The 68,082-nt window shown below is 39.1% G+C and overlaps 7 protein-coding genes across 9 annotated transcripts in view; 4 read left to right on the top strand and 3 right to left on the bottom strand.

Moving 5' to 3' along the window:
- The window catches only part of LOC110067247 (surfeit locus protein 1-like), a 7,563-nt gene extending 1,396 nt beyond the window's left edge, over window positions 1-6,167 (bottom strand). Inside the window, exons 1-7 of one of the 3 annotated variants that reach the window (XM_020774551.2) lie at window positions 6,066-6,167; window positions 5,873-5,972; window positions 5,388-5,592; window positions 4,427-4,615; window positions 4,217-4,289; window positions 770-817; window positions 247-361 (exon numbers count right to left, since the gene is read on the bottom strand). In XM_020774551.2, coding sequence (XP_020630210.2) covers window positions 247-361; window positions 770-817; window positions 4,217-4,289; window positions 4,427-4,615; window positions 5,388-5,592; window positions 5,873-5,936 — 694 coding nt within the window. In that variant the 5' untranslated portion in view covers window positions 5,937-5,972; window positions 6,066-6,167. The remainder of the gene's footprint in view (window positions 1-246; window positions 362-769; window positions 818-4,216; window positions 4,290-4,426; window positions 4,616-5,387; window positions 5,593-5,872; window positions 5,973-6,065) is intronic. The other 2 variants (XM_020774553.2, XM_020774554.2) reach the window with 2 other exon arrangements.
- Window positions 6,168-6,207: 40 nt separating this feature from the next.
- Window positions 6,208-9,956, top strand: LOC110067248 (prefoldin subunit 6-like). Its single transcript, XM_020774555.2, has 4 exons — window positions 6,208-6,326; window positions 7,145-7,215; window positions 7,929-8,053; window positions 9,334-9,956. The coding sequence occupies exons 1-4, from the start codon at window positions 6,245-6,247 to the stop codon at window positions 9,452-9,454; spliced, it is 399 nt and encodes a 132-aa protein (XP_020630214.2). The 5' UTR covers window positions 6,208-6,244; the 3' UTR covers window positions 9,455-9,956.
- A 3,222-nt stretch (window positions 9,957-13,178) lies between these two features.
- Window positions 13,179-18,019, top strand: LOC110067198 (uncharacterized). Its single transcript, XM_020774501.2, has 4 exons — window positions 13,179-13,504; window positions 14,648-14,921; window positions 16,006-16,199; window positions 16,963-18,019. The coding sequence occupies exons 1-4, from the start codon at window positions 13,179-13,181 to the stop codon at window positions 17,465-17,467; spliced, it is 1,299 nt and encodes a 432-aa protein (XP_020630160.2). The 3' UTR covers window positions 17,468-18,019.
- Window positions 18,020-20,198: 2,179 nt separating this feature from the next.
- On the top strand, window positions 20,199-36,550 carry LOC110067194 (ral guanine nucleotide dissociation stimulator-like 1). Its single transcript, XM_020774497.2, has 18 exons — window positions 20,199-20,421; window positions 20,985-21,283; window positions 23,824-23,886; window positions 24,668-24,861; window positions 25,524-25,675; window positions 26,459-26,674; window positions 27,049-27,152; window positions 27,737-27,821; window positions 28,540-28,629; window positions 29,289-29,375; window positions 30,181-30,213; window positions 30,320-30,441; window positions 31,162-31,230; window positions 31,736-31,877; window positions 32,264-32,545; window positions 33,205-33,313; window positions 34,247-34,369; window positions 34,832-36,550. Exons 1-17 carry the CDS (start codon window positions 20,377-20,379, stop codon window positions 34,351-34,353), a joined length of 2,199 nt encoding a protein of 732 aa, XP_020630156.2. The 5' UTR covers window positions 20,199-20,376; the 3' UTR covers window positions 34,354-34,369; window positions 34,832-36,550.
- Window positions 36,551-38,440: 1,890 nt separating this feature from the next.
- Window positions 38,441-43,831, top strand: LOC110067244 (peroxiredoxin-6-like). Its single transcript, XM_020774548.2, has 5 exons — window positions 38,441-38,598; window positions 40,477-40,774; window positions 42,599-42,672; window positions 43,173-43,245; window positions 43,469-43,831. The coding sequence occupies exons 1-5, from the start codon at window positions 38,513-38,515 to the stop codon at window positions 43,598-43,600; spliced, it is 663 nt and encodes a 220-aa protein (XP_020630207.1). The 5' UTR covers window positions 38,441-38,512; the 3' UTR covers window positions 43,601-43,831.
- A 10,603-nt stretch (window positions 43,832-54,434) lies between these two features.
- On the bottom strand, window positions 54,435-61,113 carry LOC110067241 (peroxiredoxin-6-like). Its single transcript, XM_020774546.2, has 5 exons — window positions 60,946-61,113; window positions 57,057-57,357; window positions 55,950-56,023; window positions 55,682-55,754; window positions 54,435-54,791 (listed from the first exon to the last, which is right to left on the bottom strand). Exons 1-5 carry the CDS (start codon window positions 61,029-61,031, stop codon window positions 54,624-54,626), a joined length of 702 nt encoding a protein of 233 aa, XP_020630205.1. The 5' UTR covers window positions 61,032-61,113; the 3' UTR covers window positions 54,435-54,623.
- A 2,263-nt stretch (window positions 61,114-63,376) lies between these two features.
- The window catches only part of LOC110067249 (vitrin-like), an 11,103-nt gene continuing 6,397 nt past the window's right edge, over window positions 63,377-68,082 (bottom strand). Inside the window, exons 4-9 of the mRNA XM_020774556.2 lie at window positions 67,955-68,082; window positions 67,007-67,431; window positions 66,216-66,369; window positions 64,077-64,229; window positions 63,631-63,696; window positions 63,377-63,498 (exon numbers count right to left, since the gene is read on the bottom strand). The exon at window positions 67,955-68,082 is cut by the window's right edge and continues 32 nt beyond it. Coding sequence (XP_020630215.1) covers window positions 63,641-63,696; window positions 64,077-64,229; window positions 66,216-66,369; window positions 67,007-67,431; window positions 67,955-68,082 — 916 coding nt within the window. The 3' untranslated portion in view covers window positions 63,377-63,498; window positions 63,631-63,640. The remainder of the gene's footprint in view (window positions 63,499-63,630; window positions 63,697-64,076; window positions 64,230-66,215; window positions 66,370-67,006; window positions 67,432-67,954) is intronic.

The following is a 68,082-nucleotide window of genomic DNA, read 5'->3' as shown; positions in this document are numbered from 1 at the left end:
TGTCGATTGCATGTTGTTTAATGAAATACAAAAAAAAAATTAAAGATGTTGTAATTCAATAAAAATGCGACTTCCTGAAAACCATAAGGTTATGGCATCTTGTCTAGCACAGGTTGTAAAATGTTCACAATGGTCTCATATAGGCTAAGGGCTTTAGAGTCCCAGCAGAGAAAAAACACCCAAAAATTTACTGAGAACTTATAACACTGAAAGCATGAATAAGGTTAATAGGTGATTAGCATTTACCAGCATCAGCATCTACTAGAATCGGCAGGCAGCCTGTGACTTCTGCCATAGCATCCAAATCCCTTGAAAACCAGTGGTTCTTTTCTGGTCTATTTTTGCCTTGAAATGGCTGTCTCTGAAGAAAACATATAAATCCCCATAAATTCAATATAAATACCAGTAAAATGAGGACCTCCCAGACGTTTTGGGAAACATGGGAACGTGATCATTTGTTTAAAGGGAACAAGAGATATTTCTGAGGGAACAAGGAATATCTCTACCTTTAATGGAAACTTTAACAAAATATTTTAGCCAAGGGAACAATGGAATTTATTAAAAGGGGAGGCCCTCTATAATCATAACAGATTTGACACTGGTCAGAGCAATCGTAATTGTCAATATCCCCACCACCACCATAACCATCATCATCAATCTCAGCCTCATAATAGTTTAGTTGTTGTTGAGATAATTCCTAACCCAGGGAGGAGGGGGTGCTAGATATGATTGGTCTTTTCACAATGTGATATTAGGATCCAGTAAGAACCTTTTCTCCTTGTCTGATGAAGCCAACCATCTCTACCTCTCCTTCGATCTGCAAATTCAAAAGTACAGTAAAACTCTGTTAATACAACCAGTGTTAGTTGCAAAGATATGTAGTTGTCAAAGCACAGTACATGTGGGTCATAAACCTATGGGGCGCCGTTTGTAAATTTATTATTTAGACTGAATTTATGCCATTTTCCCCTTATTTATAAATAATTGGAAATGCCACAAAATTTGTTTATTTATAAATAAGACGCAAGCACTTGTCCGTTGATGTGTAAATAATTATTTTGGGTACGTCCTGATTTATAAATAATCTTTTACCATAAAGTTATTATATATAAATAACAAACTAAACAACTTCAATTATTAATAAATCAGGTCATCTCTAAAATATTTATTTACATATCATAAAGTTTGTAAATCCCATTATTTATAAATAAATTACTTCGCCGGGAGTGTAAATTCATTATATAGAAATAATAAATTTCACCTCGCTGAGTGTAAATTTATTATTTATAAATAATGAACTTCAGTGAGTGTGTAAATTCATTATTTAGAAATAATGAATTTCACCTCGCCTTGTGTAAAATTATTATTTATAAATAATGAACTTCAATGAGTGTGTAAATTCATTATTTAGAAATAATGAAGTTTCATCTCGCCGAGTGTAAATTTATTATTTAGAAATAATGAATTTAACCGTGTGTGTAAATTCATTATTTAGAAATAATGAAGTTTCATTTCGCCGAGTGTAAATTTATTACTTAGAAATAATGAATTTAACCGTGTGTGTAAATTCATTATTTAGAAATAATGAAGTCTCATCTCGCCGAGTGTAAATTTATTACTTAGAAATAATGAACTTCACTGAGTATGTAAATTCATTATTTAGAAATAATGAAAGTATGAATGGCTGACCCAGCGTCTCTTGCCCGATCGATTTTGGAGGCTGTTTCTCGCGCTATAAGTAAGACAGTTAATGCTACCCTTGCTCAGGTAGGTATGCAGCCTGAAATTCAGCAGTGGCAGATCTGGGGGAGGGGCCCGGGGGCCTGTTCCTCCCACCCCCCAAATATCTATTATGTAGTTCTTATTCACTCAGCAATTCAGCAGCTCAGACTGGGTAAAGGCCGAGGTAACAGGTAAATTTTAAGAAAAGAAACTGCTGCATGAAGAAAATAAAAATCGCTTGGTGTGTTAAGTGAAAGGTCTGATTTCTATTGAAATAGACCTTTTTCGCTTGGGTGGTTTGTTGTCCCATTACAGACCACGCGATATTCTCTAGAGAATTGCTCTTTAATTCATCTAAAAATTATTTATTCATATACGTGCAACGATTTGAAAATTTGAAAGGAAGAATTCTCAAGAGTATAATCACATGGTCTGAAATGGGGCAACAAACCGCCCAGTCAAAAAAGGTCTATTCAACAATGGTTTAAACGTAAATGAATTTAGCTTTCCACGTGTACGATCTTTGGACTTGCCTGGAATAGACATGCTTAGCTGTGATTTGATCAAGCCAAATTAAACAAAGTGTGTCACACAGCTATCCGTCCAAAGGTCACAAAGGTCACAAAGAATTTAACCTGCGAGCAGGCTCACGTTTGAGTCAAACGCACGAGTGACGAAGAGGAATAGCGATGGGCGGGAAAGAGGCGCCAAGAAAATGACTTTCTCCTCTTGCGGCTTCGCCCGTCGATTTCTCGCTCTCAGCTACGCCGAGCGCGTTTGTGCTCCAACGTGAGCCTGTTCGCAGGCTACAAAGAATTATCTAAGCAAGTAAATACATTATTCGATTTTCCGATTTTGTTCTGCATTTTCTTCATGCACCAATTTCCTGTCTTAAAATTTACCTGTTACCTCGGCCTTTGAGTAGTTGTTGTCGTTGTCGTTGTCGTTGTTCCTGTTGCAGTGTGAGCTGCCGAATTGTTGAGTGAATAAGAACTACACAATAGATATTTGAAGCGTGATTCTTGCTTAAACGCAATTAACCAAAATAAGGGGGGGAGAGCCTCCCCCAGATCCGCCACTGCTGAATTTCAGGCTGCATACCTACCTGAGCAAGGGTAGCATTAACTGTCTCACTTATAGCGCGAGAAACAGCCTCCAAAATCGATCGGGCAAGAGACACTGGGTCAGTCAGCCATTCATACTTTCTTTATTTCTAAATAATGAATTTACATACTCAGTGAAGTTCATTATTTCTAAGTAATAAATTTACACTCGGCGAGATGAGACTTCATTATTTCTAGATAATGAATTCACACACACGGTTAAATTCATTATTTCTAAATAATAAATTTACAGTCGGCGAGATGAGACTCCATTATTTCTAAATAATGAATTTACGCACTCCATGAAGTTCATTATTTAGAAATAATAAATTTACACTCGGCGAGGTGAAACTTCATTATTACTAAATAATGGATTTACGCACTCAATGAAGTTCAGTATTTATAAATAATAAATTTACACTCAGCGAGGTGAAATTCATTATTTATAAATAAGGAATTTACACTCTCAGTAAAGTTCATTATTTATAAATAATAAGTTTACACTCGGCAAGGTGAAATTTATTATCTCTAAATAATGAATTTACACTCCCGGCGAAGTAATTTATTTATAAATAATGGGATTTACAAACGTTACGATATGTAAATAACTATTTTAGAGATGACCTGATTTATAAATAATTGAGGTTGTTTAGTTTATTATTTATATATAATAACTCTATGGTAAAAGATTATTTATAAATCAGGACGTACCTAAAATAATTATTTACATATCAACGGACAAGTTCTTGTGTCTTATTTATAAACAAATTTTGTGGCATTTCCAATTAGTTATAAATAAGGGGAAAATGGCATAAATTCGGTCTAAATAATAAATTTACAAACAGCGCCCCATATAAACCTGGGTTCCGCTATGTCAAAGATACATCAGTGGTATAATTTCACGAGAAATACATCACCTCAATTGATTTGGTTTACATTGTACAAAGATCCTTTCTCAAGTAAGTGTGATAGCGTTGCTGTGATCATCAGCTATTTCTACCTCCTACTCACATTAAACTTCTCATTAGTTTTAAAAATGAATGGAGAACAAAAAGACTAAATATCAACCAAATATTTAGTAATAGGTATTATTAAAAACTGAGTCATTGGACAATGCAATTCAAGAGGTTTCAATTTTGGGGCAGTTTAATCCTATAATTTGGGGATATTTTTAATAATTAAAAAACCCATTCCATTTGTGCTTGTTGAATATGAGATGATTATAGCCAACTCTATGTGCCTCATTGGCAATCTGTCATCTCATATCTAACACATGCTTGTGGAATTATTGTTGAACTTTATTTCCTCAGAAGATTTAGGCCCAAAGTTTACTAGAAATTAAGACAAAATGAGAGCATTCTATGACTATGGATACATCCTTGAATATTAACCTGTCCCTCTTGTCTTTTCTCTGGTTTGATTTTATCCTTTGGTACCCATCCTCTGTTGACAAAGATTCTTTGCCTATTAAGAAAAAGTTAATATGAAAATCAAGACACACTTAAATGGTCACTGCAGTCGATAGTTAAATGTAGATATCCGTTTAGCAAAATGATAATTCCTCCTGGACAAGGGGATAATATTAAGTTATTTCACCTTACCCTGTATCAGTGATTTTAAATGGTGTGATGATATGCCCACCAGATTTTGGCTGCCTTCCAAAGCCCCCTCCACCATGTGCACCTTCATTCAGTGACCTTGGATATACATGGAGTTCCTCTGAATGTTCAAATGTTCCACGCAATATGACACGTCGATACTCCAGATCTTTTGATCTCAGTTTGTCAATACTATCATTGATAAGAAATGAATCCTTAATTAGGCTTTTCAAAGACAGAAGATAAAGCTGCTATTGTAATCATTCCAGCATTTAAAAGTATGAAAAATCAAATTTTGATCCATGTCTTCTTGTTTCCCAGATTTTAAACGGAAAACCTTGATGGGCAGGATACTCAGTTAAACATTTTATGGGGAGGGTTGTCCAAACCCTTACCATTCAATATATCATTTCTGACACAAAAGGTAACCCTTCAATATACCATTCACAGAAGATTGTGCCCCTTTCACATTTTAACAGTATGCTTTCACTAACCCTAAAAAACGTCCTGCAGCAATCTTTCTTCCTAAAAAAGGGCCACCAGAAAAATTCTACCACCGTAAAATTCCCCAAGGGGTTAATTTAAAAAGTATTTAATCACACCTTGTTATAACTAACAGGTACTTTTAAATACCTTTCTATACTTCAGCTCGTGACCCCGCCCTTTGATATACCTCTAGCCTGATAAAAGGACTCCTTTTAGGTGTAGCCCCTCCATTTCGTCCACTATCGAGAGTAACCCAGTGGCCGATCCTGACCTTGAGCTAAGGGAGGTGGGGGGAGGCAGGTGGGAGGAGGCAGTTTTGTTTTGCTTGCCCTGCCGGTTTTTCTTCGTTCTGTGATTTCTTCTTTTTTTACCCAAAATAAGGGGCCCCTCAACCAGACCTGCCACTGTAACCCCTAGGAGGAAGACTGAGTTCTTTAAATAGCTCTAAGATAGCAGTACTTATGATTGAGAAATTTACTTTTCTGGAAGATCTAGAATTGGGGCATTTGTTCTCGACTCAAGCTCTTTGATCAAGCCTTTCTTCCACTGTAGTCTTTTGATCTGCCATGTTCCAAGGCCAAATGTTGATATTGGGATCATCAGCAAAACATAGTGCATTTTGGATTCCTTAACTGCTGTGTCTGCTGTTGACATGGAGCAGGACTTTAGAAGGTGATGAAGTACTATTGGAAAGATAATTGAAAACGTACAGTTGGATGTCTTGGATGGTGTTATGTAATCAATAAGAAAATAATTTTGTCAAGTAGTAAACAAGTTAGAAGTATTTCTTAATTAAATCAATCTGGTTTTAAAAACAAAAACGAAAAATTGCATCACCCCTGACCTCAAACAAACTTCATTTTAAAATACCGGTGGGAAATGACACAGTCTCAACTTCAAGACTTTACATGAACCTGTTGTCTTACTTAGCTTTAATCTCCTGAGACAGTATTGTTTAATTACCTTTGGTCCTTCCAGATGAAACAAGCATTTGACAGCGTCTGTTTATGATTCTTAAAAATCCCATATCTGCACCTTTGTGGTGAGCAGTAATAAACTCAACCTACAAAATAAGCTTCATTAGTACAACAAAAGTCTTGCAAAGCACGACGTCGATTTCGGTGTTTCAGAGAAAGAAGGACTATTTGGAAATCACCAAAAGTCACCGAAATTATGTCCTGCCAAGTTACTTTTTTCACAAGGACATCTTCCGCGTTTTCAGCGTAATACGTGCAAATTTCCGTCAGGCGTTCCACTGACAAATCTACCCAGTCCCAGTCCTCTCGAACTCTACTTGAGCCTGCAAGCCTAATCGGATTACACCCAAAATCAAAGATGGCGGCAATGGCGGCTAACATCGAGAGAATTCAGCAGCAAATGCAGTCAGAACTGGAGAAGTTTAAAGCCATTCAGAAAGGTAATTTGCTCGTTATGTGCCGCTCTAAGGTCTTTTGCGAAGTTTCCTCGAAAACACATTTTTGAGAGCATTTTTTCTGAGACTGGAAACAAACTATTACTTCCTCGCATGCGCAATGTCTGTTTTCAGTTTTACGATAAACTTAATTTATTGACAGACAGATTTGAGTCGCATTTTAAGTTCTCTGCCAGAGTCTCCCACTTCACCCATAGATTACAATCCTCTTTCCTTCTGTCATGCGTAAATTACATAGATTCAAAAATGGCGGGTAACTAAAACATATCCATGGTTGATTTTGATGGATGCGAAGTTTGTCACGGTCCCTCGACTTTATTCTTAATTAAAATTTACAAATGAAAAGAAATGTTTACTTAATTTTACTGTAGGAGAGTAACTGATCAAGACGTTAGATTTTAATCTTAATGCGGGCTGGAAATTCTCAGCCGTTCCAAACCCCTGAAGGATAATTGACATTGGGGCATTTACAATGCTCTGATTCCAAAATATTGACTGCTTCACAAAAATGCGGAAGTGTGCTTAGAAATGTTGTGGCAAAGGAGAGGAGAGAAGGTTGAGGGAGGGGTGGAGGTGGACAGGTTTAAAATTGACTGAGATATGAGATAAAGCTGGGTTTCACTTTTGTTCTCCTGATACATAGGGAACAATATTCTAAAAGATTTCACTTTGTTTTCCTGCCTACTAAGGGAAAGAAGATCAAATGCAGAAAAAATATTTCGAAGTCAATGCAAAATAATGCAATACAAAGCAAAAGTGATTATTTTTTTCAGTTTGTTTAATAACCATGCTTTTCTCTTCAGATATGACAAAATTGGTCAGTACAAGACAGCAGTTAGATGCTCAGCTGAATGAGAATAAAGTTGTACAAGAGGTAACACTAGCTTGAACTGATTATTGTCATTGACGTCATTAACTTGAGGTTTATGAGTTTGGACCAGTTGTTCAAGCTTGTGTCAGGGTTTGAAAAAAATGAACTAGTGATATGCTGTAAATTATGCCTTAGGTTCTCTTATGACTCGACTAGACTAGTGCATGTTCTGTGATCCTAGGCAAGAGAATGTACTCTCACAGTGTTTACCTACACCTACAATCATGGACAAAAACAGTTGAGACGCTCTCTGAAAGAAAACCTGTTTCGTTGAACGTGAGAGTTTTTCCATCTCCAATTTTTACATTTCAACCGCCTCTCCCCTTTTCAATGTTGTAACCATGTGACAGTGTCCACAGAGCATATTTCAACATTGAAAAGGGGGAGAGGGGGGTTTGGTTATCAGCAAAAAAGATGTTTTTTTTCAATTACGGAAGGATGCCGACAGAAAGCATTTGTTTTGCTCAAATGTGACAACACATTTGTCCATGATTGTAGGTATTTAAATGGGTACCTGTGAAATTATTGATGCTCGTGGAAACCCTGTGATGGACTAACATTCCATCCAGAAACCATTGGAAATACTCCTACTTACTTAATGCTTCTGAAACTGGTATAAGATCTGGCGGTATGGGACCCTTAGGACCAAGATAGACTTGACCTATTTACCGACAGTTCTTGATTAAGAAAATGACTTCTTTTATTCTGTGTTTTAGGAACTTGATGTAATAGAACCTGATGGGAACATCTATAAACTCATGGGCCCTGTTCTAGTGAAACAAGATTTGGAAGAAGCGAAACAAACTGTTTTAAAAAGAATAGAGTACATCACTGCAGAAATGTAAGGAGTAATGACTTACCAGCATTCGTTATTCTTGTGTTTAGAGCCCTTTTCAATTTATTGTCAAAAATAATTCACGTTTGCTTTGGTTTTGCATTTCTTTGCAAAGTGGTCACCTTCAAAAACTCATACCTCTTTATCCTCCAATCTGTAAAACCAAGGCCAACTGTGACTTGCTGGCACACATATATGGTCAGGGCAGGAAAATATGCTGGCAGGTCTGATTGCCTGAGGCAAGTAAATTTTGCTCCTGGGCTAGTGAAAATAGAAGTTCAGTGGCCTGGTGGGCAAGTGAAATTAGCCTCAGTGGTCTTGTGAGTCTGAACAAAAATGTCAGCTTGATAAATAATAATTTCAACTCAGAAGCTATTTCAAAACTTAAGACTGCAAGATTAGTTAACCATTAGGTTGAAAGCATGGATTAGTTAGGAATCCAAGCAAACTTTGTTCCTGTTTGTCCTCTGATTCCCATACTGGCTACCACGTCAGCAAGTAATATTTAAGTGGCGGCAAGTGAAAACTGAAATTTACTGGCCCTCTAGGTATGTGGATTTCCAATTTTTTTTCCAGCCCTGATGGTATCATTAGTAAGGAACAGAGAGAATTCTGAACACTTCCCTTCCTCATTTTCCTTGCTTCTTTACTCTCCCTTTCACTAAAATAACATTTTGATGTGTCACAGTTCTCCTTCAGACTGATTGTCACGCATTTCCTTTTATGTTTGTAATTCAACAATATTGTGATAATTCCATGAAGATAATTTCTCTTAGTTCATAGTTTCACTAATTTTTTATGTCTGAGTGTCAATATATTCCATGTTGAAATGACAAGTCACAGAGGGGGATATTTAGGGAGGGGAGGGTGGATTGGATGGCCAACCACCCTCCTTTTAGAGAAGCAAAAAATAAAGAAATAGAAAAAGATTGTGAATATTTTAACAGAAAAGGCAAACACCCTGTACAGGTACCTCACTGTAATTTTTACTTTGTGGCATTGCCAGAATTTCCCAGTGTAACAGTTTTCAATTAGGTCCCAATTCTTAAAATGCAACATTTTGTGAGCATGTCCCATGGATTCTGCAGCCTCGAGGTACCAGCCATCTCCCCTTTGAAAAATTCCTGGATCTGCCCCTGTCACATGTTGATCACACTGACAATCGCATAATGCAACTCTCTTTTAATACATATCAAGGTCATTACAGACAACCCCTGTCCCTAGAAAGATTGCATGGCACCCCAAACTCCGGTAAAGAAGATTAATCTTGGCTTTGTTCTTTTCAGAAAAAGAAACGATGTTAACATCAAAGATGTGGAAAAGAAGCGAGGTGCCAGTCAAGAGATACTCACTAAGCTACAACAGCAATATCAACAGCTACTTACCAAAGCTGCTGCTAAAGCGTAATGGACTGATTTAAAAGAACATTTATATTTTGTATTTATTTCAAAGAAGCAAAACTGTTAGACTTGGAGATATATGTGTCTTGTAAAGAAGAATTTGTTGTCAGTCTGACAATCAAAGTGTCAGAAAATCTTGAGCACACAAAATCTCCTTGAACACTGTTTTTCCAAAACTACATATACTGATTTTCTACATTTCGATTTTTAATTTTTTTGGAATAGCCTGTTTTTTTGACAACTCACGGTGGAGTTGAATCACTTCATGTACTAGTTCAAATTTGTTTGAAGTTTAAAGTGCTTTGTTGATTTTCAATGCACAGCACAAATAGGTTATTATTTTGTGATACCGCACGAAATCTCTGAAACGGAGTCAAAAAGCAGTAGTTTTAGGTCACTAAGGCGTTATTTTAAATACATATTCTTTTGGTCGGATGAATCAACTTGACTCCCTCATATGTCAAAACTGGGTGATTTCCTTAAAAATAAAAAAATATATCTTTAACCAAGAGGCAACCCCACCCTCAGGTGGTTTTCAGGCTGGTCCATTTCCTTTATGTATCAAAACAGATAGTTCCCCCTCTCTGAACGCTTTTGTGGCCCCTCGCTAGCTTGTGTACATCTGCCCCCTCCCCTCTCTCCCTGACCTTTTCTTCCGGGGAAGGGGGCGGATTTACACAGACTACCCGTCACGAGAAAAATGAAACTCGTCAAGGATTCATACGGCGACAGCTGGTTTTCACTAAGTACTACGGTGGAATCTCAATGTTTCGAACCACCAAGGGAAACGGAAATTAGTTCGAAAAGAAGGGAGGTGAGAGAAACTGCTTACTGATGGAGGTTTGAAAGATCGGGGTTCCAATATGATCTTCGTAGAGAGTTGATGTAAAATATGAGCAAGGAGAAAAAAATACCCAGGTTATTCATATAATATAGTTAAAAGAAACTCAAATTCTTTTACTCGAGCCCCGTTCACACTGCACCGGAGGGAATTTGAAAGCGGAGGTTTTCCTCTGTGGACGCATCAAAAGTTTTCCGTTCACACTACGCCGGAGGAATTTAAATACGCAACAATCACCGGTCATTTTAGATATGTGTTTTTAAGAAAAACTTCGGCAAGAGGAGAATCACTTGATTACCATGACTACATCGTTTTCGAAAAGCTCAGTTTTGAGAATGTTTTCCGTCCACACGGAAATGCAAAGCCGACGTTTTCAAATTCCTCCGGTTTGAACAGCGAAAAGAGCGTTTTCGAAAGAGCTCCGTTTTCTTGATGGATTAGTGTGGACGGCCTAACCATAGAAATAACTCTCGTTTTTTAATTTTCCCGGCGTGGTGTGGACGCTGACTTAGAGCGCTGCCACTACTCAGCGCCTGCACTGATTGCGTGCAGGCCAAGGATGTAAGCATGTAGAATGGCCAGTCTGTTATTTTTAATTAACCTCAAATTCCTCGTCTCTGAACCTGGTTGGCTGATCTCTCGATAATTTAGTATTGCAGTTAAGAATGGTTAGTTGAGAGTCGGGAGTGAACTCGTTGAATTCTGTACGTCGTGCCGCGAGCTTTTGAATTGCTTGCTTCTCAATTAATTGACGAAATAGCACTTCCTTTAGGCTAAATAGCGCTCAGGTTAGCCTGAATATCACATGACTCGAAAGTGGTTAGCTCGTAATCTACGTTGACTCTTTTCCGTAGTGCCATTTTGTCATTTCACTCTTTCGTGTTTTTAAAAAACACGCCCGCTGTTTAATTCTCGTTTCTTTCTTGAGCACAGTTGTCATTACCAAAAAGGTGATTTCTCGGTGTTAACTTTATTCAGACTTTTAAACATGAAAAATGATGTCTTGCTAAAGCGATGTCAAACTGTCTGGCAAAACTTGGTGATTTGCAGGCGGATTTGTCCTTGTTTGCTTATGTGCATTTAGAGAATAACACAACCCAGTTCGGACGCCGTAACACACGATGTTTTAAAAATGCTCAGAACACTCGATTTCCGCTTTTCGCACTTGCCCGGCCTTCGCATGTTTGGACTCGACACTAGTGTTATAAAACCTGAAAAGGCGTCATGCCATTTATAAAAACATTTTAAAACGAAAACAATACAGATGAAATAAAACAGAAAAAGTGATGCCGGTTTAGCGTCCTAACAAAGGAAGCTGTTGTTAGATACCGAAAAAATATATCACAATACGATTGTCCATTCACTAAAAATCATAGTTGATCTGCAATGACGAACGTCAAAATTGAGCGCCTTTTTTATCAAATAAAAATAAGGTAGAGCCGATTTAGGAATAGACTGCGAGCAGTCTCTCTTTTCCTCGAAAAGCGTGGGACAGAACGCAAAACAAGTGAGCGTGCGAGCGTACGTGACTGCTCGCGGCTTCGCGTATCACGCTCACGACTGCTTAGTTATGTTGCGTTCTTCTCTGCGTTCTTCCCCACGGTTTTTTCGAGCAAAAAAGACACTGCTCGCAGTCTAATTTTAGTACATTTTATAGGAAAGAAGGTAAAGCGACGCCGTGCTGTTTTAAATTAACCTTCAGTACGTGAAAAGGAAGTTATGACTCATAAGAATTGCATGGGCGGTGCACAGACTGATTTCCCATGGGTGGAGCCCAAACCCAAATGTCACACATAATAGGTGACAAAAGCTTTTATGTTGAGTGTTTGCACTCCTTTAGTAAATTATAAACGGCTTGCAAGTAAAAACTGCAATGAACTGTTGACTCGTGCGCGAAGTATGATCGGAGATTCAGGGTAATGATTTCTGCGCGAGATGTAGCTGTTTGTTCTTTTCGCTATCCGCAATGCAACGGTTAGGCTGCCGAAAAATTAGCCGGATAATTGATCGTTTTTCAAAGAATTAGCATGTGAAAAAGGCTTTCGAGAAGTATATCTCAGAGAAACACCTTAAATGAATGGAACACTCAGAAAATAGGCAATGATACAAGATTCAAATTTGACGCATCTGTCAAATGTTGCCACTAAGATGAGCTCCTGTATGGACGCTTTTCAAGTGAATTTGTTGTTTATTCACTGTCGCTCGCTTACAATTTCAACAATTTTCTTTTGCATCAAGAATTTTAGTAACTTCCAACTTGAACATCTTTTGAGAGGACACCGCCCAAGTTTTTACGAGCGTATTTAATGATCACTTCCAACTGTTAAGCATGCTAAAAATTCATCACTCTCATGATCACTCCTGAATGGAACAAACTCAGATATTTTTTTATAAACAGTCACGTTTCCGGTTTGATTACCTAACGGAATTATTTAGAAATCGGAAGTTTCAAGTTAAAACGAGCTTAAACACTTTCAAGATCTCAGCCAACAAACTTAGCCAGAGCTTTTTTCATCATAGTGATTTGCTTTGACAGTATATCGGGCTTAAACTATCAGGGGTAAATTATAATCGCTTTTGATGCTTTTTAAAAAGAAATTACAAACAAAAGAATTAAGGTGAAAGCACTAAAGGAAATTCACAGACTGAAGGGAGAATCCATCACAAAAGACATTGCTTTCTTGGCTAATTAGTTGATTCAAGGTGAGATATTTGCTTTTTGAAAGGACGCGTCCAAATAAAAACCAATTAAAGTAAAACATCTTTATTGTCTTGATCCACGCTATTTAAGTTTGGTGATCATTGTCCAGATTCAGTCTTTGCACGTCCTGGCCTAAGCTTGATCGTTTACTGTGAAGACTTTTTACGCTAGTTGTGCAGCTTTTCAGAAATGGATGAGTCGATTTCGAAGTCTATTTGTAAACAAGCCGATGGTGAGATTCCGATATCCACGCTTCGATCAGACACGTGCCCCGAAGCTGTGGTAGCTGAAACACATTCTTCACGGGTCCAAGTTTCAAAGCCGAACCCAGATGCGCAGGATCAGAATTCCAAATCCAAAAGACGTTGCGAGGCCCCAAGGAAGAAAGCCTCGGCAACCAACAGAACGGCCATGGAGGGCGAGGGCAGAACGATTTCAGCGCGTCTCCGAAATCAGGAACTCTGGATGACGTTTCATCGTGAGGAAACAGAAATGATTATCACTAAGGCTGGGAGGTTTGTGTTCTCGTTCAATTTGTACGTTTTAAGGGTAGAAACTAAATGGGTATAGAATGACATCCCAAAAGAATTCGTTGTTTGTTGGTGACATGACGGGTCTGGGAGGGATAAGTCAGTTTTGTTTCCGTGACTGGCCATCTCTATTTGGGACATTACAAACTCTGATTTTTACCTTGTAGAGGATAAAAGTTCGATTTTAACCTTGCACAAACAATTTCCAGCGCAAAACAACAATTATTTGCATACGAGACTGAATAAAATAAGTTTTCGTTGGTTTTTGATCTTCTTACACCAACTACAAAACCGCAACGCGCAGCTTAGAAAGCAGTTATGACTCTTAACGTTTGAAAGGAAGCTAAAACGAATTTTAAATTTTTGAAAATCCTTTGCTAACCAGAAAGCCAAAAAACAATTCCGGATTTTTTCCCTACAAAGTAGAATTTATGCAAATAGTTTTCTGTTTACTTAAAAAGTTTCTTTTCAATGGTCGTGCTCGTTTTGACTCAAACATCTCCTGGGAGGTCCGCAGAGCTGTAATTGGACAAAACACAGTTTTGAAAAAGCATGTCCTGCATATGAAATTTCGCCGTGAACAAACCTTCTTAAAAAAAGTGTTTTATTGTTTTGTCCGGTGAAACAGCTAGTAAACAAGAACGCAAATAATGGTCCATTCAAATGCCTTTATCTGGAATTCAAAACTTAACAAAGAGTCTGCGAAAATAAGTTATTAAGTTGTTTTCGTCGTCGCTAAACTAAAATTCCGGAAGCATGGGCAACCGAGCCTTGTTCAAGTTTGTCTCAAGTTTGTGCGCTTTTTAATAAGCATTTGGGTGGAGTTTCAATACTTTTGTTTCGAGTTTCGAGCAGACCAGAGAAAATGGGCGGCAGGATTACTAAACATTTCATTTCGGAAATCTATAGTGGTCATTGAAATTGCGTTGTCAAATTTTCATGGTGTTGTTTGAAAGCAGCCAGATTTTTCAATATTCCCTCCTTTCTTTTGCCTGTTGGGTGCGTTTTTCACCTATTATATTTTTACGTACAGGCTAGACGAGACGTGAAATATTTCAATATTTTTCTTACATTTTACCCATATTGCTTTTTATTCCTACCTAATGTCTCTATGTTAAACGTTTTTAGGCGAATGTTCCCTGTGCCAGACTTCTGTCTCGCCGGACTCGAGCCCGACCAGTACTACGGCTGTTCAGTGGAAGTCGTCGCCGTTGATCCTAACCGCTACCGCCACAAGCCCGACCAAGGGTGGGTCTCTGCTGGGAAAGGAATCCAGTTGGACCACACTCACAGCAAATACCTGCATGTCAACTCGGCCAGCTTGGGGCAGTACTGGATGGCGCAAGGAGCAACGTTTGACAAATTGAAACTGTCCAATCACATCGTTCCAAACAGTGATAACGTAAGTGATCTGCGACTCGCGTACAATCAACGTTACACTCTTCTTTTTGCATTTTATAAGAATATCGAGGTTGACATTCGCGAATTTGTAAGATGATTTTAAGACTAAACCCGAGGCTGAGATTTTGAAAAGAATATCATTTTGTGTGTTAGAAATTTTTCAATACCAACGAAACCGGAAAAATTATTTCTTTCTCTAAATGGCGGCAAAACTAACCAAAAAAAAAACAACAACAACAAAAACAGCACCAGCCGTACGTTCGAGGTTAAGCATGACGTTTACGGCAAACGGCAAACGGCAAAAATGAAACTTTTGCCGTCTCTCTTCAGCTGTGTGTACAGTAGAGTGAAATTATTTATATTTGCAATGAATAGTAAGAGACGTTATTCCATTTTTGTGTGCTTTATTTACGGATTAGAAGAAACGAACTCATAATCAGAAATTATCTTTGCCGTTTGCCGTCTGCCGTTAACGTCATGCTTAACCTCTCTAATAACATTTCTGCAAGAAGTTACGTGTGTCATATCGGGCTTTATTGCTTGCAGCTGGGCTCCAAAGTTACTTTAAAGCCATCAAAGTCAGTGAAACGGAAATTTCATTTATATATATATATGTAATATATATAATCAAAGAATACTCATAAGAATATTTTTAGCCTAAAATCGGCACAAAATAACAAAATTTAGCTTGGGTCAGAAAAACAGTATACTTATATAAAAAAAGAGTGTATGGTATATTTGTTGTCAAATGCATTTTATGAATCAATTGAAATACTTTTTAAGCCACCATTCCCGGATACGGTTTGGGAATCCTTTTCAGTTAGTTTTTTCCTCTATATTTTCTGCTGGATTTCGTAGCATAATTGTTTATCAGCTTGCCCATATTATCTCTCGTGTTTTGTAGCGCAAGAATCGACAGCAATTCGCGCAAGAGAGAATTTGTCCCATGCTCTCTTGCGCGGGTGAATTTTTCTTCGCACGCTCCCATCTAAAAGAGAACGCCGATAGAGACAAGAATACTCATTTCTGTAACAGTTTATTTAATTTTTCGTACCAGATTTGACCCCGAATGTGTTTCATTGTAGGTGGTGGTCAGCTCCATGCAAAAGTACCGGCTGAAGCTCGTTGTAACTAAACTGGGTATGGGCCATTGTGACAGATGGGTGTTCAACTTCCCTGAGACCCAGTTCATCACGGTCACTAGTTACCAGAACCCACGCATGACTCAACTGAAAATTGACAACAATCCGTTCGCCAAGGCCTTTAGAGAAGGAAAGAGGTATGCTTCTCATTACTGAATTATAATCATACTGCGAGCCGATCTTTAGATGATAACTGAGTTTCCTAGTGTTTGATCTAATTTAATCTAATCTTCGATCTAGTGTGAATCTGTACGTGACGATTATGGACCATTGGGAACGTTTGAAAAATCGAAAACTTTCTGTTCACAATAATAAGTTTAAAAATTACCATATCGGAATAAAACAGAAAAAAAACCACATGTTTCATATTCATCATCAGGGGGTGCGCAATCCCCCACCCCTTGAGATGAAGTTATCTTCGTATTCGCTTTTGAAAATTTGTTTACCTCACAGGTCAGCTACGCTATTCCTTAGGGTTGCACCCCTCCTAAGAAAAATCTTGGATCCGCCGCTGATTAGTAGACGTACAGCACAAATTAAACACAAAGGACTCATAAAATCAAGCGCGTAAAAGACTTTTAGAAAGGAAAGGGGAAAAATTGTATTTGGTGGAATTTATTTGGTAGAGCTAGACGTTTAAGAAAAGATGGGAAATCCGGGGGGAGGTTGCAGAACAAAGGTAAGGTACGGCCAATCTTTCAGGAAAATTGGGGAGGACACAAAGGTCAATTTCAGATCTAACTGAGTCAAAGTTACTCCTTGTTTTACTCTGTAAGTATAAAATTCAACACATTGTTTGACCCAAGTTATGAGCCTTCGTTCCTTTCCGCAGCACCAAATTTACACCTGACCTGGGTTGGTTTTTTTGCTTTGTTGATTTTTGTATTTTCCTGTTGTTAGGACAAACAGAAGAGACAGCGCAGGTGAGGGATCGAAATCCAAGAAAAGACGCACTCGCTTCCCTTCTCCACCGCCAATCATTCGTTACCAGACCCCCTTCATCAACTTCCTCCGCAGTCAAGACCCAACGCCGGTAAACTCAGCCTTACCACCTTCTCTACCACCACCTTTGTCACATGACTGGCCCGAGGAGCCGTGCGCGACGAGAAGCATCCCACTCCAGAACGATATGCCGTTTCCTTGGGAACGCAACGATTTGATTTCAAACCAGATGCCTTCATTTCCATCCGCCAACTCAAGTTTCAAACTGGAGCTCAACAGAACCTTTCATTGGCGTGAAAGCTTTGCGTTTCCGCCCTCGGAGCTGCCGGCGGAAGAGTTGCAGCAGCCACAGTTTCCCGCGCAATGTTGGTCAGCGCCGTCGTCAGGATTTAGCTTGTTTGAAGATGCGCAGTCGCAGATGCAGCACTATACATCACGTGATCAGTATTGGAGAGAAAGTTAGAAGCAGAGCTGTGATTAGAAGTGAACGAACAATTTCAAACATTTACCAGTGTGTGGTAAAACCTCAGGCGTTTCAGCCAATAAGGATTATATATCGTTGTGCCCCGTTGCGGATGATGAATAGTGTCCCATGCTTGTATTAACTTAGTTTTTCACAAGGTGACAACGAACATTGATAAACATGACATTTAGAAACAATTTCTGTTAAACTGAGTACAAAAATCGTATATTGCTTTAATTGTTAACTCGATAGCTTTTAAAACGCAGGGTCAAAAATATTTTATTTTTCTTCTCAGCAAAATTGATAAGATAATTCCGTAAGTGTTAAGTGTAGAAGTACAAGACTATCTGAAACACGTCTCGACAAGTCGAGTTGTGAGTTCAAAAGTCAATTCCGCAGGAATTTCCGAAATAACAAATATTCTTATCTTATCGGCCGGTTGATAATGTCTTTTTTCGGTATGTATCAGCGTTCCAGTTACGAGACTTAATTAGGTTACGGGTATAAAAAGCATTTCGTTACAAATAAAAACTGAAATATGTTAACAAAAAATGTCTTCACTTGATAGCTCTTGCTAAATTCGTCACTAAACTCTATTTTTATTGCCCCGTAAATGAATGAGTACATCTAATTATATGTAGTGCTTGGTAGTTGCCTTCAGTTGATAGCTCTTATTATGCCATCACTAAACTCAGTTTTTATTGCCGTTCGACGTTCTTTAATTTAGACCTTCTGTCACACACTTGTCTGGCTTGTCTTAACAATCTTGCGTGTAGGTTGTGACTGAACTGGAAAAGACATGCCACTGCTTTTCGTGCGTGCGACTTCGCTCGGGAACCGCAGAAACGTACATACACGCAACATACACCCGTGCTTTTGTGCGAGTAATATTCCCGCCGCGCGCTGCGTTACTATTGCACTGTTTTGGTTGTTGTTGCTGTTTTTTTAACTTTGCACCAACAAGCGATTCGGTTTAAGAATTTATACACAGTTCCACGTCAATTTCTGTAAAATTTTCTGGGTTTCTCATCACAAATTACGCGCATTTTCATGTTTCTAATTCTGTAAACTCCTTGAATGTAATATCACATTTGTTTTGGCACAAGAAAAATTGCGCAACAATATGTACGTGCGGAAGAACACAATTAAATAAATCGTCTTTTTATGGCGAGGTAAGCTGAACTTTAATCGTGATACGACCCTTTACAAAGATACCATTTATTTGAATGGTGCCTCTACTCTACTGCACTAGATTTCGATTAATTTCCCATCCGAAGCAGTGTTGTTAAACATCTTGCTGCTAAGCAACAAACAGCCAAGAAAGATCTCGATCTCTCGGTAATCTGTTTCTGTGTTAACACAAAATAAGCAAAGAGTTCTCAGACTGTTGCAGGAGGATTCAATTTACAACAAGCTTAAAGGAGTGACAATCCAGTCTTCTTTTCATGCATTTAAACCCATTTATTTCCTTCGCATGTTCCACACTACAGGGCCTGAAACGGCTAGAAAATAGAATGAAACTTGAAACTAACAAAGTTTGCCCACGTTGCTATGAAATACCTAATTCACTCAACCTCGCAAAACTATAACAGATGTATTGAGTTTTCACGTCGTATAATTCATACTTAATCAAAGAAAAATTACTGATTGAAATTACTTTAGGTTCTATAAGTGAGGTTGGCGGGCTATTGGCTTTAGTTGGCCTACTTAATTAAAATTATATCTGGCTGAATAAATTATCACTCAAAAAGTGCACTTAGAGTTCGGTTTACTTTAATTTTCAATCTAGTGGTCGACTGCTGAAGGCTGTGGATAACAACACAGTGGACGAAATCTAACATACCTTAGAATGCTTTAATAAGTAGCTGAATGGATTAAAAATGGCAAACATTGCCTTGTACCAAAGTAATGGGAGTCAATCACACCTCGTTTGACCTTGACTTTTTTTCATGATCATGCCTGGCGAATTATACTGAAACATCAAAACACAACAATTACAAAGACATTTATTGGCGATCATATGTCACGCCCCGTCAAGGTTCCAAAAACCGCATTTCCATATCAGCAGAGTTGTCTTTCTCCCCGGCTGTCCAACAGAGACAGGTGCCTCAGGTATATGTTTGTGCATAGTTGGTAGTTAATTAGTTCGAGTTTAGTGTTTACTTGCGAGTTTATGTCCAGAATCAGATATCGTGGAACAGGTCAAATCCTCAAGTTGAATTACATTCCCTGGCAAAATTTCCAAGTCAGAGCATTCAAGAATCTTCTGAAAATTAAGAAACGTGACCAGTAAGTCGGCTAGGTCAAATCAGCATGCGTCTTCCAAGAAAATCGATCCTTCTTGTTTAAATATTACTGTTCACTTCGAGGAATTATCCTGCCAGCGGGTCCTATGCTTCTAAATCTCCACAGCAGAGCAGTTTTTGAGCACGAAATAAGAAGATTTTCTAAGTTTGACCAAATGCTGGAAAAAAGCAGTTAAGATTTTCCACTATCTCATGGCGTGAGTCACTTATAAATTTGGAGTGCACCTGCCAGTTTTAGAGAGCTTCTGTTTTATCGCGAGAAAACGCCACTTTTCATAACTGTTTCCTCGCAAAAATGGATTAGGGCATAATAAATGTGCGTTGTTATTGCATTTGCGTCGGGGTTTCCGTCGTGGTTTTTCGGTGGTCCAGGCTGTTGCATTTCTACTTCCGGTGAGTGTAGAATAACATTGACATCACGTGGGAGGCCATTCACAAGTGTTGTCCAATATGCAGACACACAGCGAAGCTTCACACAGACATCGCCGAGTATTTGACCTTCGCAAGCTGCGATTTTATGGTAAAATTCTAGAATGAGAAACGTGGATCTTCTGCTGTTTAAAAGTTAACAGGACACGGTATTCGGCCGTTGGAGGCTTGGACATGATGCCCGCTCAGGATCTACCGCGTTCGCAGACTCCAAATCAGGTCAGTTCACCTTGGACACCTTCAAACTATAACGCGTTCACACATCCTAGCAAAATATTGGTTTATCTTTTAGAACACACCTTTTTAAGTATTCCCCAGGTTGAAATTGTAAAAAAGTGATGAGTTAAATCTATTATATGGTGTATTCTCATGCATTGGGCATTGTTTCGGGCGAGTTTTTATTAACTTTGTATAAAGCGGCGACAAGTACGACGTGGACCAGTTATGCTAACCGCAATAATTTGGTGTAAAAGCTCTTACAAATTTACTGCATTCATTAGTAGGTATAGGGACTTACTTTTCTTAAAAGGCGACAATATAATTTTGAAAATGGTTTCCATGGTTTAGAACGAGAGCAACACTAAAAAATTCAGGCGAAATTTCCTGCCGGAAATTCTTGCAAAATAATTTTTCCTTAACAATTTGGCTCTTCAATGTTGACTTCTGTAATTTCAATGCAAACTGTCTTGCGGGCTGTTTTGTAAAATTTCGCAATAAGATTATACCAGCAAAATGTAATATTTCGATTAACACTAAGCTCTTGATACTGTGATTGTGTTTAGAAAGTGTTCTGGAAAGAAGAGCGCGAACAAGAAGCCATTTATTCGGTGTCCTTGAAGAAAGTTCGATATCACTCAAGTGACAAGGTGTTACCTTCCCCTGATGAAGACATTTCTCACCTTCTGTGGGAAACCATCCGTATAAGAACAATTAAAGCCGGTTCCCTAGCAAAACTTGTGGAGCACCTCGCACCTTCAGCTGCTTCGTTAGAGGAGCTTGATCCTGGATATCTTATAGCTTTCTTGAGTACCTACAGAACTTTTGCCCAGGCGACAGAAATTGCAGATCTTTTGTTCGAGCGGTGAGTACTTTAGCTTAAGCTTATAGTTGAATAATTTTTTTTTTTACCAACTTGTTGTTGTTTGGTTTCTTTTCAACTGGTCTAGACAATTTCCTGCGTTTCATCGTGTACTCTTCAATTGTTATTATTCGGGATTATTTCTTTTGGTTTCGACATGTAAAATATTTCGATTTAGCGGCTTCATTCGAACATTCGCGCTTGAGAAAATTTTCTACACAAGAGATTTCAACATGGTTAGTTTACCTATGGGCTTGACTAGCCGATTTTCACAACCTGAAATGACGAATTCGAATATATATTTTTAAAGAACTGAACTCACAAACTCTCATTTTGCGTCGATACCGACAAATTAAAGTACTTTAAAAATGTTTTCTTTTATCTTGAAACTTACTGTTGACATAATTTTCCACATCATTTGTCCAAGTACAAAGAAATCACTCATCTTTGAAGTTAATGGGGCCTATTGTCCAAACTAGCGCTATTTTATGACGTCAGTTTGTTAATTACAAGGGAAGATCAAAGATGCATGATTGCCTTTATACCAAGTTCCTGAGATCTCGAAACATCAAGATAAAAAATATAATATTGACAGAGTTGGCTTGTACAGTTGAACAGCGCTAACTTGAACTCTCAAGGGAAAATTAAAAATATATTCAAAATAGCAGGGACTCCAGATAGCTGTTGAAGCATATCCAAGAGAAAACTATTGAGTTTGAGCTAGCGGGGAGTTTGGGACAACAGAGTTCAAGAAACATGTAGTGAGGGCAAGGGCCAGCTGTGTGTTCAAATTTGTCTCACACCCAGCTTGGTGTAAGGAAAACGCATTTTTCCCATTGGCTAAGCTCCATAATGTGCCAGTCCAAAAGTCATTGTTGCTAACCCCCCAAGACTTGATCTCTTACAGGGTACTTCTGTAGTTTGAATTTCCTCCAAATTTTTTCCCCAACTTCAGTTGCCATTGGGCAAGTGATGGACAGTCTGAATCTACTAGCCAGACTGGAAAATCCACCAGCACGGCTATATATCAGACAGGATTTTCTTGCAACACAGTATGAGAATTTGATATGCGGGGGCTCACTGTAACCCTAGTCTACAAATGGCAATGTTTATAAATTATTAAAAGCTTGTCAAGTAAACATTATATATTTTTTCTGCCCTTGTCCCAAAATAGTCCTTCTCAGAACTTCCTGTTTTGCCACTTTTTCCCTCTTGCCTCCCTACCATCTCTCTACAGATTAACAAGGGAAGGCTAGTTTCTGATACATAATTGCCTTGTAAAAATCAGACACTAAATGTTGGAAAGTGGATTTGACTTGAAAGATTCCCAATCAATTAATTCTTTCTCCCTGCTTGATTGTTGGGAGACCACTGCATCACATGAAATTATATAAGAGGATTTGCTTGAGTTCCATACCAGCATGACAGGTATGATTTTGTTCTGTGTGTGTGCATGAGGAAACTTTTCACACTATTTTCTCTTCACCCCATTTCCAACTTCATAATGCCATACAAGATTGTATATGTTATGCATAAGCTACATGTTGCAGTCTATGAGAAGATTTATTTCCTTCTGAAGCAAGTGGTTATTCATCATTTAAATTTAAAATAGTCTCTTTAGTTACTTGTTGAGGTCTCTTACCCCGTATTGATTACCAATTGGCAACTTGCGCCAAAATTTCAGTAGCCAAATATTTTTTTCACTTGCCATGGTGACCAAAACAGTTGCAGTTTCTTTACGTGATATGGCTTTAAAAGGCCCTATGGTGCTGATATGAATTACTGGAGCTAAAAAGTCAACATAGTAGTACCTCTGAGATTCGTGAGTTTAGATCAGAATGAAACAGTTAAGGAGCCATGAGAAGGAACCAGCATGAAATGCAGTACAAGTGTCTTTTTTTCCCCTTTAAACACCATCCAGCTGTGAACATAACTTTAGACAAATAGAAGGAGCGGTGCTTCTACGCACATCTTAGGCTTTGTTCACACTCGGTGCCTGAGCACTGGTGCTGGGGCACTGGTACAAAATAGTGTTGTGTTCAGACACGGTGTTCTCCAAGGACCTAAATACCATTTGGTGTCCATGTAAAAGGTCCAGACCTTGTAGTGGGGAATGGGCACTGTGCCTGAATTCTGGGTTGAATACTCGAAAAAAAGGTGGGTTCACCTAAGTGCCCAGCAAGAATCGTACCTGGGCACCATGCTCAGGTACCAAGTGTAAACATAGTTTTGAAAGGAGAAAATAATAAATTGTAATTTAGTTCGTGAGATGACATAGAAAATTATACATCTAGCACAAGACAAGATACAGATAATATACTTTATTTAACGTGGAGTTATGCTTAGCTAAACAGCTAGTTTACAGGTAATCCACGGCAAGTGTTAGTTATTTTTCTCTATAACTTTCATATTGGCAAATACTAAAAGTGGTTGCCTTCAACACCATGTTCATTGCAAGTCATCAGTATATTTTAATGCTCTCTCTGTTCAGTGATAAATTTCTTGTTACAATATCCTTACGCTATGTTTATTGGAAATTTCAGGTACCGACTTTTCTTGCGGAATGAGGCTCACGAAAAAGAGGAGGTTGTTGACAGGGTACTCAGGTAACAACTGGTCAGTTAGTCAGTAGACCAAAAACAAACAAGGAGTTCTTAAAAATCTGTAGGCATGACAATTTGTATGAGTGATAAACTTAAAGGTCTCATTTGTGACCTACAAATAGCTGATAAGTATAGTGTATAGCTAGATGCAGGAGTTTCATTCATTAAGTGCCAGCCAGGCATTGTGCAAATTGACCGGCTGTGAGGATAATTTTACCTGCCTGGTTTGACCATCTAGAGGAAAGTTTTTCTTATAAAAAAAGTTCAGGTCACAAAGTTTTGCTTGCCTGTTAAAACCAGTTGCCTGCCCTCCTATTGAAAGCATTAATGAAACCCTTGGAGTGATAAATTTTATGGTCTCATTTGCAATCAACAAATTGTTGATAGTTAGTACATAGATGTACTCTTATGGACCAAAGTATGACATCATTATATGGTCAAAACAGAGTGGGGTTTCTAAATGAATGCAATGATTCTACCAGTGGTTTGACCATGCCGTGGCATCATTAACTTATTTATAACTTCCACCTTCGTGTTAAATACTGTTGCAAACTAAAATAATCTTAATTTCTGAGAACTGATGTTGATTAAATCTCTTATAAAAGAAATGCTTTTATTTCTGTTATTGGACTTATCTTCTTTGTTGAGCTAGTCTATAGATGCGTGCTGAAATCGGAATTAATTGCTGGTACCAGTGAGCCATACAGTAATTCTTATACATCTTAGCAGACTTTGTCTTTAGGCCTTAACACTTGACTGTGCAGTATCTCTTTTCTTTTTGTAGGGGTGTTGCTTCAGTGTTTAATGTATGGTTGGAGAATTTTTCATTTGATTTTGATGATTCTCCGAAGTACACAACTCTGAATAGCATACTCAACTTTGTAACATTGGAAATGAGAAGCAGTCATGGGGAAGACCTTGCTAAGAAAATCAAACTTCGGCTTGATAAGTTCCAGATCACTCCATATGAAGATGAGGGTGAGGCACTTGCTTCATTTGGAATACTACGATTTCCTCTTGTGTTCATATCAAACCTCTGATCATGCAAAGATGGCAGCTGTGAGCTCTTTTGCTCAATGCTATATACATGTACTAGCCTCCCTCAAATATTAGAGGTGCAAACGGTACCTACTAGAAGACCTTGGGTCTCAAAAACTTTCGATCTGACCTTGGTGTCTTGGAATAAGTTACAAAGACTTGTTTTTCTGTGCTTGTTGTCTCAGTCTCCAATATCTGGATTTTAATAATGATGATAATGATTCATCATCCCTAGTACTGGGAGTATACTGTAGTGCTGGTAATGTATTTTAAATAATTGCAGTATTCATGTGACAAGTAGCATGTGAAGTAAATAACTCCTATTATTGGGAGATTTATTTTTGTGCATGTTGCAGATAAATATATTACATTACCTAACTGGTAATGAAAATTGGGCGTAACATTATGCTTTTTTATATGAGACACTGAGACATAGATCTCTGTAGAACTACAGTATGTATGAATCAATACGGAAAAAGTTAGAGGATGAAACGTGTAGAGCTGAATATGAGTCTGCAGCTTTACCCAAGTTAAGTACTGCAAATGTCATTTAGATGTTATAATTTCCAAACTGACCATTCTTGTTTGATGTTTTTCTCCAGATTTTGACATTGTTACCTGTCAGCTACCTGTGTCACCTAAATTAAATCATGGTGTCAACAATGATATGTGCGCCATCCCAGAAGAGTCTGGAATGGATCTGCTCTCTATTCCAGCCAGGGAATGTGCTGCTCAGTTAACAGTGATGGATGCTGTAAGTGCCACCTTTTCTGTTTCCAACCGGTTGTGCTTAACTAACAACCTATTTATCCCCAAGGGTCAATTGTCGAGAGATACATATAGCTGTTGTCAGTGTATTTTTTGGAACAAGTGCACACTTGAGACAAAAAAATCCTAGTTATTGTGATATCACAGTGACGGAATATGCTATCAATATGAGCATGTATGTTCTGACCGGATCTGGTATTTAATCTGAAATTAAGCTGGGCATGTTATGTTGTAAATTTGTAGGACATAAATTTATGAGAAATGCAGGTGAAGCAACTATTTCACCACTGAAAAGATTATTAAGCTGTAAAAATTCTTCATTGGGATTTGAACCTGCTAAAAATAAGGGTGGAGACTAGTACCTGGCAAATCAACGGTCTCGGAAATTTAAGAACCAATTCTGAAATCTTTGAACCTTCTGTGGTGAATCACAAAGTCTCCTTTATGTGTCTTTCCTTCTGTCTTGGAATCTGAAATCGTTTAATATAAGTCAAGAAAGGATCACAGCATCTCAGTATGTCTTGGGTAGATACTGTTCATCACCCCTGCTCTACCATTGCTTGGCTGACTAAGGTGGCAATCTTGTTCCAACAGCTTCAAATTGTACATAATATTTAACTTTAAGATTCTATAGTGTACCATCTTATCTGACTGTATGTCACAGAAAGAACTATGACTAGTAGCTAACGAAGGACAACACAACAAAATTTAAAGTTTCATTGAGAACATTTTACTAATGCAGTACATGTGTTATTATTCCACATTTTAGAAGCTGTTCAAGAGAGTTATAGCTTGGCATTGTCTGGGGTGCGTATGGGGCAAGAACAAAAAGGAAGGTAAAGCTGAAACAGTTAAGGCCACAGTGGACCAGTTCAATGCTGTATCTCTCCGTGTCATCTCTTCCATACTAACATGCACAGAAAGCAAGAGTAGCGGGCCTAACATGAGGGGGAGATATATTGCACGATGGATAAATGTCGCACAGGTAATGTTAATTTTAAAAATAATGTAGGAACACTTGAGGGTATAGATTCCACCAGGCCTGAATCTGTAGTGTTAGTAGTGAAACTGTCGATGAAGACTTTAATGTGGTACTGTTTATTATGCTGATCACAGTGATTTTAAGTTTTAACTGCATGGTGGGTTGTTTTAAAAATACCTGTAATCAAAATTAAGGCAGTCTAGTTTGACAGTTTAAAGTTTTATGTCCTTTGGTAAACTACAGGTGTACCAAGGAAAATGCTAACTACAAATGTTATTGAAAAAGAAAAAATATAAAAGTAATTATGGCAAGGTGAGTAGACAGGTGCTCGAAGCGCCCAGTATTAATTAAAATTGATTTCTCATTATGTTTGATAGGAATGCAGAGATCTTAAGAACTTCTCGTCACTGAAAGCTATTTTATCAGGCTTGCAATCAGCTCCAATACACAGGCTCAAGAAATCCTGGTCTCACGTTGCTAAGTAAATGCTGCTTTTTGAATAATATTATACTAACGTGGTCATTACATTTACTGATTGCAAATGAGCAGTAGACAAGCTGACAGCACTGAGAAAAAGGATTTGGAGGGATTTGGAAGAATTTGAGGATCAATATTAACCAGAACATAATGTCAAAAATTAGGAAGGAATATAGGAGTTTATCCTCATGGTTTCAGTAGCATGAAGTGACAGTCAGTATTTCTTCTCCCCCCAGGATAAGTTCGCCGGTACCCATTTGTACACCTGGGCGTATGTAGGCACTCTGAGAATTAATATTATTGTCTTGCCCAAGAACACAACACAATGTCCCCAGCTGGGGCTTGAACCCGGACCACTTGATCCGGAATCGAGCACACTAACCATGAGTTCACCGTGCCTCCACTAGGAAGAAATATAGACTTGATTAAATGGAAAGATAAGTAAACTAATCTGACTTACAAACTGTGCTGGAGACCCTTTATAAACAGGAAGAGCAATAAGGTTTGCAATTTAATCAATCAATGTATTGAATATAATGTACAATTTACTGCTCTATTAAATAATAATTTGTCATGTCATCTTGCCAGAGACCTTCTTGCATTGTACCAAGAGCTGTCAAGCATTTTCTCGGAAGACAGCAATCAGCAGAGCAGTAGAGAACTTCTTATGAAGGTTAGTACATGTGGCAGGTGACATTTTGATAGAGTTCAAATTAACACTAAGTATGGTAATGAAAGATCTCTTCCTCTCACTCTCCCTCCATAAAAAGGGTTGTTGCACATTGTAGAAAAACCCACCCTTTGACTTTCTGACCTCCTTGACTCTTAGCTGCATTAGACTGATTCAGACACCACATACTTTGTAAGCATAAACTTACGAAAACAATATATGGTACACAATACATCCAGTTGTGCTTTAAAGTAGCAGGAATCACAGAAAAGTATTAAGTGTTTTTGACTCTCAGTCAGTATGCAGACTGTATGGTCTGAATATGATGTCATAAATGAGAAATGGAAAAATCCTTGAAACATTTCCCTTAGCATAAGCAGTGCACCTGCAAGGTCCCAAGGATCTCACCAAATTAGTTAAGTAGCATTGTTGTTTGTTGAATGCAATTAGACAGATAATAATGGCTAGAATTATAGGCTTGCGATGCATGCACATGGCCACATGGTTTCTACATACATGTAGATCCTCTATACACATGGCCTTATCTATGATATTAAAGCTAGCCAACTTTATATTGAGTTTTAAACAAAGTCAGTAGGAACCTTATCAATACAAAAAGTAAATTAAAAAAGGAAGCTGATTAAAGGTAAGAGTTACTTGTGGTCAATTAGCAAGGCACATATCTCTTGTGGTCTCTGAAGTTGTTTGAAATATTCAACAGGAAGGAACTGCAAAGTGGGCACAATTGGATTCCTCACCAACAAAGAAATTGACAAATCTGAAGAAACGCAAGTCTAGACTTGTGGACCTGGTAAGTGGTGACATGGATGTATATCAGATGATACAACAATAGTGGTAACAGCCCTACACCTACAAAGGTAGGTAAAGTCTGCATACGAGCCAAGTGGCCCATCAAGACTGAACTTATCCCAGTTTCTGTAGCATGAGGCAACTAGGAGTATTTCTACTACCCCCTGGATGTGCTATGCTATGCTATGCTAGTCCACCACAAGGTTGCCCCACAGCATTAAATTCACTGGTACCCATTTAGACACCTGGGTGGAGAGAGACACTGTGAGAGTTAAGTGTCTTGCCCAAGAACTCAACACACACAGTGACCCTGGCTGGGGCTCAAACCAGGACTGCTTGATCCGAAGATGGGCATGCAAACCAGGAGGCCATCGCGCCTCCCACCAAACCCTACAAAGCCGTACATTATTGTCAAACTTGAGAAGTTCAGAAAATGTAGAAGATAATATATTGTGCATTCTTACAAAGATGCATTGTGGTAATGCTGTTTTGTCATTACTCTATTTGATATGATTATTGTGAGAAAATTCTCTGTCTACCCTTCCACTCGTCCAGCCCATCACTGCACTTTGTAAGGGCTCGTCATCACTATCCTCATTTATTAAAAAATATTTAAGATACAACTTGGTTATCAAAACAAGGTATTGTTCTTTTTTGAAGGGAGTTATCCAAGGGACAGTTCCATATTTGGGTACATTTCTAACAGACTTAATGATGTTAGATACAGCACTTCCTGACTTTACAGAGGTGAGATGAATTGGTTTACTGTCTTCCCATAGCTTAAGTAGTACATAATAACAAACTGATGTACTATGAAGGATCCAGTGGCAACTGACAAATTGTGTTAAAAGTGAATACACTAATTTTTGAGAGGAATATCAATTCTTAAATGTTTAAACATTGAAGGGAGCTATGAATTTTAGATGTCCATTATAGCTGTGGAACAGTGAGGAGCTGGTAGGGATAAAAAATCAAATAAACAATCCGATTTACTAATATCCTTCCAAGTCTTTCTTTTCTTGATGTGTTTGCTTTCCATTCTTTGGCTGGTTGCATAGTAGTTTCTTTGAAATCTTTTTCTTGGTCAGTACATCATTGTGGAAGAAAACACTTAGTAGATGTATGTCAACAGCTTAATTAATGACAATTTCTAGTCAAATCTCCACCAACCCCTCCCCCCCGAAAAACAACGACAACAGAGAAAAAACAACAACAAACAAAACAACAACAACAAGAAAAAAAAAAGAAAAGAAAAAAAAGCTCTTTGGGTGTAGAAGACACTCGGTCATTGTTCTGTTATCATTGACGATTTTTTACTTCACAAACCACGATTTTGTATGTGTTGCCCTGAGTGACGCCCTGAGTAAAGTTTACGCTATAATTTTCGACTGCGGTCTTTTATGATGTCTGCTAAAAAATTTAACCTCAACCCAGTTTCACCTCGACAATACTCACTCACAAGAGTAAAGGTGGACTTACGGTACAGTAGTCGTCCTGTTGGCAAGTATGCTCTGGTGAATGGCTGAATACGTTTTGCTTTCTTTTTATGCAGGATGGCTTGATCAACTTTGAAAAGAGAAGAAAAGTAGGTGACAGTTAAAAAAATACATCTTTTGTAACTGAACACTGTGGACAATATCCTGTCTTCAACATTGTTAACTTTGAATTTTCCGATCTGCTTTCAATTTCAGGAGTTTGAAATAATTGCTCAAATAAAACTGTTACAAGAAGCTGCCAAAAACTACATAATTGTCCCTGATGAAGCATTTCGACGGTGGTTCAATAACATAGAGATCTTTTCAGAATCAGAGAGGTTAGTTAGTAATACATTGTAGTTGGTCAGTTGGCTATGCAGTGTCTTGGATTTGATTGTTTGCTATCACAATTTTGATTGTAACCAATCCATTGTTTCTCATTTTTAAATTCGTTTGGGGCATATTTCTGTTGTGTGACCGCTTTCATACACACAACACTTTCGTTTTGTTACTGTGTGACCGTCAATAAATATTTCCTTTAAACGACAGCCACAACTACCAGGAAAAAAATAAATACAAAACATGAATTCTTAGTGATGCGCGGCACTCTAATATACGTAGAGATGAAAAATTAAGCGAAGTGTAGAAAAAACGTTGAACTGTTCACGATGAAATAGAAGCATGAGTTAGGATATATAAAATCGTTATTAGATATAAAAGTATTTCCATTTCTCTCAAATAGAGGAGTTTCTAAATGAATATGCTTTTAGTTCTAAATGCTCCACACATATGTGGCTGAAGAAAATTGCTTCAACAAATGGCACATTGAACAAGTCCACACTTCTCCTTTTTCAAACAATTCAAATATATTGTAGTAAAATTCCAGAAGAATTTACTCGTCAAGTGTGGAATTTTGAAAAATGAAAGAAATAACCTTTATCTTTAAAGTACTTTTCTTGCTTTTCTAAATTTCTGTTGTTGAAATGCGCCCGATTTATGTCTCGGATTTCAGTGATTTCTGAGTGACTCATGATGTGTTTTGTTGATCCTGTCTACAGCTATCACAAGTCGTGTAAGGTTGAAAGAATAGAACTCAAATACACGAAAAAGAGGGGTGCAACCATAAGGTTTGTATGCTTTTTTTGAGGTAAATAGATTTAATGACAAGATGGTAACAAACAGGTCTACCAACAAACAAGCCAACCTCGTTCCCAGGGTCCTCTCTCTAACTCCGGAGAGAGGACCACGAGAACAAGGTTGCAAACAGGCTTCTTTGTCACATGCTTCTTTGGAATTGTTAATAATTAACTTAAGCCTATTACTTCTGTGATCTAAATGTGAAATTGGAGTATTGGACCATCTGAAGTCCCACCCCGTTTGAGAAATCACTTACGTTACATTCTCTTGGCCCTTTTCTCTTGTCATATAGTCTTTGCAGAAAGATTGCGTGATAAGTAAGAAGGCCTTCTTTACTTGTTTTGCGAATAAATAACAGCGACAAAACGAACAAACAAAAACAAGTGCTGATGCAAGCAAGCCACGTTCGATATATCAATATTCTAACATGGCTCTAAGGCTTTCAGGACAAACTTCTATCAACGAGCAAACATTTCTTGCGTTATTTTTTTTCAGGCGGATGCTGAGTGAACCAGACATCAGCAAATTGAATTTACTGACACAGTTTGCATCACAAAGTCTTTCTCCTCCTGTCGCTGATAAACCCTGCAAGTCTAACGAGAATTCGCCAGTCATGCCTCGCCGACACGAAAGAAATGTAAGTTGTATACCGGCGACTGTAGTTTTGTCTTTCTCAGCCCATTTGTCTACTGTTTGTGTTTAATAATGCATGAGGCATTAGAATCATTTTTGTGTAGAACTTTCAGCATGGAAGCTTTCCGTATCTCATTTTGGCGAAGTTCTCATGTTTAGGAAAATATTAATCTTTGCAGATTATAATCACTACCCTGGCACCCTAAGACGTTGTGTCTTGTAATCAACCTATTCAAGTTGCTCAGTCACCTCTTTCTATTTCTCCACTGGGTTTCCAGCTGTAGTTATTAGTTCAGATTTTAATTCCGTTTAAATGATCAAGTAGTAATGGTCAGCCGCAAAGGAACACGGTTTCATAGTTAAACAACAACTTGATTGATTGATTGACAGAACTCTGGCTCGTCGTCATCGTCCACATCTTCCGGTGTATCGTCAGGATCGGACACATCAGTGACAAAAAACATCTCATTTTCCCTCCCTCGGACACGTATCTTACCCCCCACACCTCCTGATATAAAGAAAACTGGTATATCACGACGATCTCTACCGCTACGGCTTCCTCAACCGCCCAGTCCCTCTGGTAAATCGGCGCATGCTGGCTGCATTATTCGAGTGAGCATCGAGGGACTGGAAGATACAAAGTCTGGTGGAGTTATCTACAGGGGCATCTGGGTAAGCACGCCTTTGTCGTTGAACTGATAAAAAAATTAACACTCGTGTCAGTCATTTCTGGAACACCGTTTCCGCCAACTTTTGACTTTGAAAAAGAGTGTTGGCCTGGCCTGGGTCGAGAGTATCCGCGCGAGCACTTGTGGGATTATTTTGGGGCTTGAGGAACACTGAAAGTTAACCATACGCCGAGAGAATATAACGGATCAGAAGCCATCCCTGAAGATGCAATCTGAAGTTTTCTCACAAAGGTTAAATTCTCTCAGATTGTCGATGGGTCACATGTTTATTGTTGTTTCCTTTCAGCTCTGTAACTGATCCGTTACCTTCTCTCGATTTTATTAAATCCTAAGATCACGATCCCTTTCAGTCTTCTCAGTTTTCCCGTCATTGTGATATTTCATTATTTATCGTGTACCCCAAGTCATCTTATGAGCTGTCACGCGGAGACTCTCAGTGAGCCAAACTGGGACTGAAAATTCAATTGCAAAATGACTTTAAATTGCGTGACAAGCTAAGGGAACTAGAGACTGTCACGTAATTTAAAATGATGTTTCAACGGTGTTTTCAGTCTCCAGTTATTTTAGATCGTCACGCCATCTTTCCGGGAGAGTAGTTCTTTATGGTATATGGTGTAAATGGTGTTTGCTTGTGATTGACAGCTGTCAGATGACGAGCGAACTCCCGCTGTCATTCGGACTTGTTTGGAGAAACGTGAAATGAGAGGCGATCCCAGTGAATACGCTCTTGTACAAGTTCTCAGTAGTGGAGGTAAGTCTGCAGAGTAACAAGCGATTGTCCCTTTATCTAACTTCTCTTTACAATATCGACACAGTGTTCTGAAGAATCGCAGGGCAAGTGAATATTAAGCAAAAACAATCGTGGATATTTCATATCAAATGCTCAGGACTAAAACTTGAAGATGTTCAGTGTAAACAAAATACTTGTCTAAATTTTAACATGAGGGCTTCCTTGTTTGTTCCCATTGCTATTGGTATTCGTACGTACATAATGTCCTTTCTGGAACAGCAACTGATTGAGAGAAGACGGTTTTAGACAGTAAACGTGTTGCTCAGTAGCTTGAGGTACTCTGACTCGGGGCGATTCTAACTCGTCATTCGTATGTCCGGTTATGTCTACTCAGCGACTCAAAATTCATCCTTCGGGGTAAGCCTTGTCAAACCTCTGGCATTTTCTTGTTGTTTTCACATGGGTATTCTTTTCTTCTTTGCGGATTTGGCAATTCGTTCATGATAAATTAACAAATTTGGACTTTTGAAGCGAGGCTTAGGGGTGAAATTAGCCAGTCTGAGACGAAAAGGTATCGATTGAAAGTGGTTGGGGTACATTTTGGCCACACTTTTTCGCCAAAAAAGGGGGGGGGGGGGGTTCGGGTCACCCTGCCTGGGTCCATCCGTCCGGCTCCTCCGGCACACATTTTTTCGTTGTACGGTACAATTAATAGACCAATTTTGATATATTAAAATTCAGCCTAAAACAATAGGCCTCAGCACGAGGCTCTGGGGAATAACTACAGAGTTTGTGGGGTTTATTCCCCAGAGCCTCGTGCTGAGGTCTATTGTGTTAGACTGAATTTTAATATATCGAAATTGGTCTATTGGATACTGCTTTAATGAATCTCCCAATAAAAAATGACCTGTCATGTTAAGATTGTTTATCTTATGTAATTCCTTTGTATTCCAGCCGAGCTTGTCATTCCAGACAATGCGAACGTCTATTACGCCTTGAACTCAAACGTGGAATCTCTGTTATTTAAACTCAAGAAAAAGGAGAGCAAAAGTTCCAGCTGAGGTTTGTCTTATTCTGGTAAGTTCAGCAGTGGCTCCTGGGGCCTTCCCTCTCTTCCCATGTTTCGTCTGTTTCATTTCTTTCTTTATCTCCCACACTCTCATCCCCAATTCCGGTTTTTTTTCTTTAACATAGCAATTGTTTTGTTTTCATTCGTTCTTTACAATCTGGAAGCCTAAAACTACTTTTGTACTGAAGTGATCATAATTGTCCCGTGAGGATCATTTGACAGATGTGGTGGGTTTTCTTTTTGATCGCTTGACTACGCTCTGGCAATTGCTTGAACGTATTCTCCGATTGAAAGCCAAGTTATCGGGCACAGGTCTTAATAAAAGTTTCGAGCATTGTGTATCAATAGTTGTTGGTGTCACAGATGTTGTTTCTGTTGTGAAATGATTTTCTTTTTCGTTAGAAGTCTTTGACATTGCGTGAAAGGCAATTCACTGCTTGAAGTGAGTTTGTTCCTTTTTTTCTATACAGGAGATGAGGCGAAAGAACGAGAGACGTTGTCAATGAAGAACCAGGATTTCAGATCCACATGCAAATCTACTGAATTCACTGGAAAACCACCCCTGAAGTTCACTGATGTCTGAAGGGGGACCTTGCTTAGCAAAGCCGCCCAAGAATCAAGAAACAGCTGTATCAGGGAATTCTGTTAGTGTAGAACAAGTTTTAAGCCTAGTGGTTTAAACGTTGCATTTCACATTTGCCGAATCTAATTCAGGAATTAAATCCTAGTGAAATCCGACATGTCACTGCACTCAAATGTAACTCTTCTCACATCTTCGACTTGGTCAGTCGAATTTTCGACAGAAGTTTGCTATTTTTTATTCGACTTTTTTAAATTCTCATTCGCAGATATGAAAAGCGACGTTTGAACTCATGCTTACGTGCAGACCAATCTGCAGTTTGCTTTGTACATGTTTATGTTCTAAATTTGTCTCAGGCCCCGTCCATACTACGCTGGAGAAATTTGAAAACGAAGCTTTATTTCTATGGTCAGGCGCTCCGTCCACACTAAACCGGAGGAATTTACAAATGCCGGCTTTGAGTTTTAGTGTGGACTAAAACATTTCGAAAATGTCACGATAATTATATGTTTAAACCTGACCCTGAAGGGTGGACTGAAGCGTTTCTGCCCCAAGTGAATGTCGCGTTTTCAGATTTCTTCGGCGTATTGATAGGTTGAGCACCATGTGCTGATCTCAAAATGACTATAGTTTGATTGGTCGGTCTGGTGACATGCAACACGCGTGCGTGACGTATTGGTCACGTGGAAAGGATATGCTTACGCGTGCGTAGTGAGCCAATTGTAAATAGCGAAATGTTCTGTAAATATCAAAATGACCCTATATCAACCCCTGGGGGTTTGTTGTCGACAAAACTGAATGACATAAAAAAGGCAAGAATTCTGGAGATTCCTCGAACGGAGGAAGATAATAATTTTTTTAAATTGCATTTTATGACAAGAGAAACAAATCATCAAAATTTTAGCTCAGGTATAACTCAAAATATGTTATCAATATTTTTATATTTTTCTTCAGTTGTAAATTTGTTTCTAGATAAAATGCGAGCTCGGATGAGGAAGGTTTTCAGATTTTTATATATGAGCATATATGGATATAAGCTTTTAGCCGCAAGCCTGGTTAGCTTCTTTTTTTAACATAAAATGGAGAGGGAAAGAAATTATAATGACCCGAAACAAAGATAGTATTAGAAACACGAAAGTAGAAGCAAGCTGGAGCGGATCTTGGGGGGCTCGGGGGATTCGGGGGAACCCCCTCAATTTTTAAAAAATGAGACATTATCATACGCTGACTTAGCCTCGGAATGCCGCAAATCCCATTTCCGAGGACCTCAATATTAAAAACTTCGGACCCCGGACCCCCCCCACCCCCCCCTACAAAGGAGCGGCTTCGGGGGTCCGTATCTTAAGCCCCCTTCTCTAACATCCTATATTCGCCCCAGGAACAAGGGAACAATTCATTGAACTCACTCTGTCGCTCATTTTAGCAGTCAATTTCATTCGTTATTTTGTGTTGGAAAAACGTTTACTTTTCGGACGTTTTCGACTGACAAGTGCAGTGTTTGATTGCTGACTCGTGCGACAGAGTAAACTCTAATACGAAAGTAGATCTCTCAGTTCTCGCAATTTTATTTTTCAACAAATGCCATGAAAATAAAATTTGAGAGCACAAATGGTTCCGTTGATGGTTTTGTTTTGTTGTTTTATGTCAACCTGATTATGCACTATTGTGCTAGGAACTTTGATGACAATGCAACAAACATCTCTAATTTTCTTGTCCGCCACTCCTTCCCTCATTTTCGCGCTAGCGCTACAGAAGTAAGTCGGAAATAAGCTTAATAGCAAAAAGACCCAATATGACCCTGGTATATATTTTATAGAGTAACGCTATTCGCCCAACAGCAACATATGACCGTCATAAAGTACTAGGAAGTAAAGCAATTTTTTTCTAAATCCTGAAATGAAGTTTATCAGTACATAATTTATGTAAAAAAATGTAAATAGGACGAAAATTTTAGGTTTGTAATATTTGAGAGACATTCAGTTGATCAGCAACCGAACATTTCTACAGTACGTATTTCAGTGACGTAGGATGTGCTAGTCTGATATGAGAGTCTTCATGTTTGTTCCTGTGTGACTGTATCGTGACATTGGTGTCATGGCACTGAATTTCCATTTCAGCCTTTTCAGGACGGGATTTTCTTTAAGTTGGACTCTCCACGACCCTTTATATAAACCTTTGAACATTTTTTTTTTTCTGATCACTGCTTTGTGATCGGTGTGGTTGGCTGGTTGGGTTCTTTGTGTCGACACATACGAAAATCGCGTGACATAGTCATGCTCCTTGTCGAGCAATCGTCTTTAATGTTCTTGTCCCCCATTCCTTCTCTCATTTTCGCGCAAGCGCTACAGATGCAATTCTGAAATAACCTTGATCATACGAAAACCGAATATGACCCTGGTATATATTTAGAGTAACGTTATCGGCACACCAACAACAAAGGACCGTCAAAGTACTCGGAAGTAAAGCAATATTTTTCTAAATCCTGAAATGAAACTTATCAGTACATGATTTATGTAGAAAAAAATCGAAATAAGACGAAAATTTAAGGTTTGTAATATCTGAGAAACACTCAGTTGATCAGCAACCGAACATTTCTGTTGTACGGGTTTCAGTAACGCGGGATGTACTAGTCTGATATGAAAGTCTTCCATGCTTGTTCCTGTGTGTCTGTATCGTTGTGTGACATTGGTTTTCACGGTACTGAGTTTCCATTTCAGCCTTTTCAGGAATGTTTTTTTTTCTAAGTTGGACTTTCCAAGACCCATTATATAAACCTTTGAACAGTTTTTTCTTCTGATCACTGCTTTGTGATCGGTGTGGTTGGTTGGTTGGGTTCTTTGTCTCGACACATACGAAAATCGCGTGACATATAGTCATGTTCCTTGTCGAGAAATCGTCTCTAATTTTCTTGTCCCCCATTCGCTCCCTCATTTTCGCGCAAGGGCTACAGATGCAATTCTGAAATAACCTTAATCATACAAAACCCAATATGACCCCGGTATATATTTAGAGTAACGCTATCGGCCCGGAAGTAATCCTGAAATTAAACTTATCAGTTTCCACAATTTATGTAGAAAAAAATCTAAATAGGACGAAAATTTTAGGTTTTGTAATATTTGAGAAACACTCAGTTGATCAGCAATCGAACATTTCTGCTGTACGTGTTTCAGTAACGTGGGATGTGCTAGTCTGATATGAGAGTCTTCAGTGCAGTCTTCCGCGTTCGTGTGTGTCTGTATCGTTGTGTGACATTGGTTTTCACGGTACTGAGTTTCCATTTCAGCCTTTTCAGGAAGGGGTTTTCTTTAAGTTGGACTCTCTAAGACCCATTATATAAACCACTGAACATTTTCTTTCTTCTGATCACTGCTTGGTTGGTTGGTTGGTTGCTGGAAATGGGTTCTTTGTCTCGACACTGAGCAAAACCGCGTGACATAGTCATGTTCCTTGTCGTCCAATCACATGAACGGAAAGCTGATTCTTGGCGAGTCATCATTGGTCGAAGTGTTAGCAGCGTGCTGCTTTATTACTCACGTCGGACGTTCGGTGAAAGAAGGAGAGTTTAGCAGTCATGGTGAATCTTGGAGATGAGTTCCCCAACTTCAAAGTCGACACAAGTCAAGGGGAAATTCAGTTCCACGAGTATATAAAAGACTCGTAAGTACAACTTTTATTTATATCCGTACACAATTTTTGTGCAAACGTGTCCATACTAGTAAGCTCAAGATTGCACAATCAAACTTCCCTGACTGCTTCGGGGACTGCTCCCTCGTTAAAAGGTATTTTTCGAAGACTGTTGTGGCATTCGCTTGACGTTTTATAGTTGATTATAGGCTAGGCTAACACAGCGGCTCTGCGCTAAAATAATGTGGTGGCTCATATGCATTGAAGATTAAAACTGCCAGGGAAAATTAGCATCCACTGACTTGATCAAATTATCACCTTATCACCACGTAATATGCCCGATTGACGAGCCTTACAAATGTTAAGCTCAATCCTGTAAAAGATTCCCGACGTGTGCAATATAAGCGTATATCTTATATTGACATTTGCGGCGCAAGTCGAAGCATTTTTAATTTAGTGCTATTAATAAATTATTTGGAATTATTTGGATTCTTATGTTACGATCACGTTCAAGGTAATCACAGAAGTTTTAAGTTTGTTTTAGTAGATGTTTAAGAAGATTTAAAATGTATTGTATTGTATATGGTCGTACATCGAGATCTAAATCGTCAACAAATTAACGTGTCCAATTTTATGGCCGATAAAACATAGAATTCAATATTTTATGGTCACTCAATTTGGGTCTTACTATAGACACACCCATATTTGTTAATGGATGAGTGACTGTCAGTTCATGTGAAATCTAACCGCTATGCATATTCATATTTAATGTGCAGTCTTGGAAAAACATACAGTCAGAATAAAGGCATGGTCAAATGACCACAACATTTCAACCTCAACATATATATTACAAAACTTTTGGGAACAAAGTATTGTAGCATATGTTTGGCCATCCTGTTGCAAAATGTTGGATTGCAGTCACAAGCATCCCAAACTCACCATTCCAGAAATCGATTGAATATTAATTTAATGATTTATGTACACGTATCGAGTGCAACGTGACTATGTAAAGTACGTGGTGGTGTCTTACACTTAAGGCTGTTGATAATTTGAGCACTGTACAGGGAGTTCAAAATAATCAGGGATATATAAACATGTGCAAGGAAATAAAATATTACCTTCTTTTCAATAAACTAAAGAATTACTCTCACCTTGAACTGTTTGTAGCTGAGCCAGGGTATAGACGTTTTCTTAGGTAAAACTTTTCGAAAAAATTTTAAATGCTTCTTTGAGATACTTATTTTAATTATTTTATATTTACTTGGGTATTTTCAATCATTTTATTGTTTAATTAATGTTATTGTAATAAGTGTAGTTAGTCATTGTTCCGGAGAAGCCATTTTGGCAAGAAATATATCTCTAAACAAAAAAATTACCAGTGTCTTTCTTTTACCTTTTTTATCTTTCGAGAATTGCCCAAATAATGTGCCAATAACACAGAACAATGTGGTGTTTCGTAAAAAGACAAAATATGGCTTCATTCAGTGATAACTAATACATAACGGTTAACAGGTCTATGAAGGGATACTGCAGATCAGCTCAGTTCAGCCAGCAGTACTGAGTGCATGAGAATTAGAATTGAAGATTTGCTTTCTAAGAAATGAATTTCACGAAGATATGTCATCTTGAAATAGAAACTGTTTGCAAATTGAGGGGAGGCATCTTTCTGGGCAAGTGAAAATTACACTGCGTGAGTGGATTTTAAGAGTCGCTTGCGCGAATGGTGAGTGCTGACAAAATTTAATTTCCAACACTGTAACTCCAAAATGTAACCAACCTAGATCCTTACCTGAATTGGGTAACATTTAACTGATAATTTTTAATTATTGATAATTATTAATATTTCAATATATGTAGTGTAACCTTTGCTGCTCAATAAAATCACCAGTAACTGACCACCTTTTTTTTTAGTTGGGCAATCCTTTTTTCGCATCCTGCTGACTACACACCTGTGTGTACCACGGAGTTGGGACGTGTTGCCAACTTGCTTGAGGAATTTAAAAAACGAGGAGTGAAACTTATTGCCTTATCATGTGATGGAGTTGAATCTCACAAAGGATGGATCAAGGATATAATGTTTGAGAGCAACTATAATGGCGAATTCCCTTATCCAATAATTGCTGATGAGGGGCGGGATCTGGCTGTTAAACTTGGCATGATTGACCCTGACGAGAAGGATGCTCAAGGTCTCCCACTTACTGCTCGTGCTGTAAGTTTTACTCAATTTAGAATTAAGTCTCTTGTCCCTCCTGGGAAGTACTGAACAAGGTGTTGTATGGAGAGGCTTCCCCCCCCCCCCCCCCCATTCCTCAGGTCCATTCCCCTATATACACCATTTTTTAGGAGGAAACTAAGGTAACCCTTTCATTTACCCTTCCATATGAAATGTTAGCCCGTCCCTTTACCTACAGCACCACAATCCTGATCTAAACTTTTTGCCCAAGGAACAATTAAATAAAGTAATGAAACAACTATGAGGTGCATCTTTCCAAAAAAAATGTTTTTCAAAGACCCTTTTAACTACCTTATGTTCTTAATACCAAAAACTTTTTTCCTACCTTTTTCTATTACTTCTCATACTCATTAATAATCCATCAAGTTTAAACAAAGGAAATCATGATCGTGACTGTGTTTGGATATTTGATTTTAAATATTATTAACATAGATTTTTATGACTTTCTTTCTCTGTTTTCTCCGTAGTTTTAGTTTTGGTTGAGAAGATATATCAAACACTCTAGACAGTGTTTGACCACATTTCCAAACACCCTGAAGTTTCTCAAAAATACTCCACTTCATACTTCGTATTTTCAACTATCTTCTCAATGTTTGGAAATGTGGTCATCAAACACAGTCTTTACATTACCTTAAGAGCCTGAAAGGATACCTCTCTTGGGCCGTTACTGGACTCAAGGAACTTGAATCCAGGTTTTCTTAGTAATGTGTGGTTCCAGAAAATTTCCATACCCCCACCATGAAGGGAATTGGAAATTCCAGAGAGGTGGGGGGTCAAAGACCCAAGAAATTCTGGAGGGGAGGGGTTGGACAGTTGATTTAGTTTTCAGATGCCCTTTGATTCAATAGGGATTCAAGTATCTATCTAGCTGTTCAAAAATCCTTCGTTACCTACTAAGTAGATCTTTCACATGAAAAAACAGTAGCTTGAATACTTGTATTTGAATCACATAATATTTGAAATAAATTTTCTTTCTTCAAAAAGCACTTTGGAAGCTAACAACTGTGAAGCGTAGAAATGGCTGCCATTACTTGTTACCAGTCTACATGGAGTCACCTTGTGGACCGAAAAGCACTGGTGACCAGCCTAATTTGTTTCTGCATTGCTCTTCGAAGCTGTTGACTGGCAGTCAATTTCCTTCGTGAAAATTAGTTTGTTTATAAAGGTAGAAATGATGTTACGATTTCACGAACTTGAGAATTTCTTATTCTTGTTTATCTCTGTCTGTCTGTATGTAATTTTGCTGTAAAATTGGGCTTTGTCGCGAGTGTGTTAGCGATCGTTTTCATGATAAAAGTATGGTGTCACTTTCATCCACACTCATCTTATCAGTCCTTCAATGAAAATTTTACTGCATTTACAAATGGACTTAGTGTTATAGGAAGGTAACTTGGCAAGTTACTATTTTTATCTATTTTTCTCTTAAAGCATGTTCAAATAAATTGCCTTACGTTTTCTTTGTGTGTATCTTCAGATGTTACGATTGATCGAGAATAAACAGCAGTGACGTGCAAAAGTGTTTGGAGTATTAATTACTTAACTTTAACACACTTTCTTGCCAGAACTATTTTTTTCCAGAATGTATGGGGGGTGTACATAATACTTGTGGAAATTGCGGAGGGGGCGAGGGTTATTTTTGTGTTCAAAAAATGGAAATTCCAGGGAGGAGGGGGGCTTACGTGAAATTCCCTCCCTGGTGGGGGTATGGATATTTTCTGGAACTACACAATCTGAGTAATCAGTTGAATGAGAGTTTGCAAAGTTTTTAAATTTCTGCATTTTCTCATCATAATTATGTAGGTGTTCATTATTGGACCGGACAAGAGACTGAAGTTGTCTCTCCTTTACCCTGCTACCACGGGACGCAATTTTGAGTGAGTGCAGAAACTTGAGTGATAATATTATAAACAGAGTTGACTGCAAGTGTACATGTCTTGGTTTAAAACTGTTGCAAGTCTGAGCACACTGGTTTTTTTTTCTAATATTTTTGGTGACCTATTGCAACTTGCAGATAGTTGATTGCAAGTTCAGTCCAGTCATAGCAGTTATATTTTACTGTTCAGTCTTTGTGATGACTAATGCATGTATGCCAGCCTGTCAGTGAGACCATTTAATTGGTTGGTCAGCCTAAGTGTATTTCAAAACTTGTGCACTATTATATGTGATTTTGTGCCTGAGAGCTTCAAGTGTTACGTGTAAAAGGAATTTTTTCTTATCATTTGTTTTCTAATATCATGGGAAACAATTAACTTCTTGCTCTTCTCTGCAATTGTACTCAAGAATTCCTGCAAAGTATGCATGCCAAGAGCCTTGTTGGAAAAAAAAATGAAAGCATTACTTATAGTAATTAACTTTAAGTTTCTTTTATTTGTAGTGAAATTTTACGTGTGATAGACTCACTGCAGTTGACTGCCACAAAGAAAGTTGCCACTCCTGCAGATTGGAAAGTAAGTTGTGAAGGGCAGCAATCCTTGGACTTATACAGATTGATTGCTTACATAACAGTGTAGAGGTTAACATGTCCATAACAATCTTCTTGTATAGTGGATATTCATATAGAAGCAGATGCGAGAAAAGTAAACACGGACAACAGACCATCTTGCTTTCCTATCAAAACACTGCTAACTTTTTGGAAAATGACATTGATGTATGATTTTTAATTTTCTCTAGGCCGGCGGAGACTGTATGGTTCTTCCTACAGTCAAGCCAGAAGACGTGGCAAAGCTGTTTCCCAAGGGAGTGAAAACCAAAGATATGCCCTCAGGCAAAGGTTACATGCGCTACACTCCTCAGCCAGAGTGAGTCACTTGAGACAGGAGAAGGATGTGACCTCAAAAGCAAAGGATATGTATTACCAGTAATGCTAGTGTCAGTCAATAATTGCAGTAGAACTATATTTAAAGTGATATTTTTTATTGTGGTGTCACTGTCAAGAAAAAATGTACGCCAAGGGACAACTCTGCGTATATTTTGTGTTTTAATTAGCACTATGTAATGCAACAGGTGGAGGTAAATAAATCAATTTTCACACAACCTTTACTCTTGCTTCCTTGCTCTTATTGCTGGGTTCAGGTTTTACTTGGATGGTGGTCTCTACAGACCAATCGATTTCTCTCATATCTGATTACAAATCACAAATTACCAGGTACCTCAACTTTGCATGACTGTGTGGTAAGGTTAGTCATCTCAACTATAGTAAGGTTTATTAGTCTGCATTCAAGCCTAGGGGTCCATCAGGCTGGTGCTTATCTCTGGTTTCCGTAGCCTGAAGAGACCAGGAGAATTCTTCCCCCCCCCCCCCCCCCCCCCACACACACACACACACACCTGCCCACCCGAATGAGGTACTGGTCCATATCAGGAAAACTCCCAGCATTGCCCAAGAACACAACACAATGTCACCGGCCAAGGCTCGAACCTGGACTGCTCAATCTGGAGGTCAGTGAACTAACCATAGGGCCTTCCTGATACACAACTTTGACAGTTCCTTACCAAACTGAATACAGATCCCGCGCCAGTTTGGGACAAACTTCAAAATAGTCTCCCCGCACAGAAAGTGAACAGGTATAAAAGATACTTTGAACATGATTCACTGTGCCTCTTCCCTCTGCGGAGGCTCAAATGTTTTTTTTTTCTGGTGGGGAGAATCCGCTGAACGATATGCTTTTTATAACGAACGCGTTTCGAACCTCTAGAGTAGAGGATGACTGTGCACAATTTTTTTTTGCTCAGTACATCTCGAGAGAAAATGACAAGGGGAAAGTAAAGCTATTGAACATCGGGCGAAGGCTTCCCTTCAGTTTTAACAGCATGAAACGACCAGCCATAGTTCCATAGTTCCCCCCCCCCCCCAACTTGGATGGGTAGTTGGATCATCACAGGGTTATTCCCCCCGCCCCCTTCGTCGGTAGTAATGTGTACAACTAGCGAGCGAAAAACATTAAGAGTGAAGTCTTGGGTCTTGATTCCAGAGCAACGACCTAAAGACAAATCACAGTAAATATTTCTTGCCGTCCTCTGCAAACTACGGTGAAATGACCAGGTTCTGCGTAGTTTGGAGAACGTAAGCTACTTCGGCTAATTTTTCGTAATTAGTGAGCTCTATATATATTAAAGTGGCTCAAAACAGTTTCCAGCAGTTAGATTTTGATGGGTCATTTTTAAAGTTTTGAAAATTTAAGGTGGTTCTGAACTCTATGAAAAGAGTTTTTTTAAACTTTGCTAATACTTACGTCTCATCATGCTTATTAAAATTTGATTATATGAAAAACATTCACCGTACTGCTATTAAAGCTTTAATTAAGGGTGTTTTTAGCAGGTCATTCTGTTGCTATGGTAACATATTGTGTCACGAAAATGATAACAACGTGTTCACCAATGATGATTGGGCAGGTTTTTGATACCATGATTGTAGCGTCAAGTGATAAAGAGTGGTTGTAAACGACCAATCGAAATCTAAGTGCTGGAAACTGTTTTGAGCCACCTTAAGCCGCTGGGTTTCGGAGAGACTATAGAGGCTATACCATTTATTATGGTTTGATATGTGACTTGAATCGTGCACATTGCTAGGATCAACAATGTTGAAATCGTCTCGCATGAATAATCAGGCCTTAAGCTTGGTGAAAATATTTGAAAGCTGAAAGGCTTAAATATTTGGAACTTCTTCCTGTAAGGTCAGGCATTTTGGTTACAAGAAGGCGTAGTTTTCTTCGACCAATTCTTCGGGGCTTAATTGTAACAACACATCATGTATTTTTTGCTGGATTTCTTTTCAAGCTTTAGGAGAAATGTATTTTACACAATTTCCGGCAATATTCAAATGCTTTTCAATGACTACCACGAGAGAATAAGAAAATAGCGTAAGAAAGACCAGAAATGATAATTAAATTTTCACATGTCATTAGTATTCCGCTCATGTAGAACCAAGATATGAAGAAGTTAATGAATGTTTCTTGAGTCATCCTCTTTCAAACATAATGCCCGTATGGAAAAGCAAAAAAACATTCTTTACAATGATAATTTTTCCACTAACACCGATTTTGCAAACTTCGCATCAAACTACAGCCGTTTTCCTTTTCGGAAAAAATTGGGAAAAAACATTTGATCGCTAATTGTAATTAGATATGAATTGTTTTAAGTACAACAGAAATGCGCCATTTCCTGGCCTTTTTAATTATGATAGCAACGTACTGCTTAGCAAGATGATTAAGAAATTAATTATAACGAAATGAACCAGTTCTGAGGGCCATCTTTTTCTTGTACAAATAGAATTTCATAGCGCAATTCACCAGGAATTGGCTTTGCCACGCCCGTTAAAATGTTGTATCTTATTTTTTGTTATAGTGGTGGTTGCGCTTTAAGTTACACTTAGCTAACTCTCAGGCATGCCACTTACACTGAAAGAAACAAATATTTCAAATAAACCTTTTCAGAGAGCGCCTAAACCGCGTTATCTTTTGTCCAGGACGCCAGTTGCCATGTTCTATTATTAGCTAAAATTTATATTATCCAATGTGTCTTGAAGCTTTCAAGCCGTTGAATTCAAAGTAAATTACTGCAGTTAACACTTATTCGCCGATGTGGAGGTAAATATCCACCACTTTCAGCGACACTGAGGTGGACAATTGTTTTAGTTTGCTGCGGGAATACTGGCTAGCGGACCAAAAAATTACGTTATTTCCGATAATATACCGACAAATGTTCGGAAATTGTGCTTGAAAAGCACTATCCACTTGTGTGGTATATGCTAATCCATGATATTTAGCTGCTTCTATTGTTCTGTATTTATTGTTTTCATCGTTAAGAACTTTTGTCGAACTGCTTTTTTTTAATTCTTTGCCAAAAAAACAAACAAACAAAAAGGGGGATGACAATTTCCACACCATTATTTTCATCGTATATTTCACTTTGGCAACTGATATACTCAACATAACAAATCCAGCACTGAAGCAGGTAACACCGTCAACATGGAGTTGAACGATACAGAGATGCAAGCCAACTCGTCCTCCAAGGACAGGTCAGTGTTTTATTGTCCAAAAGCACCAGACTTAACGTGGGATTTAAATGAAACCACTTTCCCTTGGATTTTAGTCGGCATGAAATCCTTTGCCTCTCCCGCGATCATTTTCTTGAACGCACTCGTGGTCCTAATTGTAAAGCGAGATAGACGATTCCAGAAAAACTCGTACATCCTGTTATCTAGCCTGGCTGTTGCAGATCTCCTAGTAGGAGTTGTAACTATACCTTTCTCCGGCAGTATTGATTTGTTACTTGCCCTACAAGTTTTATTAGAGCATGTCTGTGTTCTAGACCTTATCAATGTGTACTCGATGTACTGTATTTCCTGGTGTGCACTGTACCATTTGACCGCAATCGCCTGGGAGAGGTACGTGGCCATACGAAAGCCGATCGAGTACGTGATCATTGCGAGTAAAAGCCGCATCTTAAAGGTTAAGATCACCGTCTGGCTGGCTGCAATCCTCTCAACGATTCCACCCCTTATAATGGAAATCGCCGGTGTCGATATCCGTTTCGTTGACATCTGGGTTACCGCCGCGAGCCTGGGTGGAGCGCTTTCTCTAATTGTGTTGGCATATTTCTACATCCAAGTGTACCTTGGAGTGCGAAAAAGCATGCTCAAGAAAATCAGCAAAGTAACAGTCCTGGTTCAAGCTAAGCAAGACAAGAAAGTGGCCAAGACAACTGGCTTGCTAACCCTCGTGCTGCTGTTGTCGTTCGTCCCAGGGATTGTTGTCAGTAGTTCAGTGGCCCTGCGTACAAGTACGAGTATCCGAGTGTCCGAGTTACTCATGCAAGTAAGCTCTCTTGTGAATCCGCTGCTGTACTGCTACAGAGATCTCCGCTTCAGGAAAGCCGCGCTAGAGCTGTTAAGAATGAAAAAGCCTCCCGCGGTGCATCCAGGCACTACTGGTGGCGTGTGTGCTGTCCAACGAAAGGATCCACGTTCGGGTTCCCAAGGAAAAACCTCAGCCGTGGTGAGACAGCGAAACCTGGGAACACCACGCCCATTGGAAAGGTCAGCATCCTGCGACCCACGTGACTTGGGTTACATTTACGCTCATCAAAGATCTGAAATGGCCCTGAAAAGATCCGCGTCAGATCCATCGCTTGTCCAGTTAAACAGGTTATTGCGTGATTCACAGACACAGCAGCACCCTAATGTCGTGATAATAACTGCGACAGTCCATGATGGAAGACGCCCGCAACGACCCAAGGCGAGTGTTGCTGAATTGCCGAAAAATGCTGCAACCTACAATGCACGGAACAAGCTATCAACACTAGATCACGATCGAACTCGTGTATTGATGCCCCGACCTTCGCGAAAGGTGGCCGCCTTAATCACCAAAACGTGAAAGAGGAATTTTGTCTGCAGACTGGGGACGAAACCACTGTTATCAGGGGAAGAAATCGCCCTGAATCGACGACAACTTCAGGATTTACAACAAAGTTGTGAGGTGACTTCTTGAATTCGCTGTTCTTTGATCTGATGGCGGAGTAACAGAGCCTTTGTGATAAGTCCGACTGCACCGTAGACTACGGTTAAACTGTGTTTATTTCAAAAAGTTAATTTAAAGTTAGCGAGAAAAGATGTACGGATCATAATCAACTTATTATATATTCTCTGGATAACTTATTTCAGCTGAAAAGGCTGTGTAGATTGCATGTTGCGTGTAAAAAGTCGGGCTCCGTTGACGCAGCTATCCCAGCGTATCTTTTCACTTTGGTTTCTAAAATTGTTCTTAAGAAAGATTTTTTGTTGATTCAACAAATAACTCTCTGCATTCCTTAAAGAAACCCCATATAAATATACTGACCTCGATGTTTGGGAAACTCTGTTTGCACGACTTGTGTAAAAATTTCTGTTCGCATCTGAATTACTTTTAATTCAACTTCATTAAACTCGAAGGACCGCAATTCCAATTCAATCGCAATTCAAATGGGGCGGGAGAAAGAAATCTGTCTCTGTTTTTTTTTTTTCTGTACCCATAGATTTAATTTTTTGGATTTAAACATTCACCACACGCAAATTCAAGAAAAATTAAAAAAAAGATATATAGATTTAAGTGAGCCTTGAATTGTTAAACATCAAATTTATCACACCTTGCCTAATTTTAGGGTCACATCGAAAACTTGTTGATGAAAAATGAACAGTGTACCTAGAGCATTTTGATAACGTTAAGTAAGGTTAGGTTGTGATAACAGGACTTTCTATTACCATATGTTGTGAAAAAATTGCACTACAACAAAATATTGGCAAATTTTCTTTCTTTTTTTAAGCGGCTGGGTAGAATCGAAAGAGATGTTTAAATTGGAAGGCAAATTTTTGCCCGCTTGGCTAAAATAAGCGAGCGTACTGTACATATGTAAAAAATTAGAAATTTTATCTTTTTTTTAGTAGGGTAATTGAAAAAAGCACACTTACTTTGGGCGATATTCTCAACTACAAAAGCGAGACGTACAGATGTACTTTTCAAAACATGTTCATGGACATGAACGGTCGACGAAAAATTCTCCGCTCTCGTGCATCTGAAAATGTGGGAAATTGGAATGTTTGCTTTCTCGTCTTCGGGACCTAGGAACAGCAGGTCGATTGGTAGACCAAGTAAACCAAGGAGAAACAGAGCAAAACGAAAGTAAAAAAACCCTCTTCGTTCTTGTTTTAAAGGAAAGGGAGCTTTAGACGTAATGCATGGAAATAGAACAAAGAGACAAAATAAATAAATAAATAAATAAAATAAACGAATTTGTATTTCCTTACACCTGCTGTTAATCTGAGCGTGGAATTGAAAGTTTTTAACATGGCAAAGCACTTAAGAGGTTTTACTTTATTTTTTTTGTTTAGCTGTCTTTCAAGATTATCAAACATACGACTAACTAGGAAAACAAATGTGATTCAAATGTTATTACTGTAGGTGCGTTATAGATATCTGCCTAAACTGAACAATTTTCATCTTTTCTTTAATTTGAAAAAACGGTGATCTTTATCTTTTTTTTTTTTTTTTATAAAATATTAAAATAAAAAAATTGAAGATTTAAAGAGCAGCAAAATGAGAAGCGACAATATTCCGTATTCAGGTTTTAATTAACGTTTTAAGTTAAGTTATAAATTAAGCGGAATGAAAATAAAATTCGTCGGATTTTGATGGATGCTCAAGTCTCCGTCAGTGTTTTAACGGCATTGGAACATGCATTGAAAGGAAAAGGCAATAATTATCCTTCAGATGTTACGAGATCGGCCCCAGTTCAAAGATAAATTTTGCAGAAATTGGTTTTTGAATTGAGTTTAGAAATTCTCCGCGCAGATGTTTCTGTAGAGAATAGTGCGGAGAATAGAACTGAAATATCAACACGGGTTGAAAATGGTCAGCTCCTTTTTTCTTTAAAATAACGTATGAAACAAAAAGGATTTGCTTTGCAGCAATACATGATTTCAAGCTAATGCAGTACAAATTTATACAGACCAAAAACAAACAAAGAAAGAAACTGGCCCCATGTTGTATAGATTTTAATTGTTTTGTTTTGGGTTGGCCTCTTGATAAAGCTGTGTAAACTGCAAGAAAGTAAGATTTCGCTTTATGACAATATTGGTAGAAACGGTGAGTCACATCGTGAAATGTGTTATTTTGAAATCCATACGTTCGTGTAGACAGCTGGTGCTTCATAAGAAAGTGTTAATTTAAAATCGGTGTCTATGATTTAGCAAGAAATAAAAAGAAAAAAAGCAACCAAATTTATGATACGCGTGTCGTATTTCTGGATTTAAAAACCTTTGCCATGAATTTGCAAGAGTATTTTTAATTCGTGATTGCGATAGCTGGTTAGGAGTTGCAGTAGGTGACCAGATTATGCAAATGTTATGCAAATGAACGGTCGGTCGCTCATCTGTAAAGTTCTGATGTTGATTTATTCTGTCACTGGGTAATTAACGTGTGATAGCGTAGTTGAGAGTGATCAGATCATGCAAATGAACGCAACTTCCTCGCTGAGACACCAGAACTCAAACACAGTGAAACCGAATTCCCCAGTCGGACACCAAGATTCTAACCGCAACCTTCAGCAGTTTAACCACTTCGTACACGGGTATTTTTCTCTTTTTAATCTTTCGACGGGTTTATTGTAAATTAGATATAAATATCGAAGAAATGTGTTGATATTCTGGCGCAAGGGAGAGCATTCTTGCGATCATTAATCAGCGTGGTTTACTTCGAAGCCGATTCGAAATTGCGAGCTCGATATAGTTTCTCAATTGAACGAGGCGAACACTAAACAACGAACCGTTGCAATAACAAAATTGGAGTTTAAGGTCTGAAATAATGTTTTTTTCGAGCGAAAAATTCAGTAGTGTTTTCCATTCGTTTCACAAAAAGTAGGTAAACATTATAGTTTTAGATTCAAGCAAATTTACAACCCTTAAGACGTATCACACTGTGTGGCATACTATCTGGACAAAGCTTGGCCGTCACGTTCCAAGGTCGTTTCTTGCTCACGTGCAAACAACACTTCGTGTCACATTTGGCCAATCATATGCTGCTTTCATGCACGTGCGTTGCCATAGCGATTCGCCAGGTTCATCCTTGCTATGTGTTTCAGCTCATTTTAGCCTGCCACAAAAACATTCTCTCCCTTTATACCCTTGCTGGGTCCTTGGTCGTATGTGACGCACTCGAGTATTTTATATTTTTTCCTTCACTAAGCCCCCGGCTTGTGTAGTTATATATTTATTGTCGGGTACGTTTCAAGCTTTGGTATTGTTCTCTTAGAATTGATCTGCTCTGAGTATCTTTATCGAGTTTCAAAGCACCCCTCTTTCCGAGTAACCATGTTTTTGCTACCCTTTAAGAGTTGTTGATCTATCCTACATATATGTGGTTATGTTTGATCTTTAATCATTGTTGTTATAGAGTCCGCATATCTGGACATTGTCACTTATCTGATAAATATTTCTTGACATATTACAAGCTTCGTCATATTAGCTCTGAGTATACTTCTAATAGACTACAAAGCACCCCATTTTACGAGTGGTTACTTATAATTGCTTCTTTTACTGTGATATCTATATATGGATAGGTTGGGTTTTAACAATAGTTATTGTTCATTCAGAGTCAATAACCGGGTTGTAAACTATGTAGATAATAGGTGTAATTGGACACTCCAATTATCTGATGTACACTTCCCTACATAATGTTACAAGCTTTTATAATCTTGTTATGTTAAAGACAGTCACAGATTTATTGAATTTCAATAAAACGCGGGTTCGGGATAAAGTGCTCCCATACAGGTCACCCATTCTGGGGTACAGAACCCCAGTGAAGGTTTATAACATGGTACCATAGCAACTAGATGAAAATCTTTTAGGATAAGGACCTCTTTCATTGGGGATCTTGACCCCTTGGAGGAGGTTGGGGGATTTTGACCCCCTGGCTGGAGGTGATTGTGACCTCTCCTTTAGCTCCTTAACTCGGATAGGATGGAGAGGGTTGGGAGATTATATCCCTCCTGGCAGAGAGGATTGTGACCTTTTTTTGTGCCATTCAGTGTTAGTTTTTAGTCTTAACCTGTGCAAGCATTTTTTCTGGAGCACTTCGTTCCCTACTCCCTTTATCCCACAAAGTTGCAACTGTGTCGTTTTTGCTTTTCTGGGGATGGGATTATTAAGGTAGATTCAAGCTGAAAAAAATTGTCAGTCAGTCAGTCAGCCAGTCAGTCAGACAGTCAGTCAGTCAGTCAGTCAGACAGTCAGTCAGTCACAGAGTCAGTCAGTCAGTCAGTCAGGTAAGTAAGTTAGTAAGCTAGTAAGTAAGTCAAGCCCTCTCCTGGAATCTCTCAGCTGGATCAAATGGTGATAAATTATGCAGAGACTGTTCATCTAAGGCCCCGACCACAACTACCCCGGAGGAATGTGAAACCGCAACAATCCCCGGTCATTTTACATTTGTGTTTGAGTAAAACTAGGTCAGGGAAATCACATGATTATCGTAACCGGTGGCGGATCCAGACCTTTAGCTAAGGGGCGGGGGGCGGTTTTTTTTCTTGTCCTGCCGGCTCTTCTTCCTTCTGCGATTTTCTTTTTCTTTTTCACCCTGGGACCCCGGGCCCCTCCCTTAGATCCGCTACTGGCAACGTCATCGTTTACGAAAAACTTCGTTTTCAAATGTTTTCCGTCCACACTAAAACGCAAAGCCGGTGTTTTCAAATTCCTCCGGTTTGAAGAGCGTTTTCGAAGGCTCCGTTTTCGTGACGGATTAGTGTGAACGGAAGGCCTAACCCTAGAAATAAAGCTCTGTTTTCAAACTACTCCGGCGTAGTAGGGACGGGACCTAAACAAATCGCCATTGTAATTTTTATAGGCATATGATATCAGCGTGAGTTTGGAATTAAGTTGTCAATTTATAAATTTGGCGCTGTATGCGCTAGGAAACCTTAGCCTCCTAGTCATTTTTCTAGACAAAGGGTTTTTTCAGCAATGCGAAGCAAAAGTTTTGTAACGTATTTTGTTTTTCAAATTTGGAGTCATTTTTCAACCAGTCTATTCCGAGGTTATGTCATAGTTTGGATAGCCGACTTAACATGAAATAGATTCCATGTTGCGCACCGTGCGTCCGTTCAATAATTGATCAAAGATGACATCAAAATATGGTAAGAACAAAAAGGTGGCACACGAGCCGTTAAGCGAGTGTTTCACTGCACGACAACAACAAAAAAATGTTAATAATGTCTTCTATACGTCTGTCCTTCAGTAGATTATAAGTAAGAACTAATCAAAATGCGAGAATAATTCGACTTGATTTAACTTGACTTGACACGTGATTTGTACCAAGAGAAGATGAAGGTAAGAGAGTTCCTCCCATGCAGGCCTCATTCCCAAGGTAATCCACTTAGAGTTATTTTTAGACATGGTACCGAGTTTTTCCGCGGATATGGCGTAGATGTTATCGAGGAGAATGGAAATGAACATGCTCGTGAAGCCGCTAAGGCTGTCTAGATGCGTACAGTTTGCGTCACAGGCCATTTCTAGAACTTCCTCGCGCTTCCGAAACCAGGAGTTGATCTAAACATGACTTAAAAGAGGTTACCCTAGGAATAAAGCTTATTTTCCCGTATCATCATTCCCCAATCTCTGGTTTTATTTTTTTTCTCGCTTTTCACTCTCCTTGATCATGGAATGTGTAACGCATGTACTGCTTACTTGGGGGCATTTCTCTGACGATCACTCCGACACAGTTGAGCGAGTTCTTCGTCCCTGATTGTGAGCGTGCCGGGAGCACTGATGGCGCAGTGGGAGAGCGCCTGCCTCCCACCAATTTGAGTTTGTCGTTGGTTCTCGCCTTGCTCCGAGGGTTTTTCTACGGGTACTCCGGTTTTCCTCCTCCTTTCAAAAAATCTATACGAAATTTACATTAATATAACAGTCTTCCTAATTATATGATGTACAAAGCTTATCATGTAGTTTTGGCACAGGTCGGAGACATATAAGGCACTAAATCTTGGCCTGTCATCTTAATTGAAGAAATCCAATGTCAATCGCAAATTTTTAAACTTTTTAAAATTGCTTGCGACAATAACGTGCAGTGTGTGGTAAAGCTGAATTGTAGTGGAGCGAAAAGAAAAGTAGACATTATGCAGTGCCAGAAGTAGTTTATTCATTTTTTTTCTCCTGTGAATTACATGGTGCTAATTTAAGCATTAATTAAGGGATCTTTTGTAATTAATTCACAAAATCAATGCGTTACTAACATAAAGCAAGAGATTGATTATCTTGAGTGTACAGCAGTCAACATTCAAATTGAAATGCCCTCTATTCAGTTCAATGTTTTTGTCCTCCGCAGGCTTCAGCTTGTGGGGGAGGATCATGAGGAGTGTAGCGCATGTATCCTTTCCCTGAGGGCATTTCTCTGACCTTCACTCCCTTAGGAAACAGTTCTTTGAGTTCTTCGTCCTTGATCGTGGGCAGAACCATGCAGTCCTTACCAGGCTAGGGGAGATCATTGCACAGATTGATTAGTGGAATAGTGATAAGACAAGTCTCTTGAATTCCTTGAATGACGTCAGTAAAAGCGGAGAATATCAAGATGAAAGGAATAGGGAGGGGAACGGGTCCCCAGGGGGGTTGTGGGGGGGGGGGGTTGGATGTGTTGGAAGTGGGAAGTTCCTAGAGGCCGCGATCCTTTTAGTTAATTAGGAGGCTCTCAATGGGGTGGTGGTTTTACGGCTAACGGTGTAGACATATATTTTGGCCCTTTTTAGAGCTAATAGTTAATTTATTTTCCTAACGGTTAACAGAAGCTCTTAGAAATTAATTGTCATTGTTTCAGAAAGTTAAAAATTAATTTTCACTTTTTAAAAAAGTACAGTAACAATTAATTTTGTTGACTTTAAAACATATTTAAGGTCTTAGGACCATTCCGGGATGGAAAAAGATATCATTACACTATTGTTTGTACTACCAAGCCACAAAACAAGACACACACACACAAAAAAAACTTGACAAGAGATCTTGATACTTTCAGTTTCGCGGCTAAATTTCTTTCGGTTAACATTTTTTACTGCTAACGGTTAAAATTTTCCAATTTTTATGCCTAACGGCTCAATTTTTGGCCTGTGTTACGGCTAACACTTAACCCCATTGAAACTCTCAATTAGCACCAAGTAATCCAGACCTATGGCTGAAATCGAAAGGCATTCTCCCTACGCATGTTCAGAAACTGTTTGTGAATTTGAACGCAGGCGCACAATTTTACTAGAATCAGGATTTTTTGGTGTTTATTCTTGATGTGTATAAATGAATGAATGAATAGATGAATGAATGAATGAATGAATTTATTTATTAACGTGTCTAAAAGGTATTTGCTATGTCATGCTTACCTCCCAGTCGGCCGGGGTGGCAACTTTCTTTGTAGCAGTCAACTGCAATGAATCTATTACACGCAAAAGCTCACTGGAAGAAAAAAAAATTACAAACAAAAACAAGCTATAAATTTACATTTCATCACTTATAAAGTACATGACATGAAAACTTCATAACTTTAAATGGAAACGAATGGACACATTTTAAAATCAAAACTTCTGGTTTTATGGTTATGACACCTGCATTATATTTGGTTGGTTTGACAACACAAACAGTTGAACTTACTGCAAATTACGTCCACATGTTGCTGGGTAAAGGAACGACAATTTAAGCTTCTTGTCTGGTCCAATGATGAACACCTTAAGTGAAAAGAAGAGAACGAAATTAACTTGACATAACTCAAAAGAAAAGTTGACAACATAAAATTTCCATCGTATCGGAATGGAAGGGCTGGGTTGGGGGTGTGGGTAGGGTGAACAATATATCTAGCGGGTGGGCTGGTGGGTGTGGTAGCAGTCGTACTCTAGCGTATATTCAAGACAACCGCCATGATGGTTTTCGTATTATAATGCAAATTAGCCACCTTGTCCGCCAGGGGCCAAACATTGAAATGGTTCCCATGTTTCTGAAAATCGGCTCGCCTAAATGGTCAAGTATCTGCACCAAAATCACGTTTGGGAGCCAAGTTATGGAATAATGATTTTATTATTAATTTAAGTTTGAAAACGTCTCTTCATACGGCTTGACTTATTAAGTACGCGAGCCGTTTTCTTTTTGTAAAAGTGCCGAAATTCTGTAAAACTTGGAATATTTTCACCCCAATACTGAAATCAAAGCATGGATATGAGCAAAAATTAACAGACATGACAAGAAACCAGCTGAAATTTGCCGATTTTAGCTTGTTTTACCCCCTCAGAAATCACGTGCCTGAATTGCATTATAATGTAAAAACAAACATGGCTGTTATCGTGAATATGGCCTATTTCAAATGCATCCTCTGAGGCCGAGCGGCAGTAATGTGGGGCGGAATGAAGTAAACGCTGCAAGACTTGAAGCTAGAAAGGATTTTTTCTGCCAATGCATTAGCCAGCATTGACGGAGCTGTTTGGAAATGATCTGAATTGGTGAAAAGACTCAGTTCGCGGGGGCTCTTTCCGCCGTCCTTGCAAACTTTCGTCGCTTCAGGTCCTCCAATTTCTAACTTCGTCCCTCCCTACCTAACTCCTCCTGGGTCTCAGAGTATGCCTCAAACGATGAAAACACTCGACTTTCGCAGAGGCTCCTTGCCTTTAATTAACTAAAGCTTGAAGAGTAAAGGACGTTCTCCTCGAAAGGGGGTAAAATAAACTTAATACTTTAAGCTACATATTTCTAGGAAGGTGAAAAACTCACAGCACGACAGGTCAGAGGCATGCCTTGGGAATCCTTTTCTTCAGGATCAATCATGCCAAGTCTGACAGCAAGTTCCCGCCCTTTATCAGCTATTATCGGATAAGGGAAGTCCAATATGTCAGTCTTGATAAAGGCCTTGATATCTTCCATCCATCCCTTGTGGGTCTCAACATCGTCACACGATAAGGCAATGAGTTTCACACCGCGCTTTTGAAATTCTGGAATCAGTCCAACCAGGCATCCCAGCTCCGTGGTACAAACAGGAGTGTAGTCAGCAGGGTGGGCAAAGAGGATGGCCCAGCTTAATAGGAATTAATAACACAAGCATAACTATTATTATCCAAGTCGTATTCCGCAGTCGTAGTAAATATAAATTAAATGTTTATCTATGGCAGATCCTACGTACACAGCAGCATTTTCGTTTGTGGTCCTTTTCGACATTTGCGTTCAATGACTACGCGTGACGGTGATGTTAATAATTATTGATGACGATGATGATAAAGACGACGACGAAGATAATGACGACGACGATGACGATGCGTAAATTTTTGAAAATTCAGAAAATAAGATCTGCCATGTATTTTTCTGCGGGACAGTTTTTGTCTGCCCGCAGTCTCCTTATCGCGACAACGACATGCATGACATTCTGGATTTTGCTTATTGTTCGGAGTCATGCGTTTTGCATGTGACATTGGTCATTCCGCAAAAATTTGGATTTAAGTTTCATCTGAGGTCATTACCATGTGCAATTAGCAGATGATCCGTCAACCAGCCGGTTGCTTTACTTCTTACTGCTACACCGTGCTGACAAGACCCAACCAGGTCGTAACAGCTGTCAACGGTTGCAATTCTTAGCTTTCAGTTTGGACTCTATCATGTCGTTGTCTCGTTAAGCTTTCTACGTAGTAATCAGCCTTGCTTCATTGTTATATTTTTTGAAAAGGATCTTTTGTGGTTTTATATGCAGAGAAGGAGAAAACGGTTCATACTGGAAACAAAGTTGCATTCCAAAAATGATGGAGTTTATGTTGAGAAAAGATTTTGTATCTTGTTAGATAAAAAGGCCTGAATATAGTGATATGAAAACAGAACAAACTTTGCGGTCTTCCAATGAAAATTCACAACACTATTACCACATGAAACAATTGGATATTTATAGTCACAAGAAATCAGTATTTTGTTTTATTATACGGCTAGCTCTGTGAGCGGGCAAGATAACCAAATCGCTCTGCCGAGGCGCAATCTTTCCCGCTCGGGACAACCCGTTGTGACTCACAAGAAAAATTTCCCCAAAAGCCATATAATAAATCCTTTATTGACCAAGTTTGTTCAGTCAAGATGGCTCGATATTGGCCTCGTTCTCTTTTTGCGTGTTTATGGACTTTGGCTCCTTCTCGGTCCATAAACGCGCAGAAAAAAGAACTTGGCCAATATCGAGCCATCTTGACCTCACGCTTGGTCAATAACCTATATATATAGTTCTTTACGATCTAAACAAGGAGTACGCCCCCTGTCCATATTGAGAAACTATGATCGTCAATAACTTGAAGAGCTCTTTGCGTCTGAGATTTAGAGGATTTAGTTTAATATGAGGAGTTTATTGTCGGAAATTTTCTCGGCCATCGCGGTTTGATTATAGATCTTATTTATGATCTATTAGAGTACAGACTATATATGACGTCATTAGCATTTGTCTGTTTCTTTACTTCATAAAACAGATAGAATCATGGTGCCGTTCGTCTGTTCAGTAAATTGATCATTGAAGATGGCAAGGACATCAGTGTCACATTAGCCTAACTGTTCGCGCGCTACGTACACGTTTTGCTCTTACCACACTTTGACGTCAGCTGTGATCAATAAAGCAATTAGATTATGAGCTCGAGATTAATATCGCACGATAGTTGACGAGGGCGCAACCCGAATAAACTATCATGCATAGAAATCGAGAGCGAATGATCTAATTATTTTAGTATAGACCTACTAGTCGTTCAAAACTTTATCTAAATCCTCTTCACAAACACTTCGAGAACGCAAAGAAGGCCTTTTTGTTAACAAGCACACGCTGCCAGGCTACTCACTATCTACAACAGAATAGATAACGAGTAGGGTAGCCAATGAGAGAACGCCATTCGTGATAGAACGCTGGTAGATTTATACTAATACTGGACAGACGCACGCTCTATTTGATGTCACGTCACCATAGTCAATAGAGTGGAATGGCTGTGAAGCCGGACAAAGTTCAGTATTGTTTGTTTTTGTTCGGGTTTTTGGCCTTGACCGTGCACAAAACACAACAGAAACTTACTTTTGTCCAAGAGACTAACCAATAGAACCGTTTCGCTAACTTACGCAACTCATGCATGGTGTATGAATGAGTGCAAAACAAAACAGTTTGCACTGTCATGGACCTCCGAGCATAAAACATCTAAAATATAGAATGTTTTTTTGCTTCTTTAAAAGGGCTTTGTCACATTCACGTCATGATCTTGATTGTTCTCAATATTTGCTTTTAGTAACTATGCCTATATTAATATTGCCATAAGCGTTGTCTCATTGTTTTCTGAAAAAAGAGGACAAACAAATATCTTGCAAAATACCCGCAGGCCTATTTTCGGGTTGAACGTTAAAGTACTCTTTGCCATAATCTCTTCGATCAGATTTCAATCCACTTGAATACTCCACGACTTCATTGTGCCTGGCCAATTTGACAATAGTAGTTGAAAGAAATTTGAGACCTGTGTATGAATTAAAACTAGGTGTAGTCTGCATAACGGACACGCACTCGAGTAACAACAGCAGCTTGAGTTCGAGCGGTGCAACTCTCCCGGCGAACTGATAAGAGCTCTTTCCTTTTCTTCTCGTGCATGTCTGACCACGCACTCCAACCCAACCCCTGTTATTTACTCGAACATGCTTAAAATGTGTACATATACAAGCTGCACTTTAACTGATTGATTATTCCAAATTTACACTTGATTAGGCAAAGAATTTACCTGTAATTTGCATGTTAGAGGTGAACGAGTTCGGCTGAAAACAAGCCTTATATGAGTTTATATTATGTAAAGAGGCACAGGAGAACCTTCCTAACAGATGATCTTTCCTCAGTTTTAACTGAACCCGTCCATCGCTTATCTACTTGCTCGAAGTCCTCTTTGCTTTAAACTATGCAAGCAATGCCAAAGATGTCGTTTCTAATATTTTTCGTCGTCGGTGCTTATTCGCCAAATACTTTTACCCTTCGATGATCTTCATTTGCACTGCGGCCACAACGACATAATTGGTAATGCTATTCAATCGAAATGATCCGCCCTGTGTTGTTGCTCTTGGTTCCAAAAATTGTTCTAGGGAGGTGTTCTGCTTAACAGTTAGATCATCGGCATGGGTTTTTTTATCGTGTGAGTGAGCTTGTTGTTGTTATTGTTGACGAGGGCGCAGCACGATTCAACTATCACGCATTGAAATCGATAGTGAATAATTTTATTGTCTAGTATAAATCTACCAGTCGTTCAAAACTTAAACTAAATCCTCTTCAGAGATACTTAGAAAACGCAATGAAACGGAAACCATTTGGTTAACAACCGCACGCAGTTGGGCTACTCACTGTCTACAACAGAATAGGTAGTGAGTAGAGTAGCCAATAAGAGAACGGCATTCGCGAGAGAACGCGAGTAGATTTATTCTAGAAAGCGAGGGTTGATGAGGCTGAGCACGTCTAGGGTAGCAAGAGACACAGTATTAATTTAGCGTAATCCAAATAAATTAGTTTTTAATTTTCTTTGGTCATGTGTGACTCTCCGTATGCAAACGTTTTCACTGACAAATCAGCTTGCCTAGATTCACAGACTCCATAGCTCAAATAGATACAATTTTGTTCAAAAAGTCTACTTACGACCCCTCTATGAACTGGTGGAAGTCCAGCTCTCCCTCGCTAGTGCGGACATGGAAGTCGGGAAAGATTTCTCCTAGGTTCACCATCTTCGTTTTGGCTTAGCTGTACGTGCTTCGTACTTGACCTCAGCTTAGACCCGTAGACGAATGTGATAGATAGTGCTCGTTGCACTGTTTTAAGGAGTGCTTTAATGAGATGTCATTGTTTTGGACACTTGCATGACATTAATCAGCGTGCAGACTTCTACTCATTGTTTCCTTTGTTTCAGACAAGGAAAAATTGTCCGCACGCAATTGACACAATGACAATTGACACAATGACAATTGCATTATCATACAGTTCAAAGGACGATAAACATCACGAAAGGTTAACCCCCTGGGGGAAGGGATAAAACCAAAATTTATGTTGGAGGCTTGCGGGACATTTCTTGAAAACGTAACTCCATTTCAGACCAAAATATGTGATTTTTGATAGCAAAATAGCTATATCAGACCGGACTCTAAATCGATACTCTTTTTCAGACCTTTAAAATTAGTTCACGTATTTAATATCTACTTGAACTCAGTTAATGGCTTCCGTTTGCGTAAAAGTTTCAACCATGCGCCGCACATACTTATATAGCTTCATAAGTAATGTATGGAGTATAGAGCTAGTGGAATGTGCAAATCATTTTGATGCAATAACTGTTCAGAAAAATAATGGCTGTCCCTTTAGATTATGCTTGCCCGAGACATGGGCCATTACTCACCGCGTGGTGCTCCTAACTCCAAATGACCACTGGTGCAAAACAGTTTACACAAATGTATAGGAACTGGTTTGGTTTGCATAACAATGGAAATGTGTATTGGAACGGTAGAAAAATCTGCCAATCAACCTTTACTCTGCAGATTGAAAAGCATGCTTGAAGCATGTTTAGTTGGATTTTCGATATACTGCTTTTCTTTGTTTTCTTCCATTTGTAGCTGTCCGGCCCGTCCCGGCCCTGCTTTCATTCATTACGTGCTCAAATTATCAACGGCTTTTTGACTTGCACTCAACTTATGCTCTCCCGCTCACGTAATCTGCTTAAGTAGCTTTAAGTCAATAAATTTGCTTTGCTGAAACATGCTTTAGAAACTCATGTTCAAGCTCTTCCGAGTCACGAACATACAAAATCAACAAGATTTGTCGCCATGCTTACCACAGAGATTGTGTTGTGCAAATACGCATGCCAGTGTAAAATATAAATTAAAATGAAAGGGTAAGTGTCGATTTTTGATCTGGAAGTCCACTTTTTAAAGTTGACGTTGGCGAGGATAATCCCTCTTAATAGATCTTGTAAAGCCTCGGCCAAACGATAGGAACATGTCAACGCAACATATCACAACATTGTTGGGCGCAGCATGTTGCGCGCGTTTGGCCACCCTGTTGCGACATGTTGCGACATGTTGGGTGTTGTTGGCTCAAATTTGAAACTGGTCAAACTTTTCATGCAACATTTGTGGATGTTGCATGATGTTGTAGTCGTCTGGCCAGGTTCGGGCAACAATGGTGCGCCAGGGCATGCGCACTAGCTCGATTTTCAATACCCAACATGTCGCAACAGGGTGGCCAAACGTACGCAACATGTTGCGCCCAACAATGTTGCGATATGTTGCGTTCAAATGTTGGGATCGTTTGGCCGGAGCTTGCAAATGCTGGACCAACAATGTTGGGATATGTTGTTCTGAAATGTTGCGATCGTTTGGCCGGGGCTTAAGAACTGTCAAAGTTGTGGAAAAGGTATTCAGGAAATTATTTGTCATTTCTGGAGGGTTCTTATCATGTATTTTGTACTTTTGTTGGCCAGAATCGCGGCCAGAAAGCGGCAACTGAGGAGTTCATTTCACAGGGCAGAAGAAAGGAAACTGTCCCACACATTCCTAACCTCGATTGCAAACAGACTGAGATCTGGGCATGAGATTAAAACCTTCCCTCCCTCTACCCGTTAGATTTGAGATAATTTATCTAATTATTTTTCACTCGTCTCCCCGATGTGTTGAATTTATTTCTGGAGTAGGCTCGATTACCGGCCGCTGTTCGGGAAAGGAGCCCGCGCTCCTCCCCCGAATAGACCGGACTCGAGAAAGCGGCGGAAATCGAGCCTACTTCTGGAGTCACCCTCAAAGATTTAAAATTTTGCGTTAGGAAACTGCATTCCAGGTCGGTTTTCGAAACCTTTGTTTTGCTAATAAAGAAGCCATAAATACTCGACCTATAGAAAGGGACGGCCTTGTGTGCAGACACGCACGAAGAGGACTAAGTATAGAAAGGGAAAGGAGTTGCATTTACTAATGTACTCACGGCGGACCTATAAAAAATGACAATAATAAAGAAATTAAAATAAAAACAGTCCATTGTGAGTCCTTGGAAACTTGTTATCATTGTGGCGAGATCAAAGAGACGAAACCTCTTTTCTTAGCTATTTAAATCCCTTTATTAATTATGATTTTCCCCTTTTTTAAACTACAATATGTCATGTCAGGCATGTTACACTTTGACTTTGAATGCAACATAAGATGATCCTTCATCATCCTGTGAGGAAGACAGAAAAGAAGAAACGTACATTACTTTAGTTGTCACAGTTCAAGTGTCAGAACAGCTCGAGCTCCAGCGTAAAGCTACGCTAAGCTACTCTTTAGTAGCTATAACAGCTTCGTTTTTTACCTTAGTTAGTTTACTCTAAGTTCATTGTGTCGATTGCCTCAGAAATTCGACCAGTCCTTGATGTCCCTGAAAATGGCAGCGAACACATGACGTCAGTTCTAGGACTGTTCATATGAGGTAAATTGACAGTTGTAAAGATATGCATCTGTAAAACTGGCTGGGTTCCTTCTTTAACTCTCTTAATATTTCAGGCAGCCAGCGCTCGCTCTCTTTCTCAAGTAGTATACATATCAATAAAATAGGACCTAGCGGGAAAAATAGTATTTGTTGTTATTGTTACAAATATCAAGTTTAGATAGGTAACGATGTTTGAGAACGCCAGCCTCAGAACTAATGGAATATTAACTATTGTTGTTGCAGCTTTCCTTCCCATTCCTAGTTCCATACAAAAATTAAATATTTAAAACCAATCTCTGCTTTTGTGCTACGTGAACAGACTCACTCACTTTTCTTAAGACATGGTCTTGTTTCCTTCAGTTCTCCTTCGCAATCTTTTCCATTTCCGTGGGGAGGAGGGTTAGAACAGGTTCTGGTTCTTTCCTGCATTCCATCTTTACAGTCAGACCAATCACTCCAGTCAGAAAACCCTCCATCAACACCTGATGAATGTTAATTATAAGCCATGGGGTAAATAATAAGTTAAAAAGGAGTTACCCTCTCTTAACGGCAACCCTGGCTGCAGGAGAGGTGTTGCACCTCTAGTAGAGAGGGATGGAGGGATGCCGGTCTACTGCAGATTATTGTAAAGCAATTTTCTGCCTACCCTTTTTCACGCCTTAATAGAGAGAGGTCCTGAAAAGACTTAAATACCTTGCCGATTTGTTCGATGACATATTAACTGGATCGACTAGGTGGTAACAACGGAACAACGAGACCGGGATTTGTATGTGAAAAACCTAAACTCAAGATAAAGCCTTTTTAAAGGAGCTCAGTCACGGTTTGTGCATATTGAAAAGTTTAGCCTCAATTTTTCAAATTCGTCGTTTGTAATCCGTGTCAATCTTCTCCATCCTTACCCATCCTTGTTCCTGTATAGTTTATCATTGTCTCTTTGGTGTTTTTCTATCTTATTAAACTGTTATTTTCAGGTTTCCTACCATTTAAAGGTAATTTTGTATGTGGCCAAAATAACTCAAAATACCGTGACTGAGCCCCTTTAAAAGCCTGATTTACAGTCGAACCTGCCGCAAGTGGACATCCTCGGGACCAGAAAAAGTGCCTGCTTGAGGACGCTCGCGCGAAAATGTTTCAGTCGATAGCTTTTTTAAAATTGTTACTGCAGTTAGATAATGAATTACTTGTGGTCACCGACTTCGTTTCAGAGATAAAGCGGGTGGGAAACTACCCAGATTTTGAAAAATTGGCTCCCGTAATTCAACATGGTTTACAGGGGTTTATAGTTAAAAATATCGAAGGTGAGACAACAGAGGCAAACGATTTTAGTCATATTTTGTAGAAGTGGTTCTGTTGCGTAAAGAAAATTCCAAATTTTGCCAGCGTTTTTACAAAACTTAACCCTTCAAGAGGCATTTGAAACCGTCGCACAGATAAACGCAGAGTTAAAAAGAAAGGAGTTCGATGGTGCATTTTGTAAAAAAAAATCAAACTTCGAAACGATAGATTTTCTTCATTTTTATCGCTAAACGTAGAAAATCGGTGGAGAAAATAATCCATCAAAAGAGCAATAGGGGTCACCGAACGACCAAGATCGTTAAATCCAAGTAAAGCTATCAATGGCGTTCTGCCCTATAGCGCGCGCTCGATGCATGACGTGACTTGTCAATTTTCGTGCGCAGTGAGGATGCGCAGAAACGATTAGCGCGAACGTCCTTAAGAGGGGTGTCCGCGTATGGGAGGTTAAATATGCGGTGTTCTTATGTGGCTGGGACCATTACTAAGTGTCTGCTTACGTGGGGTGTCTGTTAGCCGAGGTTTGACTGTATACCCAACTTTTAAGGTAGACGGTAAGGCAGTAAAACATGACACTCCGTTCTGTGATAGACTAATACTGTAAATAGCGTGACAAAACAGCAAAGAACAATTTAAACTTTTCTTGACCGCTGTGTGCACTACGCATGCATGAATTACATAGCCAAAAAGTTTCTGCCGTCGTTAGTTTTTTCCTCAGGTAGAAGTAAACAGATATTGTGTTTGTACCCTGTCAAGGCCAGAAAAGCGAAACAAACAGCAACTTTGTCATAAACGTTCTCCTCTAATATCCATGCTGTAACACAAGAAACAGACAGCTTGTTCCCACTCTCTAGCTCGCGCGCTCAATCCTTTTTCTTGTTGATTGAGATATCGACTTTACGTTAAAAAAAACAAAACAAAACAAAACAAAAAAAAAAACATTCCAACGACGTGCCTCTACAGAACCCGACTATTTGCAGACGAGTATAAGGTAATCACAGCACTTCACGAATCTCTTTGCTCTCGTTCCCAGACCTCTTGTGGCTCTCGTGGGCAAGGCCCAAAGCGAGGTCTCGCATTATCGTTATTATGATATAATGTATCTGTTCGAATCTCAGACTTACGTGTTGTAATGAAATGAATCACGCGCGCGATTTCACTCAGGCTATACTTACTGCAGCTTTCCACCAGTATCTCGTTGAACAAATCCGACAGCTCGTCGAAGTTGTCGGCGGTGTAAACATTATCTCCTGCGATTTCGCGCAGTTGATCCATAAACTGCCTATAATTCCCAATACCCAAGGCAATCATTCTAACGTGCTTGTCGTCCTGGAAGTCAAACAATAAGCAGGTTGTTAACTGTGTTTGCCCTATAAACTTCTGACCACATAACGTAATCAGCACTGTAATTACCCAATCAAGTCCCTAATAAGGTCATATTATTTGCAGACTTTGGGTAAAGTAACTACCTGATCGTCCCTTTTTTAGCTTACTTCGGCGGCTTATCGCGTTTGTCTCGCAAGGGGGATTTTGGCTTGATTGAATACGTCTCCCAAAACACAAGCCAATGCTTGATGAAAATCGCCTTATCTGCACCAAAGCGAACCAAACAAGCACGAATAGGCAAATGATCATTATTTTCCCCGTACGCCTAATGAAAACATTCAAGTAAGTTTCGATGAATTCGAAGGTACTTAATTTACGGAAATTTTGCTTGCGGATTGAGATTACCATACAAGAACTTTCGAAGTCTTTCGAAGAGTAGTGTTATTCATGGGTATGTTTTTCAGAGTGGGTGTTACAACTGCTCTGTGTTCTTCCCGGTTCTACGATGTTTATAAAGAAGTAGAAAGGAAAACCGCGATATAAAATAAATAGGATCAGGTTGAATAGTGCTATCAAACTGTGATTCTCAAAATTCAGCTAAATAAAATTGACGCCATGAATTATTTTACCCCTGTCATACCCTAAGAGAAGGAACTATCTCTGAGAAAGGTACAGAAGCATCATTAGTTCTTCCATCTGTCATCAGTATCAATACGTTTGGAGCCTCCAGCCTGTCCCCCCCGTTCGGTGTGAAAAGTGAATCATTGGCTTTCTTCAGGGCTTTGTCAATGAATGTCAGGCCGCCCAAGTCATTAGGTATACTTGTTATAAGGCTGTGCACGTTCTCACGACTGTAGTATTCAGTGTTTGCAAAAGTGTTTAACAATTTCGCTCTCTTGGCGAACAGAATATACCCAACATGGGTAGCGTCTGGACCAATTGGCATTGCGTCACTGAGCTGTAGGAGAAAGCCTTTGAGCATCCTAAAGTTGCTAAGACCAACACTGTTCGTTCTGTCCACCAAAAATGCCACATCAGTTGCAAAGCCTCTACAAGGGTTTGGCGCTGAGGAGAAGAATTGTTCAAACAGTGTGATTGTTTGACTCATAGATGCTGATGTGTAACCTTTTAAGAAACAGCGAGCCCACTATAGTGTCCTTGAAAAAACTCGCGAGCGGTCCGTCTTGGCGGTCCATATTTCAGAACTCAGGCCTTTAAGATCGTGGGCGTTTATTTGGATATCGAGTTTCTTTTTGATAAAGCAGCTAGGAGTCTTAAACGGGATGTTAGTATAGCGCACCTTACTTTCGCAAGTTCGGTCAGGTTTCCAGAACAACCGACTGGTGAACTCGAGCCAGCAGGAACACCGCGATCTTAGAGCCTATTCAGCTGGATCGCGCCGGATCGCGCCGCTCGCGCGTGTGACTTAATGGTGAGCCTGCTTGCAGGCTTACTGGCGGGCATCTGTTTATACTCCAGGGCCCAGTTGTTCGAAGGCTGGATAAGGCTATCCACCGGATAAATCGCTAGATAAGTGTTAACAAAACAAACCATATACTGCATCTACAAATAGTCGACAAATACATACGACAGATCAAGTTCACGACGTCATTCACTGCGTCATCAAGGCTCGGGTAGTCAGCAACATGGAAAACATTTTCTCCTCCAGTCTGATTCAATACTATCTGAGATTGCTCCCTTTTGGAATCAGGACCG

Source organism: Orbicella faveolata, unplaced genomic scaffold (assembly GCF_042242905.1).
Source record: "Orbicella faveolata isolate gen_17 unplaced genomic scaffold, um_ofav_v1 contig_36, whole genome shotgun sequence".
NCBI lineage: Eukaryota > Metazoa > Cnidaria > Anthozoa > Scleractinia > Merulinidae > Orbicella > Orbicella faveolata.
The sequence above is the reverse complement of the archived record's forward strand: the minus strand, read 5'-3'. Positions and strand labels throughout refer to the sequence as shown.

Excerpts from the sequence above, each read along its gene's own strand:
- LOC110067248 (XM_020774555.2), top strand. The coding sequence starts at position 6,245 with ATGGCGGCAATGGCGGCTAACATCGAGAGAATTCAGCAGCAAATGCAG. Across the intron at positions 6,327-7,144 it reads GTTTAAAGCCATTCAGAAAG|ATATGACAAAATTGGTCAGT; the intron begins GTAATTTGCTCG and ends TTTTCTCTTCAG. Across the intron at positions 8,054-9,333 it reads GAGTACATCACTGCAGAAAT|AAAAAGAAACGATGTTAACA; the intron begins GTAAGGAGTAAT and ends TGTTCTTTTCAG.
- LOC110067198 (XM_020774501.2), top strand. The coding sequence starts at position 13,179 with ATGGATGAGTCGATTTCGAAGTCTATTTGTAAACAAGCCGATGGTGAG. Across the intron at positions 13,505-14,647 it reads ATTATCACTAAGGCTGGGAG|GCGAATGTTCCCTGTGCCAG; the intron begins GTTTGTGTTCTC and ends AAACGTTTTTAG. Across the intron at positions 14,922-16,005 it reads TCGTTCCAAACAGTGATAAC|GTGGTGGTCAGCTCCATGCA; the intron begins GTAAGTGATCTG and ends GTTTCATTGTAG.
- LOC110067194 (XM_020774497.2), top strand. The coding sequence starts at position 20,377 with ATGATGCCCGCTCAGGATCTACCGCGTTCGCAGACTCCAAATCAG. Across the intron at positions 20,422-20,984 it reads GTTCGCAGACTCCAAATCAG|AAAGTGTTCTGGAAAGAAGA; the intron begins GTCAGTTCACCT and ends GATTGTGTTTAG. Across the intron at positions 27,153-27,736 it reads TCCTGGTCTCACGTTGCTAA|AGACCTTCTTGCATTGTACC; the intron begins GTAAATGCTGCT and ends TCATCTTGCCAG.
- LOC110067244 (XM_020774548.2), top strand. The coding sequence starts at position 38,513 with ATGGTGAATCTTGGAGATGAGTTCCCCAACTTCAAAGTCGACACAAGT. Across the intron at positions 38,599-40,476 it reads CACGAGTATATAAAAGACTC|TTGGGCAATCCTTTTTTCGC; the intron begins GTAAGTACAACT and ends CTTTTTTTTTAG. Across the intron at positions 43,246-43,468 it reads CCACTCCTGCAGATTGGAAA|GCCGGCGGAGACTGTATGGT; the intron begins GTAAGTTGTGAA and ends AATTTTCTCTAG.
- LOC110067241 (XM_020774546.2), bottom strand. The coding sequence starts at position 61,031 with ATGGTGAACCTAGGAGAAATCTTTCCCGACTTCCATGTCCGCACTAGC. Across the intron at positions 55,755-55,949 it reads ACATGTGGACGTAATTTGCA|TGAGCTTTTGCGTGTAATAG; the intron begins GTAAGTTCAACT and ends TTTTTCTTCCAG. Across the intron at positions 54,792-55,681 it reads CCACCCCGGCCGACTGGGAG|CCTGGTAAGGACTGCATGGT; the intron begins GTAAGCATGACA and ends GATCTCCCCTAG.